A 72,089-nucleotide genomic window follows, 5' to 3' on the forward strand; every position below is an offset into this window, starting at 1 on the left:
TCAAAAGGTCTGATGCCTGTGAGGGCTCCCTCCTCCCACCCTGCCTCTCTACCAACACCCCACCCTCCTCTGCCCGCTCCCCTCCTCGGCCTTGGTCCCCCACACTCACCTGGTTCTGGACTTCCAGCACTCAGGATCTGGGGACTAGCTGCCTGCAGTCCCAATCCTGTCCATTGAAGCATCTGGTGTGACAGGTCTCTGAGGAGGGTCTTCCTCCTGACTGAGAGGAAGAAGTCTTGTCTCCAGCCAATTAACGTATGTTGGAGCGTGAAATCACTGCGGGGCAGGCAGTATCGGCAGGGGTGCGTTCTCTGCCAACTTTTCAAAGGGTGGGAAGGGAATCCCTGCCATCCTAAATATCCTGACCATAAAAGGAAAAATATAGGGCGGTATTGTCCCAGATTTGTACTAATTGTGGCAGCACGTGGGGTAAAGGACATTTTACCTGCAGGCTGCAATGGCAGCTTTTTGCACCTTAATCATCACGTCCTCGTCTCATTAATTATGCAGCCACAGGAAACACACAGTCTCGCTGGTGGTTGGCCCTGATTTGTCCACCATGCCATTACCCTGCCGCTTCCTCAAGCAGGGTACCATATTTAAACTGCAGCTGTGCACACAATTCTCAGTGCTTGCAGCCCAGGAGGGCACCAGTGAAGACATGGCCTCAAAAGCCAAGAAGCGTGAAGCCCCCTGAGTCAGTGATGCATCCCTGGGATGCCTTCTGGACACCATGGAGGCCCATCACAATGTCCTCTACCCTGCTCTGGCTGGAGGAGGCCCATCAGGCTCACCACTCCAGCTTGGGAGGCAGTGGCAGTGGTGATCAGTGCCAACGCTGCACAGAAGAAGTTGGCCATCCAGTGCAGAAAGAGGATGAATGATCTCATCTGTGCCAACAGGGTAAGGCAACTATCTCATCACTGTTTTAGGAATGTTGACTTAAATAAAGGGGAGAGTGAGAATAAAGCATAGGCACAAATGTGCCAAGTAATTTCAGCAGCCATGCTACAGACCCTTAAACCAGTCAATGAGAATTGGTATTATTGTATACCATTATTATAAATCTCGGTGGCCTCCTTCATGTTGTAAGATTCTATTGAGATATGAAAGCAATATTATCAGAAGTAAGTTAAGAAAGGTCAAAGTTCTCAAGTTAACAACTGGAATTGATGGAAGAATGCTGGAGAGGCCAATTTTAACTGAAATGGGCCGTAGTAGATTTGTCACCTGTGACACACCTAGAAAATTTTAGAAAGAAAAGTTGGGTGGCTTGTATAACAGGTCACCACTGAGTCACCACTACTATTTAAACAAAGAGATTAAACAAAGGACAATGGTGATACAATAATGGGAGTTGGCTGTAAGGTACTTTTCAGGACAGCAGCTCGGAACAAGTGGAACAAATAGTGAATAACAACTGACCGAATTCCTACCCTCCAATAATTCCAAACAAAGCACAAAGATTAGTTTATCATTCTCATGTGTGATACAGTAGTGATTGATGTAGTGATCTCATTGTTATTTCTGGGACGCTCCTGATAGGTCATGTTTTTTTCCTGCATATCAGCAGTTATTGCACTCCATAAAGAAATAAATTGTGTATATCAATTTCCAATACCATTGAATTGATTTAGCAAATGTATCTGAAGAAAGTTGTATCCAATGTTCCACACTTTAGAGCCCAAAGAAATTAAGGGTAAAATTTTTAGCTCGGTGGATGGGCACGCACCCGACCAAGCGTAAACTGACACACAATGATGTCGGGCGTGCCTATTAAGGCCATTAAAAAGTTAATTAAAAGAAATTTTTTGCTGCCTGTCCAAGGCTAAGCAGCCTTTGCATTTTTTTGGAAACATCATCCACTGGCCAGGTGAGGTTTCCAAAAGCAAATGAAAACTTTATTTTTTCTTCAATAACATGTCCCTGCTCATGCGACAGAGTCACATGAGGGGACATGTTTCATAACATTTATAAAATCTTTAATTTTTTAAAAATCAGTTCATCTACCTGAGGCAGCCCTGTGCCCCTGGGATATTATGAAGTGCACACTCGCATGCATGTGTGAAGGCCGCACTTACCCAGCTCGCACTCCTCCCCCCATCCGCACAGGCAGCGCTCAGCACTGCCGCTGGCGTTTCAAGCTGGGCGGGGCTTAATTGGCCTGCCAATGTGAAATTGCCTTCCGGGTCCGATCACGGATGGTGGTCAGCTTCCCAAAAGCTCCTGCTTGCCCTCACCAAGCCTGCACGCCAAGTGCAAGATTCTGCCCTATAAGTGGGTCTCTATTCTTTGCATATAGACCTAGGGTTTCCACAGTTTTCTTTACAAGGAACAGGCTTTGCATTCCCATGTAGATAAAACAGGTGGAGATGTTTCTCATTATCCTGTGGTTTCACTGGTGAGGTGTCCATCAAAGTTTTCTCTAGAATAAACAGCCGTAAGGCCTTATCCCCAATCCCACATGGACTGGAGATTCAGATAGAGACAGGCAGTTAACCTATGGTAAGTCGCACCATTAAAGGAGCTAAGTCATTCAAACCCTCATGCAGATGGTGGAGGAATCCTTGCACATTATGACTGAAAGAAAGCCACGGACCCTGAGTTAAGCCTGGAGGCAGTAATCAGCAGGGTGTTTAATATTCTTATTATATTCCTTCCTCTGCTATCTTACACGTAGGTGGTGTGGCAAGATACTGCCTGTCAGTTATCTACTGCTAAATAAATAGCCATTCTAACCTGTGTCCCTTTTCAGACAAAAACAGCTACAACTTGTGTTTATATTGCTGAAAAGAGAGATGTTTGCCAAAGCTTTTTGTCTTGCACTCATCAGGTCAAATGCAATAATTTCAAACGATTTCAACAATTGATACTACAGGAGAAAAAGGTGCTGATTAATTGACAAGTTGACTCTGATTGGTTAGGGCATTGCCATCGGGAAAGCAACAGGGAACTACAGCCTTGCTCCTTTTTTGAGTTACCCGGGAGTCTGGGAGCCCATAGTTCCCTGTTGCAACACATTAGCCAATCAGACTTGGCTTGCCAACCAATCAGCACCTTCTTTTCCTGAAGTATTAATTGCTGTGATCTTTTGAAATTTGGCATTCTTGTATTTGTCCTGATGAGTACAAAATGAAAAGCTTTGGTAGCATGTCTCTCTTTTCAGCTATATTCAAGTTCTGTACCACCAAGTGTCTATTTACTTCGTAACATGTCTTGGGATACGTTACTGCATTCAAGGCACTTTACAGGTGTATTACCAAACAAGATTCGAGACTTCCTGTATCTCTCATAAACATCAGCACAATTAGAACCCACTTGAGTTGACGGGCAGGCGAAAAGGCCAAGTGGCCTTTGCACTTTTTTGGAAACATCATCCACAGGTGGGATGAGGTTTCCAAAAGCAAATAAAAATCAAATAAAAACTTTATTTTTTCTTTAGTAACATGTCCCTGCTCATGTGACAGAGTCACATGTTTCATAACATTTATAAAACCGTTAATTTTTATTTGAAATCAGTTCATCTACCTGAGGCAGTATGTTTCCCCTCAGTGGCACTGCACCCAAAACCTGAGAATCATGCTCCTATTGCCAGCTGCTGCCTTCCTTCTGCTCAAGTACCCCCCACCCCACCCCATTGTGTTTGACAGCCTTGTCCCCACGATGCCAGGAGGGTAACAGTCCCCTTACACTGTGCAAGCATTTACTGCCCACTTTCCCCACTACCTGCGATGAGCAATGGGACTGTCTCCATTTAGCTGCTCTTCCCCAGACAGGCGCAGCCCTTGCACCCCAGAAAAATCCACTTGCCCCTTAAGAGCTCTCAATGAGCTCTTTAACTATCTTCATTGGCCTTTATAATGAACTGGGCAGGATCTCCTGGTCGCTCCCCCACACCCTGGTGAATCTGGCCAGTGTCTGAACAGTGTTTTTGACCCCCACCCTAGCAGGACCCAAAAATTCAGCCTCATGTTTCACAAACTCTGCTGCCTTAACCTAGCACAGTGCACTTCCTTAATCCTCGACCCCCTACTGGGATTTCCTAATCATCTCCTGATGTCTCGCACTAACACTCATAGCATAGCAGTACCGACAGGTTTAATTAACAAGCTAAATTACTGAAAGGCGGCTGAACAGAAAGGAGGATCACTGCAACTTCAACAGGATAGTAACAGTCTCTACAGCAACAGAGAGATAGCAGTTTCATTTTGGTTGTTGTACAGTAAATGTAAACAGAAGCAGCCACTGGCAGTTATTATTGGGTGATTTCATTTCAGCAGCTCAATGAAGCAGAAAACAGAGAGCCCACTGGAAGCGCTCACCAGTTCGGCTTTTATTAACACTAATGTGTTAAAGTTAATGTTTTATTAATCATAGAGTGCACGGAATCATTTTATAGAAGTGTTTGAAATAGTTGTACAACTCATTGAATATTTACTTACGTGTTTTACCTTTTATGATGCTACGGCTTTTTTATTGACATATCTTTGCATAAATTAAAACACACCACACTTAACAATGCTGTACCATACATTTATTTGTCATTTAAATATAATTCAAAGGGCTTCAACGTAATATTTCACAATTATGTCACCTGATAATATAATTCCAATACAGCAGTAGTCCAGGGAGTATTCTAGGAAATCTACACTGCACTCCTCCTAACGCTAATGGGTTCTTCCCAAGGTGTGGTGCCCAGAAGTGCTCACAGTACTCTAGGCTTTGGACATTTTGGGGAGAATATTTTGGATGGCGAGGTTTTCCTGTCTCATCACCAGAAAACTCAGCTGGGAACGTGCCCCCACTCCTGACAGCTCCTTGCAACCATTCAATATTTGTGAGCCTCTTTCACAGGTCTCTTTTGCGATCAGTGCCCCCTCCCAATGTCTGCCTCCTGCCCCTCAGGTGTCCCATCCCCTTAGCCTTTGAAATCCAGAGGCACTTTTTTTGGTGAGACTCGGTGTGGTCCCTGCATTGACCACAGCTCCCGGTGGCGCTACAGGCACCAGATAGCTCCCAGCCAATCTGATATTTGATAAGATCATGGCTGACCTCACTGTGGCCTCAAATCCACTTTCCTTCCTGTCCGTCATAACCCTTAACTCCCTTGTTGATCAAAACTCTGTCTAACTATGAATATATTCAATGCCCCAGCCTCTACTGTTCTCTGTGGTAGAGAATTCCAAAGACTAATGACTCCCTGAGAGAAGAGATTCTTCCTCATTTCTGAAAGAGGCACCATGTCCTCCGCATTCCCGGATATGCGGGCCGCCCTAGGTCTTTCCCAACTCACATAAAATCACTGCCAGTTTGGGGGCAGGTGAGTAGGCAGCAGGAAGAACACTTGCATCATTTTATGGGCTCTCCCACCACCCTGAAAACCCATTAGAGGGAAACCATAAAATTCTGTCCTTTGTGTGTATGAGTGAAATTCTACAATAAGTTCCCCATGCAACTCAGGAATGTAGAAACTTAAGCTGTAGGTCTCATATGAATTGCCAGATTTACCAAAGCTCAGCTGAGCATAGATAGCTATCTATTTAGCCTTAAACAGGTGATTGGTGCCTCGTGTCTTGTACAGTAAATAAGCCCAAGATATTGTATCATAATCGCACGACATGGTGATCAGTGGTGGTAAGACAGGTGCAGCAAGATTAAGTACAGGTACAAATGGTGAACAGCCTTAGATTGTGCTCCATGGTATGAGGGGACCCTCGATGTTTTGCTTGGACCGCAATGAAGTCACAGCATCGGAGAGTGTTGAAAATGCAGCGTGGTGACTGGAGACACAGTGCCAAGCTAGTGCTCACATAAAGAGCTGGTAAGATGGCTCCCTCATAGTGAGATTGCAGCACATTGCCTGTTCGTTCCATGAGTGGGACAGTGGGTCGAGCAAACCCAGCAGTGGGTTAGCTCAGTCAGGTAAGGGAAGTGACCAGGGTGTGGGCTCGATCGATAGTGAAGGAGGGAGAATCAAACACAAAAAAACCATCATAAAAATCAAGCCAGAGAAGGTTGCGATTATTACAGGTGACTTCAGGAGTTGCTGAACAATAAATTGATTAAAAAGAAAAGATGCCATTACTCCGCGGTGCGCTCCTACCACACTCACCTTCATGGGCGGAGCTTTGGGAAAGTGTGCAAAAGTGGCTGCAGCGATGCTCATCCTAGGTACTATAGGACAAGGAAAATCAAAGGGATATTATCAGAATGTCCATAAAATTCCCTAGTTTGAATTGGGATGCCGCTGACCTGCTATCTAAACTCAAAATGTCTAAACAGCCTACAGAGCAATGGTTTGTTGATTCAGGGGTGTCTGAACAGTCAAGCAAGCCCTAAAAATTCACCAAGCAATTGGGAATGAAGATCTACACAGGCTAAACATGTCAGGATTAACAGAAGCAGAGTTAACGGATCCCCAAAAGATATCGGCTGCAATTGAAGGCTAGTTCAGGATCAGGTTAAATTTTTGTATTCATCAATTAGATTTCATGTCATTTTGACAACACCCTACGGAATCTATGGACCACTTCATCAGCAGATGCAGAGAAAAGTGTACATACTGTGATTTTTCAAATGCAGAGCTAGCAAACAGAAGTTTTGAGTTGGAGATTGCATCCATTCCCATGGAACCACTCCAGAAAGATCTGCTAGACAAACCCAAAATGTGTAGCATCGAAGAGTTATTCAAGGATGGACTAAGCACAAAATGATCCCCTCAGGTCAACAAAGCTCACAGGCTCTAAGTACAACCCCAATTGTTGATGCATTCTCTAGAACACCTAAACCTGGCAAGACATGTAGAAGGCGTGGACTTCTGCAAGTACCAAGGAAATGCCCATGTTTTCATCAATTCTGCAAGGCATGTGACAGAAAGGGCAGTGCATGAGAACAAAGGCTGATGCAGCTACAAAGAGCTATGCACTGATCCAAACAGACTGTACACAACAGGAATCTTCAAGCAATAAGAAAGCCCATCCGGTATTCCATCAGAAACATATATATGAGGTGACTGACAAACCAGAAAATGACGATGATCTGCATGATGAAATGAAGAGCGGTGAACATGTTTCACACCGTCAATCTCATGGGAAACATAGATGCCATCACAGTGTCCGAAATGTTTGCCAAGATTCAAATTATCTGCCACAAGAATGTTGGTAACTATTCGTTATTGGCCAAGATTGACACAGTGGCAAGAGCCAACATGCTACCTCTTGAATATGTACCAGGTGGAATTTTCCTTGCTCGCTGTCATCGGGCGTGTTTGGCAGAGTGAGCGGACAATATGGCAAAAAGGCCAAAAATCGGTTTCATGATGTTGTGAAACCGGTTTGCAGTCATCTGTTCTGCCTGTCAATGGCAGTCTGTATTTCTGGCTGTCGGATGCCGGGAAACTCATTGTAATACATCTGCATATCATTAAAAGCCCAACTTGGCGTAATCAACCCCCACGCTGGATCATCCGAGCACGTCAGCATGATTGCACGCCATGTTTCACAACAGCACATGTAAGGCGTGCCATTGGTGGGCTGCACTTTGAGGGGAGCTCGGAGGTGAGTGCACAGTAATGTTGTACAGCGATCACGAGGGTCACCTGTTGAACTTCAAAGTTGAAGCACTGAGCATCCAGGCGAGGACACAGGCAAGTCACTTTTTCTTGGCTGGCTGACACTGTGGTGCCGGGGCAAGGGCTGCACTGTGGTTGACGGTGGTGCACAGCACATGCAGCGTCGGGGGGAGGGAAGCAGCCACGTATTAGGGAAACCTTGTATAAAGTGACCATTCCTCCACAGCTGAGACAGGCGCAGCCACATTAACATGCTTGCAGTCAGCCCTCAACTTATCAACAGTGCAGAAGCATGAAATTGCCACCAAATGCTCCAAAGCTTTTCACCCCTTGGGCACAGACTGCAAACTAATGAGCATTTTATAGGGCTGCAGAACAGTTGGATGACTGGGAACATTGTACAATCTGCTTGCTAAAGCTGGCCAGGGAGCAGTCACTGGTGGAGGTGCTCACAGCCCCCTGCAATGTCATCATGCCGGTTTGGACCAGTTTCCCTTATGGCTCAAGCTAGCAGTGCAGACTTGCAGCACGCGTTAGGAGAATGCCTGTGCCTGAGCTGAGAGCACAACATGCAGTCCAGTGGGAAAAGCTGCCACCAATTGGTCAGGTGGGGTGGCTGGAGGTGGGCGGGGTGTCAGGCAGCCATGCAGAGCACTAAACTCTGGCCATGCAAGTGTTGGCCAGGACTCTCCGGGATATGTTAAGGGGCCTTCAGATTTAACCAAGAGAGGTTTTCAGAGCACCCAAGCTAATGCATGCATCTCTCTCTTTCATGCTGCAGGAGGAGTACATAAGGACCATGGAGCCTGGTGACCTAGCTGTATGCCTCATGGCATACAGAGAGCGGAGATGAAGGAGAAGAGAATGAAGCAGGCGCCTGTCTGAGCAAAGGGAGGAGCAGCACCCTTAGGAAAAAGGGGCGGCTGGGGCTCCTGTCACTGAAGACCACACAAGTTGAGGGAACTGATCAGTCACATCTGCCAGCTACTGTGGGATTTGGTGCCATGGAAAATGGAAGGCATCCACTGCCAGTGGTCGCCAGAGTGACCCCAGTGCTCAATTTTTACGCCAGTGGCTCCTTTCAGGGCTGCACAGGTGACCTTTGTGGGATATCACAAGCCTTCACCCACAAGTGCTTCCCAAAGCGTTGGGACTTGTCCAGATCTCAGGTTTCTCGATCGACTGCACTCACATGGCGCTCAGATCTCCGTCGCAACAAGCGGTCAACTACGTCAACTGCAAAGGTTTCCATTCTCTGAATGGTCAATTGGTGTGTGACCAGCACAAACGCATCCTGCAGGTCTACACATGGTTCCCAGGGAGTGTCCATGACTCCTACGTTCTCAGTCAGTCTCAGATCCCTGATGTCTTCCAGGGACAACAGAGGCTGAAACTCTCATAACATTTAAGAAGTATTTAGATATTCACTTGCATTGCCATAGCTTCTAGGGCTACGGGCCAAGCGCTGGAAAATGGGATTAGTGTAGTCAGAACTTTCTTGACTGGCGTGGACACGATGGGCCGAATGGGCTCATTCTGTGCTTTAAACATTTATGAGTCTGTTATTGCTAAGCCATTTCAGGATATGTGTGAGAAGTGGAACATCGATCACACTATTTCTTCTCCTCAATACCTTAGATCTAACGGGCTAGCTGAATGAATGATTCACACAGTGAAATCATTAATTCTCAAATGTAGATACGCCAAGTAAGATCTACACATTGCAATGTTACATCTGAGAGTGACACCTTTAAATGCAACTATTCCTTCACTGGCAGAGCTCATGTTTGGCAGACCAGTGCGTACCAATTCACCTACTCTTACCCATTCTATTCTCTCAGAAACTAAAGAGCAACTTTTGAAACTTCATGCAGATTCACCAAGTTTACAGTTGAGACAATATGTTTGCATCCAGGATCCCACATAAGGTACATGGCAACCAGCTGAGGTGACAAGGAACCAATGTCCCATGAGGTCATTACACACAAAGGTGCAATGGTGAGGTGTAACTGAGGACAAATCAGATCCATTCTAGCTCCTCAGCCACCACACATATTGCATCTAGGACAAGATCCTAAATGCAACCAAGAATGACAGTCCCACAGATCATTGTGAGCAATTAAAGAAACCTCTGGACTAGGTTGCTGCCACAATATTTGGCCATAACAGCAGATTACCTTTAAGCTTTAGAGGCTCATACATTCATCAGTTCTATTCACTTATGTAATGGTAACTAAACATGAACATGTATTAAAAATAGTTATAACTCTTTGGAAGGGGAAAGTACTATTAACAAGAAAGGGGGATGTTTTAATAAGGGATATCAGCATGACATCACTAGAAGGGAAACATATCGTGATCCAGTCTTAGTTTCACTTTTGCTTTGAGCAGAGCACACGCGCTTAGCTCTGATGCCTTCAAACTTTATATCTGTATTAGCTTTCTCATGTGCCTAGTCTTAATAAATGAACCCCCAATGTGTCTACCCAATCCCTTATGAGTGATTGGAGCCTTGTTTCTTATATAGTAAATAAGCCCAAGATATTATTTAATTATAGTAAGATGACAGTGAGTAGCGATTTCTTCAAGGGATGTACCTTGTCCCCTAGGATCCAGGGAAGGGAGAGGAATGCAGACCTGTGGCATCTTGGACTGCCAGAGTATGAAGGAGTCATGGCAGTTGCCAGGAAAGCGAGCACACGCATGCAGGAAAGACTTGTTGTGGTCACAGACCAGCTGAACGCTGAGGTATTGAAGCCCTTCCTGTTGTTGCGTGATCAGTCCATGTCCAAATGCAGCAAGATCTGGACAATATCCAGGCTTGGGCTGACAAGTAGTAAGTCACATTCACACAACACAAGTGTCAGGCAATGACCATCTCCAACAAGAGAGAATCCAACCATCGTACCTACACCACACGGACTGCAGTGGTTCAAGAACACAGCTCACTATCACATTCTCAAGGCCAACTAGGGATGGGCAATAAATGCTGGCTGAGCCAGCGAAGCCCACATTGGGTGAATGAATTTTTAAAATTGCCCAATCTGTGCCTGTGAGGCTGTCTCCTGCAGCACTCGTTCTTGGTCATATCCAGGTGGCTCTGCATTTAGCAGTAGACTCTAAGCTGAGGGTATGCCCTCTATGTTTTTCCTGCCCCTTGTCCCTTTCCTCTGTCCTCCTCATGCCTAGGGTGCTGCCCTCCTGTGGACAATGTTTCTCCTCATCAGCACTGCACTCAAAACCTGAGAGTCATGCTCCTCTTGCCAGCTGCTGTCTTTGTTTAGCTCAGGTTCACACCCCCCCCCCCACCAAACCACCACCAGACGATTGTGTTTGGCAGTCTTGCCCCCACGATGCCAGGAGGGTGACAATCCCTTGCACTGCACAAGAACTGACTGCCAACTTTCCCCACTACCTGTGATGAGCAATGGGACCTGTCTATATTTAGCTGGTTTTCCCCAGACAGCAAATGCAGACCTTGCACTCAGGGAAATCACAAGTTGCCCCTTAAGAGCTCTCAATGAACTCTTCATCTATCTTAATTGGCCTTTGTAATTAATTGGGTAGGATCTCTTAGTCACCCACGCCCATCCTAGTGAAACTGGCTGGCGCAGGGAATGATATTTTTTACCCCAACACTGGCAGGATCCGAAAATTTAGCCTAATTTTCATAAACCCTGCTGCCTTAGCCGAGCACAGTGCATTTCCTTAATTCTTGATTCCTCTGCTGGGAATTCCTAATTGTCCTAAAAGCTCAAATCACTCAAAAAGAGAAGGTCAAAAAACATTGCGGGTTCATACATTAATTCCAGGCACATGTGAACATATATACATGGACAGAAAGCTTGAAAACACCAGCAGCAGAGATGGCTATGTGTGTGTTCTGCTGAAAACAAAAGTGAAACTCAAACTGGATTGCATGATTCATTTCCTTCTCGTGATGTCATGCTGCAATCTCTTAAAGGCATATTACAACATCCACCTTTCTTTTTAAAGGAACAACAAGTTTGGGAAGATGTGGTCAATCAAAGAATAGAAACAAGGCGATAGAGAAAGGTATCAATATGGGAATTGATAAACAGACCATGACAGGAAGGGAGAGGGCATAAATCTAAGATATATCAGAAGGTAGGTTAGAGGTTACAAAAATAATAAAAGGACAAAACTAAAGGCTTTGTATCTCAATGCATGCAGCATTCAAAGCAAAACAGATGAATTGAGAGTGGAAATAGAAATAAATAGGCACGATCTGATAGCCATTAAAGAGATGTGGCTGCAGGATGGCATAGATTGGGACTTGAATATTAAAGGTTAGATGACATTTAGGAAGGGCAAGGAGCTAGGAAATGGAGAGGTGGTTCTATTAAATAAGGATGTCATTAACACAATAGAGAGGGCTGACCTAAGTTCAGGAAGCCAGGATGTAGAAATAGTTTGGATGGAGATGAGAAATCTTAAAGGTAAGAAGTCCCTTGTGAGAGTGGTGTACAGCCCTCCTAACAGTAATAAGGCAGAGAATAAAGGAATAAATAATGGGAGCTTGTCAGAAAGGTACAGTGATAATCATGGGGGATTTTGATCTATATATAGACCGGAGAATTCAGATGGACAAATGTGGCCTGGCTGAGGAGCTCAAAGAATATTTTAGGAGTAGTTTCTCAGGACAACACATTCTGGGGCCAATGAGAGAGCAGGTTATATTAGACCTGGTGTTGTGCAATGAGACAGGGTTAATTAATGATCTCACAGTGAAGGCACCCCTAGGTAGCAGGATCATAATATGATTGAATTTTACATTCAATTTGAGGGAGGGAAGAGTGGGTCCAAGACTAGTATTTTAAACTTACATAAGGGCAATTATGAGGGCATGAAAGCAGGCCTAGTTAAAATGAACTGTCAAATTAGGGTAAGGGTCAATAGAGATGCAGTGGCAAGCATTTCAGGGAATATTTCAGAATACAGAATAGATACATTCCAAGGAGAAAGAAAAGTTCCAAAGGGCATGCCCACCACCTGTGGTTAACTAAAAAGTTAAAGATAGAAGCAAACTTAAAGGAACAGTATATAATTGCACAAGGATGGCTGGCAGTTCAGAAGGTCGGATAGATTATAAAGAACAGCAACAATTACTTGAAAAATTAGTAAGGAGGGATAAATTGGAATATGAGAGAAAGCTAGCTAGAAGTATAAAAACAGATAGTAACAGTTTCTATAGATATTTTAAAAAGGAAAAAGTTAACAAAATGAGCATTGGTCCTATGGAGAGTGAATCTGGGGAATTAATAATGGAAAATAAAGAGATGACAGATGAACTGAACAGGTATTTTGCATCAGTCTTCACTATAGAAGATACAAGTAACATCCTGGAAATAGCTGTAAATCAGGAAATAGAAGGAGGGAACTCAGGAAAATTATAGTCACCACGGAATTAATTGGTGCTGAGAAAATTGTTGGAGCTGCAGGCTGATAAATCCTCGGGTCCCGATGGACTTCATCCTAGGGTCTTAAAAGAAGTGACTAATGAGATAGTTGATGCATTGGTTTTAATTTTCCAAAATTCCCTAGAAACAGGAAAGGTTCCATTGGTTTGGAAAATAGCAAATATAAGTTCTTTATTCAGAAAGGTGGGGAGGCAGAAATCAGGAAACTACAGGCCTGTTAGCTTAATATCTGTCATAGGGAAAACGTTACAGGTAAAACGGATGAGTTAAGGATGAGGATTGATACGTGGAATTGTGATATAGTAGCCATCACTTTGACGTGGTTGAGGGAGGGGCAGGATTGGCAGTTCAACATTCCGAGACATAGAATTTTCAGGCGAGACAGGGGAGCGGGTATAAGAGGAGGAGGCATTGCATTATTAGTTAAGGAGTCAGTTACTGCAGTAAGGAGAGATGATATCTTGGAGGGGGCATCGAATGAAGCTTTGTGGGTGGAGCTTAGGAATAAAAAAGGAGCAGGCACATTGTTAGGTGTTTATTCTAGACCCCCAGATAGTCAGCAGGTAATTGAGGAGCAAATATGTGCACAATTTGCGGAAGTGTGTAAAAACAATAATAGGGTGATTATTCACCAATATTCGGTGATTTTGACTTTTCCAACATTAATTGGGATAGACATAGTGTTAAGGACTTGGATGGAGTGGATTTCTTGAAATGTGTACAGGAGAACTTTTTAGGTCAATATGTAGAGGGCCCAACAAGGGATGGCGCAGTGCTGGACCTAATTCTGGGGAATGAAGCCGGACAGGTGGCTGAGGTGGTGGTGGGGGAGCATTTTATTGATAGTGACCACAACATGGCACAATTTAAGCTTGTTATGGACAAAGAAATAGACAATTTGCAAAAAAATGTTTTGGATTGGGGGAGAGCGGATTGTAGTAAAATAAGGCAGGATCTGGCCAAGGTAGACTGGGAACAGCTATTTGTGGGGAAATCGACAGAGGAGCAGTGGGGGGGCGTTCAAAAAGGAAATTGGGAGGGTACATGCTCAACATGTCCCCTCTAGGGTGATAGGAAGGAATAACAAGCCCAGAGAACCACAGATGACCAGAGATATTCAGGATACGATGAGAAGGAAAAGAGAGGCTTTTAGCAGGTACAAGGGGAGCAAATCAGCGGAGGCATTGGTGGAGTACAGAAAGTGCAGGGTGGGGCTTAAGAAAGCAATTAGGAGAGCAAAGAGGGAATATGAGAAAGCTCTGGCTGGTAAAAGTAGGGAAAATCCCAAGATATTCTATAAGTATATCAATGGGAAGAGGATAACCAGGGAAAGAGTAGGGCCCATAAGGGACCAAGGGGGCAATCTATGGGTGGAGCCAGAGGACATCGCTAGAGCGCTGAACGAATACTTCACATTCGTCTTCACCCAAGAGAATGAGGATGAAGGTATGGAACTCGGGGAGAGAGACTGCGAGGTTCTTGAGAAAATTGATATAGGGAGTGACAAGGTATTGGAGATGTTGGCAGGCTTAAAAGTGGACAGATCTCCAGGTCCGGATGATTTGTGTCCCAGACTGCTGAGGCAGGTCAGGGAGGAGATCGCAGGGGCTCTGACCCAAATTTTTAATTCCTCTCTGGCCATGGGGGAGGTGCCAGAGGACTGGAGAACAGCTAATGTGGTTCCACTATTTAAGAAGGGTTGTAGAGATAAGCCAGGGAACTACAGACCAGTGAGTCTCATGTCAGTGGTAGGGAAACTATTGGAGAAAATTCTGAAGGAGAGAATCTATCTCCACTTGGAGAGGCAAGGTTTGATCAGGGATAGTCAGCATGGCTTTGTCAGAGGGAGGTCATGCTTAACAAATTTGATTGAAGTTTTTGAGGAGGTGACCAGGTGTGTAGATGAGGGTAGTGCATTTGATGTAGTTTATATGGATTTCAGCAAAGCCTTTGACAAGGTCCCACATGGAAGGCTTATAAAGAAGGCAAATGCACATGGGATACAGGGTAATTTGATAAGGTGGATTCAAAATTGGCTTAGTTGTAGGAGACAGAGGGTGATGACAGAAGGATGCTTTAGTGACTGGAAGCCAATGTCCAGTGGTGTACCATAGGGATCTGTTCTGGGTCCCCTATTATTCGTCATTTATATAAATGACATAGATGACTATGTGGGGGTTAGGATTAGTAAGTTTGTGGATGACACAAAGATTGGCTGGGTGGTTAACAGTGAGGTTGAGTGTCTTGGACTACAGGAAGATATAGATGGGATGGTCAAATGGGCAGATAAGTGGCAGATGGAATTTAACCCTAAAAAGTGTGAGGTGATACGCTTGGGAAGGAGTAATTTGACAAGGAAGTATTCAATGAACGGCATGACACTAGGAAGCTCTGAGGAACAAAGGGACCTTGGCATGTGTGTCCATAGATCTCTGAAGGCAGAGGGGCATGTTAGTGGGTTGGTGAAAAAGGCATACGGGACACTTCCCTTTATCGATCGAGGCATAGATTACAAAAGCAGGGAGATCATGTTGGAGTTGTGTAGAACTTTGGTGAGGCCACAGCTGGAGTTCTGTGTGCAGTTCTGGTCGCCACATTATAGGAAGGATGTGATTGCACTGGAGGGAGTGCAGAGGAGATTCACCAGGATGTTGCCTGGGATGAAACATTTAAGTTATGAAGAGAGGTTGGATAGACTTGGTTTGTTTTCATTGGAGCAGAGAAGACTGAGAGGGCGAGCTGATCGAGGTGTACAAGATTATGAGGGGCATGGACAGGGTGGATAGGGAGCAGCTGTTCCCCTTAGTTAAAGGGTCAGTCACAAGGGGACATAAATTCAAGGTGAGGGGCAGGAGGTTTAGGGGGGATGTAAGGAAAAACCTTTTTTTACCCAGAGGGTGGTGACAGTTTGGAATGCACTGCCTGGGAGGGTGGTGGAGGCGGGTTGCCTCACATCCTTTAAAAAGTACCTGGATGAACACTTGGCACGTCACAACATTCAAGCCTATGGGCCAAGTGCTGATAAATGGGATTAGATAGGTAGGTCAGGTGTTTCTCACGTGTCGGTGCAGACCCGATGGGCCGAAGGGCCTCTTCTGTAATGTGTGATTCTGTGATTATTAAAGATTTTATGTCAGGGCACTCAGAAAAAGTCAAGGAATTCAGGCAGAATCAATATAGTTTCATGAAAAGGAAATCATGTTTAACCAATTTGTTGGAGTTCTTTAAAGAAGTATCATGTGCTGTAGATAAAGGGAAACTGGTGAATGCACTGCACTTAGATTTCTAAAAGGCATTTGATAAATTGTCACAACAAAGGTTATTGTGGAAATTAAATGTTCATGGTTTAGGGGGTATCATATTAGCATGGAAAGAAGATTGACTAGCTAACAGGAAACAGAGAGCAGGCATAAATGGACCATTTTCTGGTTGGCAAGATGTAATGAGTAGTGTGCCACAGGGAACAGTGCTGGAGCCTCAAGCTGTTACAATTTATATAAATGACTTGGATGAAGGGACCAAAGGTATGGTTGCTAAATTTGGTGATGTCACATAGATAGGTAGGTAAGGTATGAAAAGGACATAAAGAGGCTACAAATGGATATAGAAAGGTTAAATGAGGGAGCAAAGACCTGGCAAATGGAGTATTGTGTGGGAAAATGTGAAATTGTCCATTTTGGAAGGAGGAATGAAAAAGAAGCATATTATTTAAATAGTGAGAGATTGCAGAGCTCTGAGATTCAAAGGGATCTCGGTGTCCTAGCTCATAAATTGTAGAAACCTAGCATGCAGGTACAGCATGTAATTAGGAAAGCTAATAGAATGTTATCATTTATTGTGAGAGGAATTGAATACAAAAGTAGGGAGGTTATGCGTCAGTTGTACAGGACATTAGTGAGACCACATCTGGAGTACTGTGTACAGTACTAGTCTCCTTATTTAAGGAAAGATGTAAATGCATTAGACGCAATTCAGAGAATGTTTACTAGGCTAATACCAGGAATGGGTGGGTTGTCTCATGAGGGAAGGTTGGTCAATCAAGAGGCAACATGATTGAAACATATAAGTTCTGGAGGGGTTTTAACAGGCTGGATGTGGAGAGGATGTTTCCTCTTGTGAGAGAATCTAGAACTAAGGGTCACTGTTTAAAAATAAGGGATCGCTCGTTTAAGACAGAGATGAGGAGAAATCTTTTCTCTCAGAGGTTGGTGAGTCTTTGGAACTCTCTTCCTCAGAAGGTGATGGAAGCAGAGGTATTTTTGAATACCTCTGATTATTTTTTTGAATATTTTTAAGGCAGAGGTAGATAGGTTCTTGACAAGCAAGGAGGTGAAAGGTTATCGGGGGTAGGCAGGAATGTGGAGTTGAAGTTACAATCAAATCAGCCATTATCTTATTGAATGGCGGAGCAGGCTCTAGAGGCCAAGTGGCCTATTCCTGCTCCTCATTTATATATTTATATGTTCATATGTTTCTGTCCCCAATGCAATAGAACTGCACGGTGGTTGAACAGCTGGAATGGATCTCATTTGTCCTTAGTTATGCCTCACCGTTGTGCCTTTGTCTGTAATGTCTTCACAAGACCTTGGTTCCAAACAAATCCTTGTCACCTCGGTTGGTTGCCATCTACCTGCTATGGGATCCTGGATGCAAACTTGTTCTTCCAGCTCTAAACTTGGCAATTCTGTACCTGCATTTTCATTGGTCATCTTCTCTTGCATTTTAAAAGTTGTTCTCTAGTTTCTGAGTGAGTAGAATGGGTGAGAGTAGGTAAATCCGCTGGTCTGCCTACCATGAGCTCTGCCAGTGGTGGATTAGTTGCACTTAAAGGTGTTGCTCTGTGATGTAACATTGCAAGGTGTAGATGTTGCTTGGAAGTCTACATTTGAGAATGAGGGATTTCACTATGTGAATCAATTATTCAGCTAGGCCATTAGAAATAGGGTAATGAGGAGAAGAAGTAATGTGATTGATCTTCCACTTCTCACACATATCCTGATATGGCTTACCAATAAATTGCAGACCATTATCTGTAATGGTCTCAAGGCACACCAAATAAGCTGAGGTTGAATGCAATTTTGGATGAAGGATGGGTAGGAACTTTATGTGGAATCAATGGTCCTTTGTGCTGACTTGGCATATGCGCTTGACATGTCCCACACTTGACGACAACTTGAATGTCATTTTTCATATCCGGCTAATAGACTGTCTCTCTTGTGAATCTCCTCATCCTTCCAATCCATGTCCCTGTCTGAGTGATGAAGTTTTTGAAAAATATCAGGTTGCAAACACTTCAGTATGATGGCCTGCCTGTCTTTAAAAATGGCTCCCCGGGAGATGCCTAGCTCATCCCAATAAGTCTAAGATATGCTGGATTTAATCTGGTCTTCCTTCAATAATGGTTTTCCACAGTTTCTGTAGTGTGGAATCTTTCACCATTTCAACAGTTAGATATTCCTTTCTGGTGCTAAAATACAACAGGAAAAGTGGCTCAACCATGGCTAACAAAATAAATTAAGGATAGTATTAGATCCAAAGAGGAGCCATATAAAGTTGCTAGAAAAAGTAGCAAGCCTGAGGATTGGGAGCACTTTAGAATTCAGCAAAGGAGGACCAAGACTAAAACAGAAACAGAAATACCTGGAAAAACTCAGCAGGTCTGGCAGCATCGGCGGAGGAGAGCACAGTTGACGTTTCGAGTCCTCATGACCCTTCAACAGAACTGGATGAACTGAGTTCTGTTGAAGGGTCATGAGGACTCAAAACGTCAACTGTGCTCTCCTCCGCCGATGCTGCCAGACCTGCTGAGTTTTTCCAGGTATTTCTGTTTCTGTTTTTGTTTTGGATTTCCAGCATCCGCAGTTTTTTGCTTTTATAAAGAGGACCAAGAGATTGATTAAGAGGGGAAAAACAGAGTCTGAGAGTAAACTTGCAAGGAATATAAAAGGGGACTGTAAAAGCTTCTATGTGAGTGTGTAAGAAGAAAAAGATTGGTGAACGCAAATGTAGGTCTCTTACAGTCCGAAACGGGAGAATTTATAATTGAAAACAAGGAAATAGCACAGCCATTAAACAATTACTTTAGTTCTGTCTTCACAAGGGAAGACACAAATAACTTCCCAGAAATACTAGGGAATCCAGGGTCTAGTAAGAAGAAGGAATTGAAGGAAATTAGTATTACTTCAAAAACAGCGCTGGAAAAATTAATGGGACTGAAAGCCAATAAATCCCCAGGGCCTGATAATCTACAACCCAGGGTGCTAAAGAAGGTGGCCATGGAAATATTGGATGTGTCAGTTGTCATTTTCCAAAATTCTGTAGCTTCCAGAACAGACCCGACAGATTGGAGTGTTGCAAATGTAACCCCGCTGTTTAAAAAAGGAGGAAGGGGTAAAAAAGGGAATTACAGACCAGTTAGCCTAACATTAATAGTGGGGAAAGTGCTAGAGTCTATTATGAAGGATGTGATAACAGAACACTTAGAAAATATCAACAGGATTAGACAAAGTCAACATGGAGTTATGAAAGGGAAATCATGTTTGACAAACCTACTGGAGTTTTTTGAGGATGCAACTAGAAGAATAGATAAGGGACAGCCAGTAGATGTGATATATTGGGATTTTCAGAAAGCTATTGAAAAAGTCCCACATAAGAGTGTGTAAAATTAAAGCACATCGGTTTGTGGGTAGTGTATTGGCATAGATTGAGAATTGGTTAGCAGACAGAAAACAGAGAGTTGGAATAAATCGGTCTTCTACGGAATGGCAGGTGGTGACTTTTGGGGTACCGCAGAGATCAGTACTTGGGCCCCAGCTATTCACATTATATATCAGTGATTTGGATGTGGGAACCAAATGTCATATTTCCAATTTTGCTGATGACACAAAACTAGGTGGGAATATGGGTGGTGCGGAGGCTTCAAGGCGATATAGGCAAATTTAGTGGGTGGGCAAATACATGGCAGATGCAGTATAATGTGAATAAGTGTGAAGTTATCCACTTCAATAGGAAAAACAGAATGGCAGAGTATTATTTAAATGGTCTTAGATTGGGAAATGTTGATGTACAAAGGGACCTGAGTGCCCTCGTACACAAATCACTGAAAACAAGCATGCAAGTGCAGCAAGCAGTTAAGAAGGCAAATGGTCTGTTGGCCTTCATTGCGAGAGAACTTGAGTACAGGAGCAAGGATATCTTACTGCAGCTGTACAGAGCCTTGGTGAGACCACATCTGGAGTATTGTGTGCCGCTTTGATCTCTTTACCTGAGAAAGGATATACTTGCCAGAGAGGGAGTGCAGCGAAGGTTACCAGACTGAATCCTGGGATGGTAGGATTGTCATATGAGGAGAGATTGGGCCAACTAGGCCTATATTCACTGGAGTTTAGAAGGATGAGAGGGGATCTCATTTACAGGTATAAAATTCTGGCAAGGCTAGACAGACTGGATGCTGAGATGATGTTTCCTTTGGCTGAGGGATCTAGAACAAGAGGTCACAGTCCTGAATATCCTACCCCATATCCTGAGATTGAGATGAGGAGAAACTCCTTCACTCAGAGGGTGGCAAATCTTTGGAACTCTTTACCAAAAAGGGCTGTGGAGCCAAGTCACTGAATATACTTATGAAGGAAATAGGTAGCTTTCTAAACTCCAAATGCATCAAGGGGTATGGGGAGAGAACGGGGGTACGGTGTTGAGTTAGAGGATTAGCCATGATTATATTGAATGACAGAGCAGTCTCAAAGGGCCGAATGACCTACAGCTGCTTCTATTTTCTATGTTTCTATGTTTCTTCTTGTAGCTGCTGGCATTTGCATTGCCCAAAATATACTAGATCAATTTGGAGAACACCTTCAGGATCGATGTCAATGAAATCAACTTGCACATCCAAGGCTACATCTTTGTCTGGAGGAACAGCACCTCATCTTCCGACTAGGCACTTTACAGCCTTCTGGACTGAATATTGAGCTCAACAATTTTAGATCATGAACTCTCTCCTCCATCCCCACCCCCTTTCCGATTTTCCCCCTTCTTTTTGTTTTTTCCAATAATTTATATAGATTTTTCTTTTCCCACCTACTTCCATTATTTTAAGTGTATTTCCATCCATCGTTTTACCTCTACCTTTTAGCCTATTTTGATCCTTTCCCCCCACCCCACCCCCACTAGGGCTATCTGTACCTTGCTTGTCCTGCTTTCTACCCTTAATTAGTACATTCCTTTAGATAATATCACCACCTTCAACACCTCTTTGTTCTTTTGTCTGTGACATCTTTTGGTTATCTCCACCTATCACTGGCCCTCTATCCAGCTCTTCTTGTTCCCCCTCCCCACCCCCCCTTAAACCAGCTTATATTTCACCTCTCTTCTATTTTTACTTAGTTCTGTTGAAGGGTCATTCGGACTCGAAACGTTAACTGTGCTCCTCTCCGTGGATGCTGCCAGACCTGCTGAGTTTTTCCAGGTATTTTTGTTTTTGTTTTGGATTTCCAGCATCCGCAGTTTTTTGCTTTTAGCTAACATCTTTGTTTTCACTGGGTTAGACAATCTGCTCAGTGTATCTGATGTGACCATCAAGTTAGCTGGCTTGTATCTAATCTCACAGTCATAACCTTGCATCTTTTTCAAGAGACGTTGCAACCTTGGCGGTGCACTGGTCAATGGTTTTCACCAAGTCATCTCCAGTGGCTTGTGGTTGGTCTCTATCACAAGTCTTTTGCCAAATAGAAGGTATGAAAACACATGATTCCGAACACTAAAGCTAATGTTTCCCATTCAATGTTGTAGTAGTTGAATTGTGTTACATACCGAGATTTTGAAGCAAATGCAATCAGTTTGCCTTTTTGTAGAATGCATGCTCCCATGCATGAGGGAGGCATGTATCTCCAGGATAGCTGTCTCCCTAGGATCATAAAATTGCAATGTTGATGCTTCTGATGATGACTGTCTCAGTGCTTCGAAGAGATATTGGTGGTCTTCATGCCACAGGAAAATCACATCGTTTCTCAACAATTCCCTTAGCGATGAAAGTCTTTGGGCAAAATTGGAAATGTATGGAGGGCAAGAAATTCAAGAGACCTAGACAGCTTCCAAGGTCATCCTTATCTTGAGGACTTGGCATGTTCTTAATATCCTCTCTTTTACTTGCATCAGGGCATATGCCAATACTGGAATAAACAGACGCCAAAGAAATTGACCTGCTGCACAATGATGGCACATTTCAGATAGTTGAGCATCAATCCTTCATTACATGCCCTTTGCATTAATAAGTGCAGGTTATCGTCATGTTCTTACTTTGTTCTGCCTACAACGGATATGTCATCTACCATACAGATGTATCCTGGCACAGTGCATATGAGGCGGTTCATGCAAGCTTGAAATAGATCCTGCCTCAGAGATAGCCTGAAAGCTAGTTCTTGAAAAAAGGATTGCCCAAACTGAGTACGAAATGTCGTAAACTCTTAGGGCTTCTTCATGAGACTTACGGATCAGTACCCCATTGGCATTAAGCTTCGAGAATAATTTTGCACCTACAAATCTTAGATTTAAGTTTCTAATGTGGGTATTTTGTAAGGACAATGTATCAAAGTTGCGTTTAAATGTCATGGGTTGAGGCATACTTTCAATTGTTTGTCCTTCTTTATGACACATGTAGTTGAGCTGCACTAGCCTGTGCCTTTTCTACTCTTCTAATGATTCTGTCTTTCAGTTTTTCTTGTGAGTGAGTGCTGCACGTATCTGCTGGATCAATGGATGGCACTTGGTTTCTCCTGAAAGTATAATGTTGCAGCTCCCTTGAAATTGCCAATTTTGTCGAAACATTCTGAATATTTCAATATTAGGTCATGAGCTTTTGGTGAAAGTAGTTTCTGAGGTTGATCTGACTTTTAAAGTCTGATTACTTCCATGGATTGTTACCAGTGTGAGGTCGTGATATGCTAGTAGACCTGTGTTTGCCAGCCCTTTAGTCTCCATGATGTAGAGCATCTGTGACACCCAGGAGGGTTGATTGCACTTGCACTCCAGGATAATGGATCCAGCGCATGGAATTAGTGAACCTTTGTAAATTGAAAGTTTAACAGCAGTAGGAAGATAGGAACATAAGAGCAGGAGTAGGTCATTCAGCCTGTTGAGCCTGCTCTGCCATTCAATACAATCATTGCTGATCATCCACTTCAATGCCTTTTTCCCACACTATCCCCTTTATGCCATTGGTATTTAGAAATCTGTCAATCTCTGCTTTAAACATACTCAATGACTGAGCTCCCACAGCTCTCTGGGGTAGAGAATTCCAAAGATTCACAACCCTCTGGGTAAAAACATTCTCCTCATCTCGGTCCTAAGTGGCTTCCCTCTTATTTTGAAATTGTGTCCCCTGGTTCTAGACTCCCCAGCCAGGGGAAACATCTTGCCTGCATCTACCCTGTCTATCCCTTTAAGTATTTTGTAGGTTTCAATGAGATCACTTCTCATTCTTCAAAACTCTAATCTTCCCCAATCTTTCTTCATAGGACAGTCCCGCCATCCCAGGAACAAGTCTGGTGAACCTTTGTTGCACTTCCTCCATGGCAATAATATCCTTCCTAAGGGAAGGGGACCAAAACTGCACACAGTCCTCCTGGTGCAGTCTAACCAAAGTTCTATACAATTGAAGCAAGACTTTGCTACTCCTGTAGTCAGTAGTCTTTGCCATGGCCCTCCATGTCTGTGTATACATGTCTTTTAGAATTCACAGGGGAAATAGGTTGGCACTTGCCCCTGTGCCTATCTTGGCCAATTATGAGTAGTTATTAAGGGTGGAATTTTCCATGCCCATTCGCTTTGGGCGTGTTTGGTGGTGTGAGCAGACAATATGGTGAGAAGCCCAAAAATAGGTTCCACGGCGGCATGAAACCAATTTGCAATCGTCCACTCAGCCCGTTGGTGGCGGGACGTGTTTCCTGCCATCGGACGTTGGGAACCTCATTATAATGCATCTGCATATTATTATTAGGCCAGCCCACTGGAATCATCCTCTCCCGCCATAGATCCTCACATTGAATTTATGAATGTTTGACTCCAGTCTAGCTTAAGGCAGCGCACATACCCTCTGTGATAATGCTCCTGTCATGCAGATGCAGCGTTTACCTTGTAAGTGGCATGAATCTCGGAGGATGATGACAATGTGCAGTAAGGACATTCCATAGATCTTCACAAAGCCTCTGTGAATGTCTGACTCCTGTCTTTCCGAGGGCAGCTCGCTTACGCTCTGTGATCAGGGTCATTTTGTAGAGACACAGCCATTTTAAGAGCACTTGATTCTTTGTCAGCCTTCAGCATCTGATCCCTTCAGGAGCACAGTGTCAGTGGTCACAGATGTTGATGAGTTGGGGGCCAGCCCCACCTTTAAGGTGCTGAGAGCACACAGGGAGAATGACAGAACTCTGTGGCACCTGCCCATGACATTCTGGCAGCAATGACGAGCACCATCGAGGTACAGACATCAGTAATGTATCCAGTGAGTGTGAGGCCAGACAATTACTTTGGTCGGAAGGCTGCACAAAGCACGGGGAAGAGGCTCTGGAATGAGTCAACTGCCTTTACCTCGTGTAGAAAATTTCACATCTGAGTGACACGAACATTGCTCATCAGAACAAGGAGCCCTAGACTGGGAGACATTTTTAGGAGTTTATTGGCAATAGTGAGCATTAACAGCTGTGCCCAGACTGTGCTTCCTGATTGGTCTCAGCTGCAGCTCGTGACTGCCTGAACTGTGTGCTGTTGCCATGGTTGTGCTTAGTGCTGGCTGTGGCTGGACCTGCTGCTGTTTTCCTGTGGCTGTTCCTGCTGCTGTTTTCCTGTGGCTGTTCCTGCTGCTGTTTTCCTGTGTCTGTCCCTGCTGCTGTGGGCTTTCCTGTGTCTGTTCCTGCTGCTGTTTTCCTGTGGCTGTTCCTGCCGCTGTTTTCCTGTGTCTGTCCCTGCTGCTGTGGGCTTTCCTGTGTCTGTTCCTGCTGCTGTTTTCCTGTGGCTGTTCCTGCTGCTGTGGGATTTCCTGTGGCTGTTCCTGCTGCTGTGGGATTTCCTGTGGCTGTTCCTGCTGCTGTGGGATTTCCTGTGGCTGTTCCTGCTGCTGTGGGATTTTCTATGGCTGTTCCTGCTGCTGTTTTCCTGTGGCTGTTCCTGCTGCTGTTTTCCTGTGGCTGTTCCTGCTGCTGTTTTCCTGTGACTGTTCCTGCTGCTGTTTTCCTGTGGCTGTTCCTGTTGCTGTTTTCCTGTGGCTGTTCCTGCTGCTGTGGGATTTCCTGTGGCTGTTCCTGCTGCTGTTTTCCTGTGGCTGTTCCTGCTGCTGTTTTCCTGTGGCTGTTCCTGCTGCTGTGGGATTTCCTATGGCTGTTCCTGCTGGTGTTTTCCCGTGTCTGTTCCTGCTGCTGTGGGATTTCCTGTGGCTGTTCCTGCTGCTGTTTTCCTGTGGCTGTTCCTGCTGCTGTTTTCCTGTGGCTGTTCCTGCTGCTGCTGTTTTCCTGTGGCTGTTCCTGCTACTGCGGGATTTCTTGCAGCTGCTCTTGCTGCTGTTCTTGCTAGGGCCTGGAGCCTGCAAGTCTTGAGGCCTGAAGAATTGGAGGAGAGAGAGAGGCAGGAGGTGCTGCAAGATAAGGAGGCCAGGAGGCAAGGGATTTTTTTCAGTACATCTGCGGTGGGTGCCTGGACGTTTGTTTGGTGGGTGCTGTGAAGACTGGGTTGCTTTGTAGGGGGAGGAAGAAGATTGCTGAAGGGACTCGGGGAGAAGAGGTGTGTGCGTGTGTCCGTTTAAGATCTTCCACCACCACCGTCCCCCCTTCTAACCCCGCCCGTGTCCGAGTCCAGGTAGCAGGTGCCACCTGGTGAACAGGGACAGACCTGACTTCCATGTGCCAGGCAGTACCAGCTAGCTGGCAAAGACATTGCCCTCCCCTTACTGGAAGAACAGCTAGGCCCCCACCAGCCTGCCCCACTCCACCCAGTGACACCCACCCACTCTGCATCCATTACACTTTCTCCTTCTGTGCCTCGCTATCCTTTTTCCCTCTCTCTCTCCTCCCCTTCCATCTTTATACACTGTCAGGAGGGAGAGGGTAATCCTTCTTTGTCCCCTCTTTCCCCTTTATAAACACTGTTGCTAGCACCGACAGAGCTCGGGGTGGGTGTGGCTCATCCCCCAATGGCTGCAGCAGGGTCACCAGTGGCTGGGCCCTCCAGGGCAGCTGTGGAGGCGGTGACGGGGCCCGTCAAGAATATCTATGCGGGAGTGACTGCTTCCGTGGCCTCCGCTGCTCCCGCGGCCCTGTCACCGTTCTGCCTCCTGACCAGGGCCATGGGGGTAAAGAGCTACCTCCACTCTGAGATGACAGTAGAAACACGCGTGAAGGCTTTGGCTGAGGTTGTCGGCCCCTCAGCTATTGTTGCAGCCTCGCGCATGTACGGGAAGGTGGTGTTCTTCCTGTGGTCCGAGCGGGCGGTGCACTTGGCCTTGGCCAAGGGGCTCACCGTAGGCAGGACCTATCTGGTGGTGGATACTCTTGAGGCCACCGTGGAGAGGCTGGTCTTATCCAACATCCCACCCTTCGTTCCTGGTGAGCTCCTCCTCCCCCACCTTCACCAACTGGGGGAGGTCAAGTCCGGGATGGTGCGAATCCCGCTCGGCCTCAGGGAGTCCAGTCTCCATCACGTGTACTCCTTCCAGCACCAGGTCTTTGTTCACCTGGCACGGGAGGAGTGCACCGAGGGCGGTTTGATGTCACCATTTGAGGGGGCTGTCTACAGCGTCTTCATGGCGTGCGATGCCATGCTTGCAAGGAGGTGGGCACGTCTGAACAAATTGCCCCGCCTACAAGGCCGCCAATGTCACTCAGGCAGCCACAGCTGGCACCACCGCTCCTCCCCCGCCACCAGTCCATCTTCCTCCCCGCACGGGAAGGTGCCGCAAGCAGTCACCACCATCTCAGCTGCCGGTGAGGCAGAGGGAGAGACCCTGCGCCGCAAAAGGCGCAACGGAAGACCCGTCACGTGGAGGTGGCCTCCCAAACTCCTCGAACCCACCCTGATCTCCAAACCCCTGAAGACACCGGCTCGGGGTCATGAACGCGTGAGTTCCTGGGCCCGTGTGTGCCTCAGCGCCACGTGCTGGCCCTGGCGTCATCCCCGTGAGGGTTCCCGGGTCCGGCAGCGGTGGAGTGAGTGACCCCAAGCTGTGGTCCTATTAAAGAGGGTGGACCTGCACAAACCCCAGAGGGTGGAGCATCCGGAGGGGCTGGACGAGGCGGCAGGGGCCTCACAGATGAAAATCTCCCCAGTCCCCAGCCTGCCCTGGAAGAGATGGCACCCCTCGGAGGGGGAGGACCTCCTGACTTGTGAGGTCGGATGTCTCCCCTCCCCCAGTGAAAAGGTGGTGGAAGGATTAAAATAGCCCTCTCCTCCTTACACTTTGCGTTAGGTGATGGTAGCACATGCTTCTGACAATGAAGACTACCATAGCCAGCCCCAACATCAACGGCAGCAGGGACGCACAATGCAGTTTCCAGAACTTCTTGGTTCTCAGGAATGGGACGTATGCGGTGTGCTTCCTACAGGAAACCCATACCGTTCTGGGAGACAAAGCTATGTGGCTCCTGGAGTGGCATGAGTCACTTAGCCTCCAATTCTGGCAGGGTGGCTATATTGTTGCTGCACCTTGCTGTGCGCCTGGGGGGCGCGGCGCTTCACTTTGTGAATGTGTACGCTCCCCTGGGCGCGCAGCAGCAAGCGAGCTTCTTTGAGGAAGTGTCCACTCATCTCGGCTCCATTGACACTGGTGAGTTCATCCTCTTCAGGGGGGATTTCAACTGTACCCTCGGGGCCAGGTGCCATCACAGTGCCCAGCGCCGCTTGCTAGGTGTGGGTAAGTTGTGGGACCCGGACGGGTCCTTCGACTTGGTGGACGTCCATCCTGACTCCAGCGTTTTCGCTTTCATGTCACCTGGATTCGGAGCGTCCAGACTCAACCACCGTTACGTTTTGAAGGCATTCATGTCCAGCATTCCGTAGGCTTCTGTGCAGCAGGTGCCATGCGCGGACCACCGTCTGGTGTGGGTGGAGCTCATTCCATTCTGCGCTCGGACGGGGTCTGTGTACTGGCACTTTAACAACCTGCTGCTGGAGGACAAGCGGCTCCTGGACTCGTTCCGTCATTTCTGGGCCGGCTGGGGAAGGAAGTGGAGAGGCTTCCCCCCGCCTTGAGGCTATGGTGGGACGTAAACAAGGCTCACGTCAGTATCTTCTGTCAGGAGTATGTGAGGCGGTTGATAAGGAGGCGGAAATCCAGGGTCGAGGAGTTGAAGAAGGAGATGCTTGACCTGGAGGCACGTCCCCGTCAGCCTGATGCGGACCCGGCCCTGTGGATAGCGTAAGAAGAGAAGGTTCCAGCTGATCCTGGACAGCATCCACTGGACTGGTCTGTCGAGCGCCTTCCTGTCTCTTGACCAAGAGAGGGTGTTCGACAGGGTGGATCACGAATATTTATTCAGGATCTTGCGAGCATTCGGGTTCGGGACACATTTCGTCGCCCGGATCCGACTTCTGTACACTGCTGCAGAGAGTCTAGTTAAGGTTAACGGGTTCCTGACGGCGCCCCTTTGCTTTGGGAGAGGAGTGCGCCAGTGCTGCCCCCTGTCTGGCCAATTGTATTCTATCTGCGTGGAGCTGTTCCTGCGCCTCTTGTGGAGGAGGTTGTTGGGATTGGTTCTGTGTGGGCCGGGCATCGGGGTGGTCCTCTCGGCTTACGCCGATGACGCGCTCCTCATGTTCACCGACTTGGCTGACCTGCGGAGGATGCGCGAGTGCCAGGAAGTCTACTCTGCCGCATCCTCTGCCAGGATCAACTGGGGCAAGTGTTCTGGACTCCTGGTTGGTCAGTGACGGATGGGTCCCCTGTCCGAGGAGTTCAGGCCTTTCACCTGGAGCAGGACCAGCCTCCCCTACCTGGGGGTCCACCTCTGCCCTGCTGAGGAATCCTGGCCGGTGAACTGGCAAGGGATGGAGTCCAAAGTCACCACTCGTCTGCGGTGCTGGACAGGACTGCTCCTAGTGCTGTCTTACCGGGGTCGAGTTCTGGTCATAAACCAGCTGATTGCCACCATGTTGTGGTACCGGCTGGTCACTTTGACCCCTCCCCCGGATTTTGTCACAAAAATTCAGAGGATGTTTGTCGACTTCCTCTGGGACAAAAACCTGTACTGGGTCGCTGCTGAGGTTCTGAGTCTCCCGCTTAGGGTGGGGGGTCAAGCACCGATGTGCCCACGCACCCAGGTGGCAACCTTCCACCTTCAGGCTCTGCAGCGATACCTTTATGTTGAGCCCCCTCTGAGTTGATGTGCCCTGGTGACGTATTTCTTCTGCCAGATTCACGATCTGAATTATGATGTGCAGCTCCTGTTTGCAGACCGGAGGGGCCTTCGTAGTTCCTTGCAGGCATTGCCCATCTTTTACCTGGACCTGATCAAAGTCTGGAACATGGTCGCCTCACGACGCAGCTCTCTGTCGTCGGGAGTAGCAGCTATCGTCAGCGAGCCACTGCTCAGGAATCTGCCCCTCCTCCCTTTTCAATGGCTGGCGAAGAGGAGAGCTGTGACTGCCGGGGTGACCAGGATTGGTGACATGATGGGTGGCGGAGGAGAGGGCTGGATGCCACCAAAGGAGTTGGCACATCACACGTCCGAAGACGTCTGGCTCGTGGCCAATGCCATCCAAGTCCTTAGGACAGTCATGCTCGGCCCCGACATCATACTGGGACTTGAGATTGCACAGGTGGTCTTCCATCCAAGCGTACCCCTGTTTGGACAGAATTCCACATTTTCCCCTAGCCCTGAACCCTTCCTCGGGGGCCCATATCCCGCAACCTGAGTCGCCTCGTGGAAATGCCCTCCGTGTCCTTTAGAACAGCGCGGGGGTGTTTCCTGAATGGGCTGCTGCTGCACACCCCTCACGTCCTTGCCCTCGCTTGCCACCCGGACATGCCCTGGCATGTCTTGTTGCTGTCTGGTGATGGAGGCCCCCAGTGGGGGGGCTGTCCACGGAGGTGTCCTCCCACTTGCCACTGGGACCTGAGGTGGAGGGTGTTGCATGCAGCAATCCCATACAATGCAAGATACCTGCGTCTCTTGCGGCCTTGTGGAGTCCGTGGACCATGTCTATATAGGGTGTTGTAAGCTGTGCTCCCTTTTCAGTTATTTAAAAAATCTTTTACTGTTGTTTTGCTTGCACTTCAGTTCCACGCTCCTGTCTATGGGCACCTGGTGCGGAGGGGGGCCAGGAGGGAAGAGGACCTCCTCGTAAACCTGCTCCTGGGCCTGGCCAAGTTGGCCATTTACAGGTCCAGGCAGAGGGTGATCGAGGGGTCGTCTACCTCGACTGTCTGCCCCTCTTCCGCAGCTATGTTCGCAGCCGGGTGTCCCTGGAGAGGGAACACATGATGTCTGCTAGCACTGTCGAGGCCTTCCATGCTTGGTGGGCACCGCGGGGACTGGGGTATTTTATTGACCCTGTTACTCACACTTTTGGTTTACTGTTTGCAAGTTTCCTTTAAATTTTGTCTTTGTTTCTGCAGTTTCCCTTTAAGGAGATGCTATTTACTTTGTCCATAATTTTGTTAATTCAGTTTACTTGTTTAAATCAAGAGAGTTACACCTTCTTAACTTAGTTTATTTGTTTTGACTCGAAAAGAGTTACATCGTCTTAGTCTTCCTAATCCTGCTGCTATATTTTGGTGCTGCCCAGACACCCATAGCGGAGGTGGAGGCTGCTTTCTGACTTTTACTGTGATGACGTTGGCAGGTGTCCTCTAGAGGGCCAAGACGTGGAGGGCCCCGGCCTACTTTCGGGGTCCTGCTGTGTGGCAGTGGCACCCTCCTCGGCTTGTGGAGCTGGAGCTGCTGAGGTCACAGGAAGAGAGGATTCAGATGGACGGACTCTCCCGGAGTCACCCGGATGGATGGCCCCGGGGGCTACACCTGCTGATCCTCCTCTCTATGGGTGCCCAAGGGCCCCTGGCTGTCTCCTTGAAGAGAAGGGGTAGTTGGAGTGAGGTCAGGTTGCCCTGCACCTCTATTGCGTACATACTATTGGAGGCCAACAATGGCGTCAGTGATGGAGTTGAGCCCGTGCAGCAGTGCAAGAACGAAATCCTGGACCAAGGTGTCCATGGTGGCTGCTATTATGCCAGTGTTGACCTTGATGCATTGGCATGCCGGCGCTATCACCTCAGCCTGAAAGCTGGTGGACTCCTCCATCGTGCCTTGCAATCTGAGGAATGCAGTGGACATCCCTTCCTGATGTTCCCAAAATTGCTCCAGCCACTGACACATGACCAAGTCCAGAGGCTCGTCATCTGACTCGGACTCAGCAGATTCCTGGCCTTCTGCAGTCCTCTGAGTGCCGGGGACCTGGGAAGTCCCTACACTGCCTGCTGTGGATTAGACAGTGCGATGTGCTCACCAGATTGTGACCCTGAGGTTACTCTAGAACTCGGCCCCACTGAGGTGTGTGCCTCTGCGCTGGTGGAGGGTGTGGGTGAGCGCTGTGACGGGTCTTCATTGAGGGTGTCATCAGATTCTTCTCCCGAGGTTTCTTCGGGGCTTGATGGCAGGCCCAGGGTCGTGGACTCCTTCACCTGATGGGCTGATGTGCCTGCAAAAGCAAGGGAAGATAATTAGTGCATGGCAGTGGCCTGTGAAAGAGGACACATCATTCACTGCATGGTTGTCTGATGGATGTTGCACTGTTGGATCCTCACTTGGTTGAGCACTGCCGATCTCACCGTCAGCACAGGAATGGTTCAGATCCTCACCAGCCAGCTGGATGGCTGTGTTTTCAAAGTCCATGAGAACCTTGATTTCCAACATTCCTCCACCAGTCAGCTTGTCCTGCATGAATAGAGGTGGAGAGAGAGTGTAAGCAGGACGCCTGCCAGGCCAGATGATAAGTATGCCTAGCCTCTGTGGGTGGTGAGTTGCCCCATGGATGGGATGAGGACCATGATGGTGAGTGTGAGAGAGTGAATGGTGATGTCCCTTGAACTGGCAGTGAATGAGGGCATTGTGGATATGTGATGGGTTTGTGAGTGTGTGAGTTGAGAGTGATGAGAAGAGTGACTTACCCTGGTGGAACAGAGGAGAACATTCATCCTCTTTCGGCACTGGGTGGCTGCCCGCTTTTAAAGGGATTTGGCACTGACCATCACTGCCACTGCTTCCCAAGCCTGATTCGTCACGCTGCTGCCCAATCTGAAGCCAGAGTGGGGTTAGAGGACATTGCAGCGGGCCTCCACAGTGTCCAAAAGGTGTTCCAGGGACATGTCACTAAACCTGGGCAAGAAAGGCTTCTTGCCTTTCATGGCCATCTTTCCTGCAGTAATCCTGGGTTGGAAGCACTGAGATGTGGTGTGTGCATGGCTGCACTTTAAATATGGTGCCCGGCATGATGAAGTGGTGAGGTGATGGCATGGCAGTGGAATGAGAGCCCGCTCCCCATGGAAACAGCATGTTTGGTGGGAATGCGTAGCTAATGCAGTGGGTTTGGGGGCGATACGGTGTGAAAAGCCGCAAGTGCGGCCGGCAAGTAAAACATCATTTTGCCTGCCCGCTACCGCACTTAGTGCAAATCTGGGACGATTCTGCCCCAACTCTCTTAGGGCAGATAATTTAAATGTTGGCAAAAGCTTTGGAAGCTGTGACAGCATCTATGTTTTCCACGGGATTGACGGTGTGAACCATGTGTTCACTGCTCTTTAACTCATTGTGCACATCATCATCATGTTTTGGTCTGTCAGTCACCTCATGTATGTTTCTGATGGGATACTGGATGGTCATTCTTACTGCTTACAGGTACATGTTGTGTATGTTCTGTTTGGATCAGTGTACGGCTCTTTGTAGCTCCATCAGCCTTTGCTGTAGTGCACTGCCGCTGCCAATGACCTTTTCTGCCACATGCCCTGCAGAATTGATGGAAAGCTGGGCAGTTCCTTGGTGCATGCAGTTGACTGCACCTTCCACACACCTTTTATGTTTATGTGTTCTAGTGAGTGCGTCAACAATTGGGGTTTTACTTAGGACCTGTAAGCTTCATTGACTTGAGAGGATAACTTTGTACTAATGTCCATCCTTGAGTAGCTCTTCGATGCTGTACATTTTGCGTTTGTCTAGCAGATCTTTCTGAATGTTTCCATGGGAGTGGACGTGATCAACAACTCACCAATTCTGTGTGCTAGTCCTGCATTTGAAAAATCACATTACGTACCTTTCCCTCTGCATCGACTGACAAATTGGCCTATGGATTCTTTTGGCTGTTGCCAAAATGAAATGAACTCTAGTCAATGAATATGGAAGTTTAACCTGATTTTGAACTGGTCTTCCAAAGTAGTCCTTATCTTTTGGGGATCCTTTAGCTCTTCTTCTGTTAATCCTGACATGTTCACTCTGTGTAGACCTTCATTCCCAATTCCTAGCCTCACTTTTATGCCTTGCTTGTCTGATCAGATATCCCTCAATCAAGAAACCATGGCTTTGTATACTGTTTAAACATTTTGAATCTGAAGGTAGGTCAGCTGCAACCCAATTTAAACTGGAGAATTTTGTGAACATTCTGACAATATTCTTTTGACCCTCCTTCTCCTATAGTACCCAGGATGTGTCGCTGTAGCCACTTTCGTGTGCCTTTCTGAAGCTCTGCCCGTTATAATCACAAACTCTTCTGGCCTGATTTTTATAAGTGTTTAAATTATTTTTGTTTGTTTGACTCTCTTTCACTCACTCATTCTCAATCTGGCCCACACCCTGGTCACTCGCCTTTCCCAACTAAGCTAACCCGGTGCTGGCCCTGTCAACGTGCTGTCTAACTCACTGAACTGACAGGCTATACAGGGCAATCTCACCACGAGGCATCCGTCTACTTACCAGCTCATTGTATGAGCCCTGTGTCTCGAAAGTTTTAATGCACATGCTGCGGTTTCAACACGCTTCGTTATGACCTGACCAAAATATCGAGGGTCATCTCATGCCATGTAGCATGATCTAAGACTTCTCAGCATGCCATCCACTGAATCTTGCTGGCAGGCTGAGCAGTATGTTCTTTACAAGGAGCTACTGTTGCACAACATGTCATGTTTGTAATAATGATATAAAAGTACCAATCACTCATAAGCAATTGGGTAAACACATTGTGGGTTCATTTATTAATTCTAGGCACATGTGAACATATATAACATGTTGAAATCTTGAAGACACCATCAGCAGAACTGTCTGTGTGCACACTCTGCTCTTCCTTCTAGTGATGTCATGCAACCCCCTAAAGACATATTACAACGTTAATCATCTCCTGATATCTCTTGCATTAATACTCATTTGTACAGAATGGTTTACTTATCAAGCTAAATTGCTGAACTTTGCCCCCATAGCAACAGACAGATGGCAGATTCTTTTTGGCTGTTGTACAGTAAATGTAAACAGAAGCAGCTACTGGCAGTTATTATTGGGTGATTTCATTTCAGCAGCTCAATGAAACAGAAAACATTCACATTGATGTCCAGAATGTCTCTTCCAGCTTTTAAACACTGAACTCCGCAGACGTGAAGATTACAGAACCGGATTTTGTTTTACCAGCCTGTCCCTCAGCATGACTCAGTGCCAGACTAATTGCATTGAGAAACATCTCTGCAGTGCTTTTCGTAAACTTGGATATTTCGTGAGTAAAAATGCCTGGTGGTTCTTCATAATTCCTCTGATCCTTTCTGCAGGTCTGGGTTCAGGTTTTTATTTTTTATCCATAAATGAAGCCAATGACATCGAAGAGCAATTTACACCCATTAATGGACCAGCAAAATCTGAGAGAGAGTTTATTAAAAAACATTTTCCAACCAATGAACTTGAATTCTCCGGACAGAGGCTTTACACAGAGGGGTCATATGCTTCTTTGATTGCTGTATCGAAAGATGACAACATCCTTACAAATATTGCCTTTCAAGAGATTGTATCACTCGATGAAAAAGTTAAGCAGTTTAGCCTCGCTTATACCCGGAATGTCACGGTCAACTATTCTTCTCTTTGCGTACAGACAGCAGGCTCTTGCTTTTCAAATGGAATTTTAAATTTTATAAATCACAGTTTGGTAACCAGAACTAAGATTAATTATCCTATAATGAACGAAACTTTTATTGGTTTAGCTGTCGGAGGTGTAAAACTAAATCAAAGTTACATTACAAAAGCAAAGGCGATTAGACTTGATTATTATTTACGAGAAGGTAATGATGAAATGAAAAAGCGCAGTTTGCTGTGGCTCAAAAAATTCCTTCAAATTTTTCCAAATGAATCGAAGAATCAGGAGAGCATTACGGTGAGTTTTTAATATGTGCCTGTATTTCTGAAAGTCTATTCCTTGAATTGAAATTAGTCAGTTGTTCTCGGTAAATATAATGGAAGATTTTTGCCATCTATCCTGGACTGTCACAATGAGCTAGGAGTCTTTTGACCAGTATTCTTTCATGCCAAATACTGCGTTAAGTACAACAAAAGCAATTTCTATTTATTTCGCCTTTAATGTAATCACCTGTCCCAGGGGGCTTCACAGGAGCATTATCAAACAAAGCGCGACACTGAGCAACACGAGGAGAAATTAGAGCAGATGATCAGAAACTCAGTCCAAGAGGTAGATTTTGAGGAGCGTGTTGAAGGGTAAAGTGTTGAGATTCAGGGAGGGAATTTCAGAGGTTTGAGCCTAGACAGCTGAAGGCGCAGCCAACAGTGGTGGAACAATTGAAATCATGTTACGAGAGAAGCCTGAATTAGAGGAGTACAGATATTGAAGTGGGGGCTAAAGGAGATTATAGAGAGAGACAGAAGGGACAGACAGTGGTGAGATTTCAAAACCAGGATGAGAATTTTAAAATGGAGGGAGTTTTCAGGTACATGCTCCATTCATAGATAGGAGGCCTGGGGCAGCCTAATCAGCAGTCCTTAAGAGGATCACTGAAGACACATCTATAAACACCCCAGGTAAGTTTTTAGAATGATTGTTGTGGAGTCAGGAGGAGCATTAATGTTTATCAATGTGGGTCCTTTCGTTCCTTCCCCAGGTTGCATCCCCAGCTTTAATTCTTGACTTCAGATTCAGCTCCTGGATTTCCCAGCCCTGCAAACCTGATTGGTCAACTGCCTGTGAATATTGGTTCATCTCCAATTCTTGTTCCCACCAAAACCACTACTCTATCTCACCCTGTACAGTGCTCTCCACTCCCTTCACTTCAAGAGATGCAGGCGAACAGTTATGGTGGACAAAAGCAAAAAACTGTTGAAGAGTCATACGGACTCGAAACATTAACTGTGTTCCTCTCCGCAGATGCTGCCAGACCTGCTGAGTTTTTCCAGGTATTTTTATTTTTATTTATGGTGGACAACTGGCTGAGCCATTCATCGTCATATCTGTCTGGACCACATAATCCATTATTGGGTTCTTTCCTGTCTCAAAATTGTTCATTATTCTAGAATCATCCTGGAATGCAAAGTTAACCCCCCACTTCATTTTTCAACTACTGACCATCTTCATAAACCATTTTCCCAAGCCTCCTCCATCCTAAAAGAAGCTCATTGACTACTTAATCACTAAACTAGGAACATCTATTCAGCTGTCTCTGTCACTTCCCACCTTCTCCTAGCCCACCCATTCTAACATTGTCCTTTATCTCTGAACTTGCAACTCTAGTTTCTCTCCTATCTCTTGCCCTCTCTGAGGTAACTTCTCCATGAGACCACCTTCTGATGTCTCATCTGTACTCCTATCAAACTGTTAACCAACTCCTCTTTCTCGTCCCATTAAGAATTAATATTGTTACATTAACAATTCCCTTTTTCAAGTACTGTCTCCCTCCCATTCAACACTGCCGTCATCATCCTCTTCCTCAAAAACTCACCGCTCACCTACACTGTCCTTGCAAGCGACCCCCTCATCTTCAACATCCCTTTTCTCTCCAAAGTCCGCCCCTACCATATCATTAAAATGGCGCAAATTGCATCCTATGTCATTGTGACCATGGTAAATTATCCCTCCTCATCCTTTTTAGGCCTATCTCCAATCTTTCACAGAGTTGACCACACCAACATTTCCTCTGTCATTCAGTTTAGCTAGCCAGAGAATCACCTGCTATACTTCGCTTTCAGCTTCCACACCCTGCAAGGGGGCCATTAAATTCCACCCTACATACCTTTAGTCCCCTCATTTTCTCATCTACATGCTGTTTTTTGGTAGCACCATTCAAAAGCACAACAACAGCCCCTCAAAGACAATGACAGTCCCCTGATCTACCTCACACCACCTCTCTAAACCCCTCCACCGTCTTTGAGTTGCCGCACTGCTTGTCTGTCCCTGCCATAAATTCCATTCCCTGCACCCCTACTCCATCCCTCTCCCCAGCAATTGTATGAGGCTAGAACACAACCTTGCAGTTATATTTGACCAACATTGGCTCTTGGTCCAGCAATGCCTGACCCTTAATATTCCCATCCTTGTTTTCAAATCTTTCCATGGTCTTCCCCTCTCTATGGCTATAACCTTCTCTAGCCCTAAAATCACCAGGACATTAAAAAAGATGTTTTTTTATTTTCTTTGAACTTTTCTCATTATCAGATATAAAAATATTGAGATAAAAACAAAAAACTACTGCGGATGCTGGAAATCCAAAACAAAAACAGAATTACCTGGAAAAACTCAGCAGGTCTGGCAGCATCGGCGGAGAAGAAAAGAGTTGACGTTTCGAGTCCTCATGACTGGGACAAAGGGCTGTTTGGCTGACAGTCAATCATCATCCAAGAACACTGTCAATGATACTTTCCAGCACTTTGTGATGGTCGAGAGTAGACTGATGGGGCGGTAATTGGCCTGGTGGGATTTTTCCTACTTTTTGGCATAGGACAAACCTGGACAATTATCTACAATGTTGGGTAGATGCCAGTGTTGTAACGGTGCTGGAACAGCTTTGCTAGGGGTGCAGCTAGTACTGCAGGAAAATGCGTGATATTTTCAGTACTTATTGCTGTAATGTTGCCAGGGCTCATAGCCTTTGCAGGATCCAGTGCCTTCACATTTTTCTTGATATTGCGCATTTACCTGGGTTGGATCTGTTCTCACCCATGCTCCAAAGTTGGTCCTCCCCAATTAATTAATTTTACTCTGGATTGCTCCTTGTCCTTTTCCATAGCCAATCTAAAGCTTATGGCACTATGATCACTGACTCCTAAATGTTCCCCTGACACTCGATCCACTTGACCAACTGAATTCCCCAGAACCAGAGCCAGCTTTGCCTCCTTCCTTCCTCATGAGGCCAGGAAGATGCTGATCAAGAATACTGATTGCTATCAACATCCTGGGGTTACCCTTGGCCAGAAACTGAACTGGACCAGTCATATAAATTCAGTGGCTACTAGACCAGATCAGAGGCTGGGAATCCTGTGCTACGGAGCTTACCTCCCAACCCCCCAAAGCCTTCATCTGCAAGGCACAGGACAGGAGTGTGATAAAATACTCTCCGCTTTCTAGCTAAGTGTAACTCCCACAACACTCAAGATGTTTGCCACCATCTAGAAATGCAGTTCACTCGATCAAAACTATTTAAAAACCTAAACATTCACTCCTTCCACCACCAATGCACAGTTGCAGCAGATTGTAGCACCTACAAGATACACTCTGGCCACTCACCAAGGCTGCTTCGACAGCACCTTGCAAACCCATGACCTCTACCATCTGACAAGGGCAGCAGATGCATGGGAACAACACGACCTGCAAGTTCCCCTTCAAGTCACACGCCATCCTGACTTGGAACCCATTCACTGTTCCTTCACTGTCACTGGATCAAAATCCTGGAACTCCCTTTCTAACAACACTGTAGGTGTACCTGCACCACATGGACTGCAGCGGTTCATGAAGACAGCTCACCATCATCTTCTCAAGGGCAATTATTGATGGGCAACAAACGTTGACCTAGCCAGAGACATGCACATCCTATAAAAGAATGTTAAAAATCTCCAAGTTTCTGCGCTTTTAGCAGGTGCAATATGTTCTAAATTTAGGTGGCATTATATCAAATTCTCCTTAGTCATTGCTAAATTATGGCTTCTACGATTAGGCCACACATCTCAGTTGTGTTACTGTTCTGAGCACTTTGAAAGGACAGTGCTGTCTTCTAGCATTCATTTTATGTAAATAAAGACTGAAGAATGTGAGGGCATCAAAGAAGCATTCAATTATTTTAAGTGTGGCAAACTATATTGATCATGTTCCTGTTTGTAATTATAAATTAAGGGATCACAGTATTGTTCTGAAATAATGGGTACCCAGTGTGGACAATGATCTTTTCACTGTCTTTTCATGTACATATGTTGATAAAAACTTTAAAATAAATTTCCATCAATGTTGCAACATGCAGGAATGCGCAACTTATATTTATGATGAATGAATGTAATTTTATTAAGGAAAGTAAAAGAAAACAATGTTTCAGGAAATGTCAGTCATTTATTGTTCATACTGAAAAAAATTGTTCTTAAATAAGAATTAAACTTTGCCTTCATTGCATATTATGTCATAACCTATAGATTTAATACATAACTCATACATTTAATATGTATGAGTAAAAAAGTGGGAAATCTTCTATACAAGATGTAGTTGTCTGAAAAGAACATTATACTGCCTTTGATAATTAACCTTCGTCCCTGAATTACAGGTCTCTTATTTCACGTCACTATCAAGGCAAGAAGAATTTGAAGAAAATTCTAAAAGAATTATTCCTTTGTTCTCTATTACATATTTTCTTTCAATAACCTTCTCCATCACGTCTTGTATGAGGTAAAACTATATTTTCACATTTATTTGTAACACACTTTCATGGAACATATCATGTTGTGTCATAGAAGGTTTTCCAATTTATTTTCAGGTTTGACTGTGTGAGAAATAAGGTCTGGGTTGCTGCTCTGGGAGTTATATCAGCTGGATTAGCTGTGCTGTCAGGATTCGGGCTGCTGTTGTTCTGTGGGATGAAATTTGCTATCAATACTGCTAATGCACCTTTTCTGATTCTAGGTCAGTAATATTTATTTTACCAATAAAAAATATTGTCAAACTTCAAAGGATTGTCCTCCCGAATATGCCTGTTTGGAATGCACAGTGGCCTGACCCCTACCTGTCATCCGAAGAGCCGGTGCAGACACGGCGGGCTGAATCACGACCTCCTGCGCTGTAACAGTTCTCTGATTCTGATTCTTTCTCGCATGTTCTCCTTTGTACACCTTGGTCAGGATTCTACGGCCCCTTCCGCCCAGTGGGATATTACGGTCCCGCTAAACTAAATGAAAATTAAAACGGCTTGCCGCATCTGCTGGGGGAGACATGCCGCGGCGGGGCTGTAAAATCCTGACCCTTACCTTATTCCATCTCTCTCACTTCTCCTTTAAAATCTCTTTCTCTACTGCCAAAACCCAAATTTCTCACTGAAATATCTTCACCCCTTTCCTCCCTGCATTGAGCAACTGCTTATTCTTGGTGATTTCTACCACCATCCTAAATCACCTTGCCCTCCTGTCCGCCCTCAACCTCTCCCTCCACAAAAACTACTGCTCATAGTCGCGACCAGCTTTGCCATCTCACATGACCTCTCTATTCCGATCATCTCAATATTAAATAAAGCCACCTTTGATCATTTCCTTTGTTTCCTTCACCCTTACATCCCCGCTTTCTTCTTCGTCTCTACCTATGAAAACTCTCCTGAGTCACCTATGATAACACATTTCCTGACCTGGATTGGCTCCCGTTCTCCAATGCATTGATTGAAAAATTTTCAATCTCATGTTCATATCCTTCCATGGCTTTGACCCTCCCTATTTCTTTCACTTTCTCCAGACCTACAACCCTCCAAAAACTCTGTGTTCCTCCAATTAAGGCCTCTTGTGCATCTCCCATATCATTCACTCCACCATTGGTGCTGTGCTTTACTCACCTAGATTCTAGGATTTGGAATTCCACATCACAAGAACACAGGAATCAGTAGCAGGCTTAGGTCATTCGGTAAGGTCATGGCTGATCTGATTGCAGCCTCACCTCCATTTTCCTGTCTGCCCCCCATAACGGTTGACTCTCTTGTTGATCAAAAACCTATCTAACTCAGCCTTGATTATATCTATTGACCCAGCCTCCAAATTCTCTGGGGAAGAGAATGAGAGAAAAAAAAATTCCTCAGTCTTAAATAGGAAACCTCTAATTTTTAAACAGTATTCCCAGTAATAGACTCCCGCACAAGGGGAAACATCCTCTTTGCATTCACTTTGTGAAGTTCCCTCAGGATCTTATATCTTTCGGTAAGATCACCTCTCATTATTCTTCTCATTCCCTTCCCAAACCTCTCTACATTTCTTCTTAAAACCTACCTCTTTGATTAAGCTTTTAGTTATCCATGGTAATATCCTTCATGACTCAGTGTCAAAAAAATTATTATTGATTATGCTCCTTGAGGCACCTTCAAATATTTTCCAACCGTAAAGTAACTCTGTAACTGGAAGCTGTTGTTGCATGAAACGGTAAATGGCTCTGTGCTGATTATTCAAAGGTATAGCGACTGTTTCTAAATTCAATAGTGAATGTTCATACAAAAGAAAAATAACTTACAACTGTTGACTAATTTTGGGATTTTCTGAATAACCCTAATGAAAAGTGTTCTTACAGTGCAATATGTGAGGCAAGTTTCTTAGTATCACAATTTTATTTTGCTGGCACTAACACTTATAGTCAGCTACTCGGTACACTATACTTCTCAATCTTCTACTCAAGAAACTGTAAAGCATATTCATTTTCTGTGGATTTTCAGGCTATCTGAGTGTGTCAGATACGCATACAAAGCCTGCCAATCTGTCAGACACACTGGACTAGGCTACTTCTCTTTGTAGGGCTTTAATAAATCAAACAAACTACCTATACGGAAGCTGCAGATTTAATCACAACCACACTGACAGTGGGCAAGGCAGTGAAGGTTAGGAGAAAGAAAACTCTGAATCATTCCTGGACTAATGCCAAAATCCCCTTAGTGCTTAGCTCAGGAATAGGCAAATGCCTGAGAGCGGGTCTGCCGCTAAGAGGCTTCTTTAAGGATATATTCAAAGAGGTCGTCTTAAGATACCTGAATACAGATTAAACAGCCAGACCTTGCCTGGGATAGTGAGTTTGTTTGATAGCTGTGTCTGAGAACTTTGAGAAGATGAGACAGTCATTGATCGCTGTAGTCATTTTTAATAGACTGCTTGATGACCTCCCAAAGACAGGATTACATTGGGGTTTATATATTTAATTTAAGATTATGGTGACCAGGAAAGAAGCTAGACCAGATGAGATGCTGTTACCTGCTTCACAGCACAAGAAGTAAACTTCTAGGCCCAATCTTACTTCTTGCAAGGGCTGGGTTGGGCAGCAGACTGGCGGATCTCTGCAGCATGAGGCACAGTACATTTTCACTCCCAGGCCTCATTTAAATAAAACAACTTGCTACCTACCCGACCCGTGGGAATCACCGCCTGGCTGGTGGATGAGAGTGGGAGTTTGAATGGTAAGAGGCTGCTGGAGGAGGACTGAGGGAATGTTCCTTTGACATGAGCTAAGATTTTATGTTTATGTAAGGCAAATTCCAAAGGAAGGAGAAATAAATTGACCACAGTAAACTGGATTAAACTTTTAATAGGTAAACCTACAGACAAGAGCAGGAATTATTTAAAGAAATATTTGACACAATACAATACCAGTACATACCCCAAAAAGATGAAATCTCTACTTGTGCATTTCAACATAGTCAACAAACAGCGTAAGAGACAGTATTAAGCTAAAAGGAAAGACTGGCAAAAAAAAGTGGAAACCTAGCATGCTGGAGTTCACTTCCCCAGAAAACTAAGGATGTTGGATCAATTGAAATTTTTAACATTGATATTGACAGATTGCTAATAGGTAGGAGTCTCGAGGGATAGCTGAGATGGGGCCTTCTTTTTTTATTCATTCATGGAATGTGGGCTTCACTAGCTGGGCCAGCATTTATTGCCCATGCCTAACTGTCCTTGAGAAGGTGGTTGTGAGCTGCCTTCTTGAACTGCTGCAGTCTATGTGGTGTAGGTACACCCACAGTGCAGTTAGGGAGGGAGCTCCAGGATTTGCCCAGCAACAATGAAGGAACGGTGATATATTTCCAAGTCAGGATGGTGAGTGAGTTGGAGGGGAACTTCTGGATGGTGGTGTTCCCATCTATTTGTTGCCCTTGTCCTTCTAGATGGAAGTGGTCATGGGTTTGGAAAGTGCTGTCTAAGGAACCTTGGCGAATTCATGCAGTGCATCTTGTAGATGGTACACGCTGCTGCTACTGTGAGTCGGTGGTGGAGGGAATGAATGTTTGTGGATATGATGCCAATCAATCGAGCTGCTTTGTCCTGGACGGTGTCAAGTTTCTAGAGCGTTGTGGGAGCTGCACTCATCCAGACAAGTGGGGAGTATTCCATCACACTCTTGACTTGTGCCTTGTAGATGGTGGACAGGCTTTGGGGAGTCAGGAGGTGGGTTACTCATCGCACAATTCCTAGCCTCTGACCTGCTCTTGTAGCCAGAGTATTTATATGGCTAGCGCAGTTCAGTTCCTGGGTGACCACCAGGATGTTGATAGTGGAGGATTCAGTGATGGTAATGCCATTAAACATCAAGAGGCAGTGATTGGATTCTGTGATTGTGGCAACATGAGGTAGGCTTTTTGGTACACAGTGAGTGGTTAGTGTCTTGAACGCTAAGTGAAGGTAGATTCAATCATGGCTTTCAAAAGACAATTGTATCATTATCTGAAAAGGAAACATTTTCAGGGCTGTGGGGAAAAGGCGGGGAAGTGGGACTATGTGAGATCATCTTGCAGAGAGCCAGCACGGACATGATGGGCCGAATGGCTTTCTTCTGTGCTGCTTTGGGCTGCATTAGAGTGCTTCAGTTGGAGTTTGGCGAGAGGGGGAGTTTTAAGGGTTAATTTCTATCTAAAGTCTAATTTTTTTTAATTTAGCAACTGACTAAAAGTTGCTCTTTGGGTTGGGAGAAGTTGACTTTTAGTCCAGCTTTAAAAGGGGTTATACAGGCTCTGCTTGCAGCTGCAGATAGTAAATTAGTTAACTGGCTTAAACCAGCTTTCAGAAGCTAGATTCAGGCAGCCATCTGCAGTGCTACTTTTGACTGCACTGGAGTGCTGATTTGGGCTGCATTAGAGTGCATCAGTTGGAGTTTGGTGAGAGAGGGAGTTCGCTGAACAGGGAAGGAGGTGACCATTTCATTTTCTGCATTTCCTCAGTCAGAAGAACTGTGGCCGTGGTAAGTAGGACCTGGTGAGTATTTCTTCTGTCCTTAATATTCTCTAAACTAGAGGAAGTAAAAGTAAAGGGAGTAATTTAAGGGTAAGTCATGGCAGGGCAGCTTGGCCAAGTGGAATGCTCCTCCTATGCAATGTCCAGGGCAGCCATGTTTGCAGGAAGTACCTCCAGTTGCAGCTACTCGAAATCAGTGTTTCAGAGCTGGAGCTGCAGCTGGAGTCACTGTGGGGCATCTGCAAGGATGAGATCTTCGTGGATTGCACGTACAGTGAGGTGATCACACTGCAGGTAAAGGTGCACAGGCAGAAAGGGAATGGGTGACAGCCAGACAGAGTAAAAGGATTAGGCAGGTAGTACAGGAGCCCCCTGGGTCCAGCTTCTTCTCTAACAGATTTTCAGTTTTGGATACTGCTGGGGGAGATGGTTTCTCAAGGGAATGCAGCAAGAGCCAAGTCCGTGGCACCATGAGTGGCTCAGCTTCTCAGAGGGGGGAAGAAAAGAGTGGGAGAGCAATAGTGACATAGGAGTCTATCGTAAGGGGAACAGATATACGTTTCTGCAGCCGCAGACGTGATACCAGGGTGGTATGTTGCCTCCCTAGTGCCAGGGTTAAGGATGTCACTGAGCGGCTGCAGGACATTCTGAAGGGGGAGGTTGAACTACCAGAGGTCGTGGTCCATATCGATACCAACAACATAGGTAAAGAGAGGGATGAGGTCCTGAAAGCTGAATGTAGAGTGCTGGGAAATAAATTAAAAAGCAGGACCTAAAAGATAGTAATCTCAAGATTACTCCCAGTGCCACATGCTAGTGAGATCAGGAATAGGAGAATAGACTAGATGAATGCATAGCTGGAGAGATGGTGTAGGAGGGAGGGATTTAGATTCCTGAAGCATTGGGACCGATTCTGGGGAAGATTGGACCTGTACAAGCTGGACGGGGAGCATCCCAGCAGGACTGGGACCAATATCTTCGCAGGGGTATTCGCTAGTACTGTGGGGGAGGGTTTAAACTAGATTGGCAGGGGGATGTGAAACTGAGCAGGGAGATATAAGAGAGGGAAATGAAGATAGGAATGAAAGGCAGAAAAGTAGAAAGCAAAAGTGGAAGGCAGAGGAAACAAGGGCTAGCAGCAAATAGGGCCATAGTACAAAAGGATGTATGAGAATGTTCAAAAGACGAGTCTAAAGGCACTGTATCTGAATGCACGGAGCATTCGCAATAAGGTAGATGAATTAACAGCGCAAAAGATGTAAATGGGTACGATATGATTGCAATTACGGAGACATGGCTGCAGGATGATGAAGACTGGGAACTGAATATCCAAGGGTACTCGATATTTAGGAAGGAAAGCAAAAGTAAAAGGAGGTGGTGTGATATTGTTAGGCAAGGATGAAATCAGTGCTATAGTGAGAGAGGATATTGGCTCAGAAAATCCAAATTTAGAGTCAGTCTGGATGGAGCTAAGAAGCAACAAGGGATGGCAAACGTTAGTGGGAGTTGTCTATAGGCCTCCAAACAGTGGTGGTAAGGTAGGGGGCGGTATTAAACCAGAAATTAGAGATGCATGTAACAAGTGTGCTACAGAGACCTGGGTGACTTTAATTTACATATAGACTGGGCAAATCAAATTAGCAATAATACTGTGGCGTATGAATTCCTGGAGTGTGTGCAAGATGATTTTTTAGACCAGTATGTCGAGGAACCGACGAGGGAACAGGGCTATCCTGGATTTGGCATTATGCAATGAGAAGAGTTTAATTAATGGTCTTGTTGTGTGGGGTCCTTTAGGGAACAGTGACCATAACACGATAGAATTCATCTTTAGGATGGAAAGTGAAATAGTCCAATCTGAAACTAGGGTGCCAAATCTTAATCAAGGAAACTACGAAGGTATGAGGCATGAGTTGGCTAAGATAGATTGGGGAGCTTCATTAAAAGGTGGACAGACAATGGCTAATATTTAAGAAACAAATGTATGCATTGTAACAGTTGTACATTCCTTTCTGATGCAAAAGCACAACAGGAAAAGCGGCCCAACCATGGCTAACAAAAGAAATTAAGGATAGCATTAAACCCAAAGCGGAGTCATATAAAGTTTCTGTAAAAAGTAGCAAGCCTGAGGATTAGGAGCAGTTTAGGATTCAGCAAAGGAGGACCAAGAGATTGATTAAGAGGGGAAAACAGAGTATGAGAGTAAACTTGCAAGGAATATAAAAGCGGACTGTAAAAGCTTCTATAAGTATGTAAAAAGATGAAGATTAGTGAAGACAAATGTAGGTCACTTACAGTGCGAAATGAGAGAATTTAGAATAGATAACAAGGAAATGGCAGAGGAATTAAACAACTACTTTGGTTCTGCCTTCATGGAGGAAGATACAAATAAACTTCCCAGAAATACTATGGAATCAAGGGTCTAGTGAGAAGGAGGAGTTGAATGAAATTAGTATTTCTAAAACAATAGTGCTGGATTAATTAATGGGACTTAAAGATGATAAATCCCCAGGGCCTGATAATCTTAATCCCACGGAGGTGGCCATGGAAATAGTGGAGGTGTTCGTTGTCATCTTACAAAGCTCTGCAGACTCTGGAACAGACCCAACAGATTGGAGGGAGGTAAATGTAACGCCACTATTTTAAAAAGGATGGAGAGAGAAAACAGCGAATTACAGACTGGTTAGTCTAATATCAGTAGTAGGGAAAATGCTAGAGCCTATTTAAAAGGATGTCATAACAGGACACTTAGAAAATATTATCAGGATTAGACAAATTCAACATGAATTGATGAAAAGGAAATCATGTTTGACAAGCCTACTGGAGTTTTTTGAGGGCATAAGTAATAGAATAGATAAAGGAGAAGCAGTGGATGTGGCGTATTGGGATTTTCAGAAAACTTTTGATAAAGTCCCACATAAGAGGTTAGTGTATAAAATTAAAGCACATGGGATTGGGGGTAATATATCGGCATGGATTGAGAATTGGTTAGCAGACAGGAAACAGAGAGTAGGAACAAATGGATCTTTTTCGGAGTGGCAGGTGGTGACTAGTGGAATGCCGCAGGGATCAGTGCAACTGTTCACTATATAGATCAATGATTTGGATGAGGGAATCAAATATATTTCCAAGTTTGCTGATGACATGAAACTTGGTGGGAATGTGGGCAATGGGGAAGATGTTAAGAGGCCTCAAGGTGATTTAGACAGGTTGAGTGAGTGTCAAATACATGGCAGATGCAGTATAACGTGAATAAGTGTGAGGTTATCCACTTCCATAGGAAAAACAGAATGGCAGAGTATTATCTAAATGGTGATAGATTGGGAAATATTGATGTACAAAGGGCCCTGGGTGTTGTCGTACACCAATCGCTGAAAGCAAGCATGCAGGTGCAGCAAGCAGTTAGGAAGGCAAATGGCATGTTGGCCTTCATTGCGAAAGGGCTTGAGTACAGTAGCAATGATGTCTTACTGCAGCTGTACAGGGCCTTGGTGAGACCACACTTGGAGTATTGTGTGTAGTTTTGGTCTCCTTCCCTAGGAAAGGATATACTTGCCATAGAGGGAGTGCAGCGAAGATTCACAAAACTGATTCCTGGGATGGCAGGATTGTCTATGAGGACAGATTGGGACGACTAGGCCTGTATTCATTGGAGTTTAAAGAATGAGAGGAGACCTCATTGAAACATATAAAATTCTGACAGGGTTGAAGAGACTGGATGCAGGGATGATATTTCCTCTGGCTGGGGGATCTAGAACAAGAAGTCACAGTCTCAGGATATGGGGTAGACCATTTAGGACTGAGATAAGGAGAAACTTCTTCACTCAGAGGGTGGTGATCCTGTGGAATTCTCTACCACAGAAGGCTGTGGAGGCCAAGTCACTGAATATATTTAAGAAGGAAATAGATAGACATCTGGACTCTAAAGGCTTCAAGAGGTATGGGGAAAGTGTGGGAGTATGGCATTGAGATAGAGGATCGGCCATGATCATACTGAATGGCGAAGAGGCTTGAAGGGCCGAATGACCTACTGCTGCTTCTATTTTCTAGGTTTCAATTTAACTATTCTATGATTGTATGCTGCATTTCCTGATGTAACCAAGCAGGTCTATCATGATGTTTTAGAGGATTGAAAGTCTAGCTATTGATCACGGATATTTTTGAAGCTCAAGTTTAGAATGCAGTGCATAGGACCTATGGCTGTACCGTATGCACTTGATTTAACATGCAGGCTGCAGACAGTCATAGAAGTTGAGCAGATGCTTATCTAGATCAAACTGTTCCCAATTTCTGTATTGTGCAGTCTATAATTATAATGCTGCACTATGTCTGTATATCAGTAGCAATGTAGCAGGTAGAAAATGTAAGAACAGTACAGACATTGGCATAGTGTCATAGTGTCCGCATCTAGTGGCAATATTTTGGTTTCTAATTTCGCCTAAATCTTTGAAATATAATTTAAATATTGAAATATGATGCTTAGCAACAAGCATTGATTTCATATAATGCATCATTCAGACGAGAATGTTAACTTTATTCCATTCCATTTGTGGTCATTAATTAATAATAACAGGTGCACTAATTCATCATATCTCATATTTCTAGGTATTGGTGTAGATGATATGTTCATTATGCTCGCCAGCTGGCAAAAGACAAATGTTAAAGGTGAAGTTGAAGATCGCCTGGCAGAGACTTACGCTGAAGCAGCTGTTTCCATTACAATCACCACTGTGACCGATGTTTTAGCTTTTTATATTGGCATTTGGACACCTTTTCGATCTGTGCAGTCATTTTGTGTTTACACAGGTACAACTGTTCTGTTCTGCTTCATTTACAACATTACATTTTTTGGAGCTGTTCTTGGACTAAATGGGAGGAGAGAAGCCAGTAACAGACATTGGCTGACGTTCAGAAAGGTTAAAAGTGATCATGAACCAGGAGAATCTAAATGCTACACAATGTGTTGTGTAGGTGGGGCTTACGATGAAGGAACGGGTGCAGAATCAGAACATCCAGTTTACCTCTTCTTTAAGAAATATTACGGTCCGTTCCTTACAAACCGGTGGACCAAGGCAATTGTGGTTCTCCTGTATGTTGGATATTTGGCTGGCAGTATTTATGGCTGTTTAAACATCGAAGAAGGAATCGATCTCAGAAACCTGGCCTTTGATGATTCATATGTCATTAAATTCTATGACGATCAAAGTGATTTTTTCTCCAAGTATGGACCACGAGTCATGGTTTCTGTCACTGAATCTATGGAATATTGGAATTCCACCATTCAGGACGAAATTGAAATCTGTATGGACAGATTAGAAAACAATTCATATGTAGATCGTAATCTGTCAGAATCCTGGCTTCGAGCGTACATTGATATTTCCAAACGCATGCAGATAGATATAAAAGAGAAAAATACATTCTTAGATAAGTTACCTCAATTGTTTCAACTTGTCCCTTTATTTAAACAAGACATTGAATTTTCAGTAAGTAACCAAAGGATTATAGCCTCACGTTTTTTCATTCAGACCATTAATGTCAATAATTCAGTTGCTGAGAAAAACTTGCTGATTGAATTAAGAAAGCTAGCACAGGAATGTAAAATCCCTTTGCTAGTGTATCATCCTGCATTCATCTATTTTGATCAATATCTTGTTATCGTATCCAACACAATACAGAATGTAGCTGTGGCTGCTGGTGCAATGCTGTTTGTTTCCTTATTGTTAATACCTAATCCAATCTGCTCTCTGTGGGTAACATTTGCTACTGCATCAGTTTTAGTGGGTGTGGCTGGTTTCATGACTTTTTGGAATGTCAATTTAGATTCTATATCTATGATTAATCTGGTCGTTTGTATTGGTTTCTCTGTGGACTTTTCGGCTCATATTTCATATGCATTTGTTTCAAGTACCAAAGAAAGTGCCAATGAACGAAGCATTGATGCATTGTACACTCTTGGGTATCCTATTATCCAGGGGGCTGTTTCAACTATACTGGGTGTGGTTGTATTGGCCGCTGCAGAAAGTTACATATTCAGGACATTTTTTAAAATCATGTTTCTTGTCATAACTTTTGGGGCAGTTCATGGTCTCATATTTCTGCCTTTGTTTCTGACGTTTTGTGCAAACTGCAGAAAGTCAAGCAGTGTAAAATCAGGCATGGCAACAAAATTACCAGAAAAGAATAACTATGTCAATTGAGCATTCAACAAAAATATCACAAGCAACCCAAATACAATTAGAAGAAGGTTAGATGAGCAAGATATTGATTGTCCTTCATTCTTGTTTTCTGCACCTCAAACACCTTGTCCCCTTCCCAAGGCAGCTTCTCATGCAATTTCAAGAGGTGTAACACTGGGCATTTTACCTCCTCACTCCCCAAGGTCCAAGGCCCCAAACAATCCTTACAGGTGAAGCTTTACTTGTACTTCTTTCAATTTAGTTTACTGCATTCACTGCTCACAATGCAGTTTCCCCTATATTGGGCGCCAACAGAGCCTGGGTGCCTACTTTGCGGAACATATCTGCTTAATCCTCAAGCACAACTCTGACATTCCAGTCGCTTGTCACTTTAATTCACCACCTTGTTCTCATGCTCACATTTCTATCTTTGACTTGGAAACTATAACAATGAAGCATATAGTGGAAATGTGACATATGGCCCATATGATGATGGAGGAATGTCAGATGAGCAAGACTCTGATTGCCCTAATTTCGTGTCCAAGTCACCTCGTTCCCTTCCCATGGAACCTTCTCAAGTAATTCCAGGATGTGTAATAACCTGTCTTTTTATCTCCTTTCTCCTCAATGTCCAAGGCCCCAAATATCCCTTGCAGGTGAAGCTGTGACTTACTTGTACTCCTATGTATTTAGTGTACTGCATTTGCTGCTCACAATGTGGTTTCCACTACATTTGGAAACCCAAACACAGACTGGGTGACTGTATTGCAGAACACCTTCACTTAGTCCTCAAGACTGCATCCAACTTTCTGGTTGCTTGTAATTTTAACTCACCACCTTGCTGTCATGTTCACATTTCTGCCCTTGATTTGCTGCAATGTTCAAGTGAAGACCAACGCAGGTTTGAGCAACAGCACCTCATCTCAGAAAGGCACTTTACAGCCTTCTGGACTCAACATTGATTGAATAATTTTAGGAATGAACTCTGTCCTCCATGTTAATTTTTTATTTGGCAAATAGAAGCCTGTATCATCTTTTCATGTTCTTGCTCCCAGACAGAGCTGTCCATTATTCTGCCATTAACACTTACTCTGGACCAATGCTTTGTTTCTTAATGTAACCATTACCACCACTTTTGCCTCTTGTTCCATAACATTTTTGTTATTTAATCTCTCCCTCCCTGTAATCTATCTCTGACCGTCACTTTTTTCCCCTTTTCCCTTGTTCTACCTGACCTACTCCCTATCTCAACAGCATAATATCCAACACGTGTCTACCTTTCCTCAGTTCCAAAGAAGATTCATAGTTTACTCTTTTTTTAAATTCATTCACAGGATGTGGGCTTCACTGGCTGGGCCAGCATTTATTGCCCATCCCTAGTTGCCCTTGAGAAGGTGGTGGTGAGCTGCCTTCTTGAACCGTTGCAGTCCATGTGGTGTGGGCACACCCACAGTGCTGTTAGGGAGAGAGTTCCAGGATTTTGGCCCAGCAACAGTGAAGGAACGGTAATATAGTTCCAAGTCAGGATGGTGAGTCACTTGGAGGGGAACTTCTAGGTGGTGGTTTTCCCATCTACCTACTGCCCTTGCCCTTCCAGATGGTAGTGGTTGTGGGTTTGGAAGGTGCTGTCGACGGAGCCTTGGTGAATTGTAGATGGTACACACTGCTGCTACTGTAGGTTAGTGGTGGAGGAAGTGAATGTTTGTGGATGTGGTACCAATCAAGCGGGCTGCTTTGCCCTGGATGGTGTCAAGCTTCTTGAGTGTTGTGGGAGCTGCACTCATCCAGGCAAGTGGGGAATATTCCATCATACTCCTGACTTGTGCCTTAGAGATGTTGGACAAGCTTTGGGAAGTCAGGAGGTGGGTTACTCATCGCACTATTCCTAGCCTCTGACCTGCTCTTGTAGCCATAGTATTTATATGGCTAGTCCAGTTCAGTTTCTGGTCAATGATAACCCCCAGGATGTTGATAGTGGGGGATTCAGTAATGGTAATGCCATTGAACATCAAGGGGCGATGGTTGGATTCTCTCTTGTTGGAGATGGTCATTGCCTGACACTTGTGTGGTGCAAATGTTGCCACTTGTCAGCCCAAGCCTGGATATTGTCCAGCTCTTGCTGCATTTGGACATGGGCTGCTTCAGTATCTTAGAAGTTGTGAATGGTGCTGAACATTGTGCAATCATAAGCAAACACCCCCACTTCTGACCTTATGATGGATGGAAGGAAGGTCATTGATGAAGCAGCTGAAGATGGTTAGGCCGAGGACACTACCCTGAGGAACTCCTGCAGTGATGTCCTGGAACTGAGATGACTGACCTCCAACAACCACAACCATCTTCCATTGTGCTAAGTATGACTCCAACTAGTGGAGAGCTTTCCCCTTAATTGCCATTGAATCCACTCTTAATAGGGCTCCTTGATGTGACACTCTGTCAAATGCTGCCTTGATGGGCAGTGACTTTCACCTCGCCTCGGGAGTTCAGCTCTTTGTCCATGTTTGAACCCAGGCTGTAATGAGTTAGGAGCAGAGTGGCCCTGGCGGAACCCAAACTGGGCATCAGTGAGCAGGTTATTGCTTAGCAAGTGCCACTTCATAGCACTGTTGATGACCCCTTCCATTACTTTACTGATGATGGAGAATAAACTGATGGGGCGGTAATTGGCCAGGTTGGATTTGTCCTGCTTTTTGTGTACAGGACATACATGGGCAATTTTCCACATAGCTAGGTAAATGCCAGTGTTGGAGCTGTACTGCAACAGCTTGGCTAGGGGCGCGGCAGGTTCTGGAGCACAAGTCTTCAGTACTGTTGCTGGAATATTGTCAGGGCCCACAGCCTTTGCAGTACCCAGTGCCTTCAGCCGTTTCTTGATATCACGTGGAGAATTGGCTGAAGACACATCTGTGATGCTGGAGACCTATCTGGAGGAGGCCGAGATGGATCAACCACTCGGCACGTCTGGCTGAAGATTGTTGCGAATGCTTCAGCCTTGTCTTTTGCACTGATGTGCTGGGCTCCTCCATCATTGAGGATGGGGATGTTTGTGGAGCCTCCTCCTCCAGTGAGCTGTTTGATTGTCACCACCATTCACAACTGGATGTGGCAGGACTGCAGAGCTTAGATCTTATCCATTGGTTGTGGGATCGCTTAGCTCTATCACTTGCTGCTTATGCTGTTTGGCATGCAAGTCGTCCTGTGTTATAGCTTCACCGGGTTTATTTTTCATTTTTAGGTATGCCTTGTGCTGCTCCTGGCTTGTCCTCCTGCACTCTTCATTGAACCAGGGTTGATCCCCTGGCTTGATGGTAATGGTAGAGTGGGGGATATGCTAAGCCATGAGGTTACAGATTGTGTTCGAGTACAATTCTGCTGCTGCTGATGGCCCACAGCGCCTCATAGATGCCCTATCTTGAGTTGCTAGATCTGTTCGAAATCTATCCCGTTTAGCACGGTGGTAGTGCCACACAACACGATGGAGGGTATCCTCAATGTGAAGCCGGGACTTCACCTCCACAATGACTGTGTGGTGGTCACTCCTACCGACACCGTCATGGACAGATACATCTGCCAGTATGCATCTGTAGGTTGGCGAGGATGAGGTCAAGTATGTTTTTCCCTCTTGGTTCCCTCACCACCTGCCGCAGACTCAGTCTAGTAGCTATGTCTTATAGGACTCGGCCTGTAGTGGTGTTACCGAGCCACTCGCCACTCGCCACTGGACATTGAAGTTCCCCCACCCAGAGTACATTCTGCACCCTTGCCACCCTCAATACTTCCTCCAACTGATTCATCAGCTGAGGGAGGGTGGTACGTAGTAATCAGCATGAGGTTTTCTTGCCCATGTTTGAGCTGATGCCATGAGACTTCATAGGGTCCAGAGTCGATGTTGAGGTATCCCAAGGCAAGTTCCGACTGTAAATCACTGTGCCACCACCTCTGGATGGTGGTGGTGGTGGTGTCTGGGACATTATCTGTAAGGTATGATTCCGTGAGGATGACCATGTCAGGCTGTTGCTTGACTAGCCTATGAGACAGCTCTCCTAATTTTGGCACTAATCCCCCAGATGTTAGTAAGGAGGACTTTGCAGGGTTGACAGGGCTGATTGCCATTGTTGTTTCTGATGCTTAGGTCCGCCCGGTTTCATTCCTTTTTTGTTACATTGTAGCAGTTTGTTACAACTGAGCTAGGCCATTTCAGAGGGCATTTTAAAATTCAACAACATTGCTGTGGGTCTAGAGTCATGTGTAGGCCAGACCAGGTAAGGACAACAGATTTCCTTCCTTACAGGCTATCAGTGAACCTAATGGTTTCATAGTCATCATCATTACCCTTTTAATTCCATATTTTTATTTATATTGAATGCTGTGGGGACTGGGGTTTGATCCTTTTGTCTGTGACATCTTTTGAATATCTGCTCCTATCACGGCTTGCTTATCTCCACAATCACCACACCCTCAACTTCTCTCTTTCCCCCCCCCGCCCACCCCCCCCCCCCCCCACCCCCCCACCACCTTAAACCAGCTTATATTTCTCCTTTCTCCTAACTATGCTTCAGTTCTGCCGAAGGGCCGTGAAGGCTCGAAACGTTAACTGATTTCTTCTCCGCCGATGCTGCCAGACCTGCTGAGTTTTTCCGGGTAATTCTGTTTTTGTTTTGGATTTCCAGCATCCGCAGTAGCTTTTAGCTTTTTGTTTTTATATCTGTATGATGACGCTATTGGTTAACAAATTAAATCAACAAGTGTTGAGCTTGGAGACAATTATTTCTTCTGTTTTAGGATGTCAAAGCAAAACATATATATATAAATCTAATGCCATGAGTTTAAGAATTTCAAAAGCTATCTGTAGTAACAAGAGGTAATTTTCCTATATTATACTTTGAACAGAGCCTTGTCTGCCAATATTGCAGATCAGATATTTGCCCAGGATCTGCGTGCTTCTCAGCATGTGAGACTTCTTGCTGGGGGAATGAAATTGGAAAATTACTCCTTATATACACATCTTTTAATGTTGTGCCACAATGAAACAGTTTCAGAAAACCAGTGTTTGTTGAGTATTTCAGACCGTTTACTTAATCTTTATCAAAGAAGACATTTCACTTCTTCATAATTTCCACCAGATCATTTGTTCATTGTAATTTGTTAATAATTATAGGCTTTAAAACTCAGTCAGAATAATGTTGATTGGAGCTTTTATTATCACTAATGTGTGAAATTAGTATTTTAATAATCATATAATGCACAGAATCATTTTATAGAAATGATTGAAAAAGTTGTACCCGTCATTGAATATTTGTTTATGTGTATTACATTTTTATGATGCTATGGTTCTTTTTAATGACATTTTTGCATAAATTAAAACACATTACACTCTACAATGATGTACAATGCATTTATTTGTCATCCAAATATAATTCAATGGGCTTCAATGTAATATTTTACAATTACATCACCTGATAATCTAATTCCAATTCAGCAGTAGTCCAGGAGCATTCTAGGAAATCTACACTGCACTCCATCTAATGCTTCCTAAGGTGTGGTGCCCAGAAGTGCTCACATTCTCCAGACTTTGGACACTTTGGGAAGAATCTTTTGGAGGGTGAGGTTTTCCTGCCCCAACACCAGAAATGTCAGCCAGGAACGTACCCCTGCTCCTAACAGCTGCCTTGCAGCCATTTAACATTTGTGTACATGAATCACAAAAAAAGAGCATGCAGGCACAGCAAGTAATTAGGTAGGCAAATGGAATGTTGGCCTTTATTGGAAGGGGGATGGAGTCTTCTTGCAACTGTATGGGGCATTGCTGAGACCGCAACTGGAGTACTGTGCATAGTTTCGGTCTCCTTACTTAAGGAAGGATATATTGCTTTGTAAACAGTTCAGAGAAGGTTCACTAGGCTGATTCCTGGGAAGAAGGGGTTGCCTTTCTGTATGAAGATGAAAGGTTGAGCAGTTTGGGTGTACACTCATTAGAGTTTCGAAGAATGAAAGGTGACCTTATTGAAACATAAGTTTCTGAGGGTGCTTGACAGGGTAGATGCTGAAAGATTGTTTCCTATCATGGGGTGAGTGTAGAACGAAGGGACACAGTTTAATAATAAGCGGCCTCCAATTTAAGACAGAGATGAGGAGGAATTTCTTCTTCCAGAGAGTCACTAGTCTTTAGAATTCTCAACCACAGAGAACAGTGGAAGCTTGGTCATTGAATATATTCATGGCTGAGTTAGACAGATTTTTGACCAACAAGGGAGTTATGGGTTATGGCGGACAGGAAGGGTAGTTCCTGGCACTTAACTCTCGTTGAGTTAAGTGCCAGGAGCCCAGAAGGCAGGTAAATATGGGCACCTGTCAGCAGGGTCAGGAGAGGAAGCTTGGGAGAGTTGAGGGAGGGGATGGGTAGCGAGGGGCCATAGGGGCTAGATTTCAAAGGCTTGTGGCATGGGATACTTGAGGGGCAGGAGACAGACCTTGGGAGGGTAGCCTGATTAGGAAAGGGGCCCACGAAAGACGTGCCACACCGGCCCCATTCCTGGGTGTGCAGGTCACCCTATGTCTTGCCCATCACTCATAAAATCTCTTCCAATTTTGGGGCAGGCGAGTAGGTGGCGGGAAGGACACCCACAGGTTCCTCCCACCACCCTGCCAGAGGGGAACCATAAAATTCTGCCCTTTGCCTGTAAGAGTGAAAGTCTGCATAAAATTACCCATACAACTCAGGAATGTAGAAACTTGAGCTCTAGGTCTCTTCTGAATTGTTGGATCTACCAAAACTCAGTTGGTCATAGACAACTATCTATTTAGTCTTAGTGTTCAATGTTGTCTTGTACAGTAAATAAGCTCAAGGTATTATATCATTATAATAACACAATATAGTGATGAGCGGTGGTAAGAAAGGCGCAGCAATATTAAGTACAGGTGAACAGCCTTAGATTGTGCTCCATGGTATGAGAGGACCCTCGATGTTTTTCTTGGACCGCAATGAAGTCACAGCATCGGAGAGTGTTGAAAATGCAGCGTGGTGACTGGAGACACAGTGCCAAGCTAGTGCTCACATAAAGAGCCGGTAAGCAGATGGCTCCCTCGTGGTGAGATTGCAGCGCATTGCCTGTTCGTTCCATGAGTGGGACAGTGGGTTGAGCAGACCAGCAGTGGGTTAGCTCAGTCAGGTAAGGGAAGTGACCAAGGTGTGGGCTCGATCGATAGTGAAGGGGGGAGAATCAAAAAAAAACCATAATAAAAATCAAGCCAGAGAAGGTTGCGATTATAACAGGTGACTTCAGGAGTTGCTGAACAATAAATTGATTAAAAAGAAAAGATGCCATTACTCCGTGGTGCGCTCCTGCCACACTCATTTTTGTGGGCGGAACTTTGAGAAGTGTGTGAAATTGGCTACAACGACACTCGGGATGAGTGTATTGTACCTGGGATAGGTACTATGGGGGAAGGAAAGTCAAAGGGATATTATCAGAATGTCCATAAAATTCCCCAGTTTGAATTGGGATGCTGCTGACCTACTATCTAAATTCAAAATGTTTAAACAGCCTACAGAGCAATGGTTTGTTTATTCAGGGGTGCCTGAACAGGCAAGCAAGCCATAAAAATTCACTGAGCAATTGGGAATGAAGGTTTACACAGGGCTAAACATATCAGGATTAACAGAAGCAGAGTTAAAGGATTCCCAAAAGATATCGACCACAATTGAAGATCAGTTCAGAATTAGGTTAAATTTTTGTATTCAACTAGAGTTCATTCATTTTGACAACACCCTAAGAATCCATAGACCACTTCATCAGCAGATGCAGAGAAAAGTGTACATACTGTGATTTTTCAAATGCAGAGCTAGCAGACAGAATTGTTGAGTTGGAGATTGCATCCATTCCCATGGCAGCACTCCAGAAAGATCTGCTAGACAAACCCAAAATGTATAGCATCGAACAGCTATTCAAAGATGGACTATGTACAAAATGATTGTCTCAGTTTGACAAAGCTCACAGGCCTTAAGAGCAACCCTAATTGTTGATGCATTCTCTAGAACACCTAAACCTGGCAAGATGTGTGGAAGGTGTGGGCTTCTGCAGGTACCAAGGAAATGCTAAGATTTTCATCAATTCTGCAAGGCATGTGGCAGGAAGGGTCATTGGCGGCAGCAGTGCATGAGAGCAAAGGCTGATGCAGCTACAAAGAGCCGTGCACTAATCTAAACAGACCATACATAACAGGTATCTTCAAGTAATAAGAATGCCCATCCGGTATCCCGTCATAAACATATGCATGAGGTGACTGACAAACCAGAAAATGACGATGATGTGCATGATGAGATGAAGAGCGACGAACATGTTTCACACTGTCAATCTCATGGGAAACAAGAAGCCGTCAGTGTCCGAAATGTTTGCCAAGGTTCAAATTATCTGCCACAAGAAAGTTGGTAACTATTCATTATTGACCAAAATTGACACAGGAGCAAGAGCCAATATACTACCTCCATAATATATACTACCTATCTGTATCTGCAAATGTGGAAGATCAAGGCAAAAATTATTACTGTGAAACTTGCAGTGTACAATGGATCACTAATTCCACGTGCAGGGTCCATATTCCCCTGGAGTGCAAGTACAATCTATCCTCCTGAGTGTCACAGATGTTCTACATCATGGAAACTAAAGGTCCAGCAATTGCAGGTCAACTGGCATGTCATGACATCACACTAATAACAATCCATGGAATCAGTCAGAGATCACAAGGCAGATCAACTTCAGAAACTACTCCTATCACCTCAGTTCATGACCTAACATCAAAATATCCAGAATGTTTCAGCTAAATTGGCAATTTCAAGAGATCCACATCATTACAGTTGCAGGAGAATGTAAGTCCGCCAATTGATCAACTGCTTAATGCAGCATCTGAGTACAAAACAAATTGAAGGTTGAACTAGACAAAATAGAGAAAGACAGCATCATTAGAAGGGTACAAGAGCACACAGATTGGCGCAGCTCAATCGCATGTATCATAAAGATTATTGAGAGATGCCTTGATCCACAATGTTTAAGCGCAGCTTTGAAACATTGTCCACACGAAATAATCACATTAAGAGAATTAATTCTGAGATTTGCAGGTGCAAAATTCTTCTCGAAGCTTAATGTCAAGCACAGTTACTGGTCAGTACCTCTCGAGGAGAAATCCCAAGAGCTTACTACATTTCGTATCCCATTTGGATGATACAGTTTTCAATGACTTCCTGTTGGGCTATCTGTTCCCCAGGGTCTCTTTCAAGCTCACATGGACAGCATTACATGCACTGTGCCAGGATGCATCTGCATCATAGATGATATAGCCACTGTGGGAAGAACAGAGCAAGAACATGATCATGATCTTTACTTATTGATGCAAGCGAATCATAGGGCAGAATTTTGACCTCGGTGGGAGCAGTCGGGAAGCCGACCGCCACCAGCGATCGAGGCCAGTTGGCGATTTTACGCTGGTGGGCAAATTAAGGCCCGCCCAGCGCGAAACGCAAGTGGCGGTGCTCAATGCTGCCTTGAGGAGGGGATGGGAGGCTGGCGAGTGGGGCAAGCAAGGACTTAGCGCATGCGCGTGAGTGCACACTTGAGAACCTCCCTGAGGCACAGAGCTGCCTCAGGGAGATTAAGAGTTTTCAACCAAAAAAAATCTGAAAAATGTTATAAAACATGTCCCCTCATGTCACATGAGTATGACTCTGTCACATGAGTATGGACACTTTATAAGTGAAATTTGAAAAATTTTAGTTTATTTTTATTTGATGTTGGAAACCTCATCTTGCCCGTGGATGAGGTTTCCAAAAAAATGCAAAGGCCACTTGGCCTTTTCGCCTGCCCGTCAACCAATTCCCACACGTGCTTGCCGACCGCATTGACGTTGGATCGTTCGCCAGAAGTCAATGCACATCATTTCACACTCGAGCAGGTCGGGCGCGCGCTCGCCAACCAAGGTGAAAATTGTGCCCATAATGAAGGATCAATGTTCAATAGTCTTAACGTCAACGTGCAGCAGGTCATTTACTTCAGATCTATTTATTCCAGTGCTGCCATATGTCCTGATCCAAGTAAAATAGAGGATATTAAGGCCATGCCAGGTCCTCAAGATAAGGTTGATCTTGGAAGATGTCGAGGTCTCCATAATTTCTTATCTCCATACATTCCCTATTTCTGAAAAATCTTCATCGTTGAGGGAATTGTTGAGAAAGGATATGACTTTCCTGTGGCACAAAGACCACCAATAATTTACTGAGACATTGAAACAGTCATTATCAGAAGCATCGACATGGCAATTTTACAATCCTAGGGAGACAACTACCCTGGAGATAGATGCCTTACAGAAAAGTCTGGAAGCATGCACACTACAAAACGGAAAACTGATTGCATTTCCTTCAGAATCTTTATCCGTCATGAAATCCAGCTACTCCAACATCAAGCAGGAAATATTAGCTTTAGCATTTTGAATCATACCTTTTCATACCTATTTATTTAGCTAACGGTTTGTGATAACGACAAACAACAAGCTACTGGAGATGACTTGATGAGAAATATTGACCAGTGCAGCACCAAGATTGCAACGTCCCTTGATAAAGATTCAAGGTTACAAAGGTGGGATTAGGTACAAGCCAGGTTGGAGTCTATTATTAAGGATGTAAAAGCAGATCATTTAGAAATGCATAATATAATCAAGCAGAGTCAGCCCAGCTTCATGAAGGAGAAATCATGACTGACAAATTTATTAGGATTCTTTGAGGAGATAACAAGCAAGGTAGATAAAGGGGAACCTGTCGATGTAATATATTTGGATTTCCAAAAAGGCGTTTGATAAAGTACCGCACATAAGGCTACTTAATAAGATAAGAGCCCATGGTGATGGGATAGTATATTAGCATGGATAGAGGATTGGCTAACTAATAGAAGATAGAGAGTTGGGATAAGGGGGGCATTTTCAGGTTGGCAACCTCTAACTAGTGGAGTGCCACAGGGATCAGTGCTGGGGCCACAATTATTTGCAATATATATTAATGACTTGGATGAGGGAAGTGAATGTATTACTGCCAAGTTTGCAGATGACACAAAAATCGGTGGGAAGGCAAGTGGTGAGGATGACACAAAGGGCGGAATTTTACGAACCCACTGGCGGTGGGCGTGATAGGTGGCATGCATGGAAAAATGGCAGGACCCACTTCACGACGGCGTGAAGGAAGTTCAGATCTTCCGCTCAGCCCACCGACAGCGGGCCGCGTTTCCCGCCATTGATCGGCGGGGGGGGCTAATTATAATACATCAGTATATAAACAAAAGGCCATCCTGCCAGGCTCCTGGAAACCCTTCATATCATCCGTCCACGTCGGCGGGAAAGCATGCCAACGTGTTTCCCAGCAGCACACAGGCGACTTGCACTTGGCGGCCTTCACTTTGGGGGAACTGAGGCGAGTGAGCAGCAGCGTTCTCCACAGTTTACTGGCCTCAGGGGTGCCAGGGGTAGGGAAACTGCTGCCCGGCCCAGCAGGCGACTGCTGAGGGGGTGGTTGTCCAGGGGCAAGTGCTGGACTGATGAGGTGGGGGGGGCGTGGTTTCTGGGGACAAGTGCTGGCCAGCCCCAGAAGCTACTTCTGAGGGGTGGGGGTGTCTAGGGGCAAGTGCTGGCCAGCCTCGAAGGTGACTGCTGCGGGGTGGTGGGGGAGGGGGTCAAATGCTACCCTGGCGCTGCATCCGTGCACAGGCAATCGAGGTGGGGGGGCAGGGTAAGCGAGGGAGGTGGCCACGCATTAGGGGCACCTGTATAAACTGACCATGCCTCTGCAAATAAGACAGATCAGGCAAAGCCACAGTGACATGATTGGGGTCAGGCTCCTAGCCTGTCCACCCATGCAAACATCACGGAGGCACCAAAGGGCCATCAAGTGCTCCACACCTTACCTCCCCACCGCCTTCCCGCCCTCCCCCCAGCACAGGCTTCGAGTCCGCCACCACTTTATTGGACCGCGGAGCAGTTGGACTGCACATGTTGTACAATCTCCTCACCAATGCTGGCCATGTAGCAGTCGCTGTTGGAGGCGCTCACAGACCCTTGCAATCTCAGCATCCTGGTTTGGACCAGTGTCCCCCATGTCTCAGGTTGACAAGGCAGCCATGCAGCGCACTCATCTCTGGCCATCCGAGGGGTGACCAGCACTCCCCTGGAAGCATTAAGGGGTGGTCACACAGGGCCAGGAGAGGTGCTAAGTACAGCTATGATAATGACGTCTCCCTCTCTCTTTCATGCTGCAGGAGGACTACGTCAGGATCATGGATCCTGGTGTCCTAGCTGTATGCCTGATGGCCTACAGAAACCATAGAAGATGGAGGTGACTAAGGCACCTGGCCGTGCAAAGGCAGGAGCAACAACCTCATGAGGAAGGAGCAGTAGGGGATCCCGCACACGCTGCCCAGGAGTGACAGTGAGCTGTGTCTGGTTGGCGCCTAGCAACACCCAGGGTCTAAAGACACCGCCTGCCATTCTTGCAGATGACTGAGAAGCAGTGTCACCGACAACTGCGCATGTCTAGGGACCTGGCGGCTCACACCTGCCATTTACTGCAGGAATTGGCGCCAAGATGACATGGAGGGCACCCACTGCCAGGGGCTGTGAAAGTGACCGTGGCACTCAACTTCTATGCCAGTGGCTCCTTTCAGGGCTCCACAGGTGACCTCTGTGGGATTTCACAAGCCGCCACCCGCAAATGTATCCATGAGGTCACGGATGCCATCTTCCCCATGGCACACAACTTTGTGCATTTCGCCTGGGACCAGGACAGCCAGGATGCAAGGGCCATTGGATTCGCCCTGATCTTGGGATTCCCACAGGTGCTGGGTGCGATTGACTGCACTCATGTGGCGCTCAGGTCTCCATCGCTACACTCAGTGGGCTTCATCAACCGCAAGGGCTTCCACTCACTGAACGTACAGCTGGTATGCAACCATCAGAAACGCATCCTGCAGGTATGCGCACGGTTTCCAGGGACTGTGCACGATGCCTACATCCTGAGTCGCTCACAGATCCCTGCAGCCTTCCAGGGTCCACAGAGGCTGCAGGTTTGGCTACTTGGGGACATGGGCTACCTGCAGAGGCCGTGGCTAATGACACTCGCGCGGTGGTCTCAGACTGCAGCAGAGCGGCGCTATAATGAGGCTCATGCTGTAACTCGCAGCTTGGTGGAGCAGACCATCAGGATGCTGAAGATGTGGTTCCGGTGCCTGGACCACTCTGGTGGAGCTCTGCAATACAGTCTGCAGAGGGTGTCACGCATTGTCGTCATCTGCTGTGCCTTTTACAACCTGCTGCTGCAACGGGGCGAGGAGCTGGCTGAGGAGGGACTGGAGAAGCTGCATGTCTCCTCCGATGAGGAGGACACCGATGGGGGTGAGGGTGAGGAGGTCCTCAGTGGTGACGATGATGGGGATGGAACTCTCGCACTGGCTAGACGAGGCAGGTGGACTCAGGTGGCCCTCATAGCAGCCAGGTTTGTGGAGGATGATGACGACATGCAGTGAGATGTCCCCATAGATCCGCACATCTCAGTTGTGAAGGTTTGACTGTGAGAATTCTCCTGTCATGGAAATGCAGCGGAGGCCCTATTAGTCGCTTGATCGCAGGAGGGTGATGACAACATGCAGTGAGGACGCTCCATAGATTTTCACATTGCCTCTGAGGATATCTGACTCCTGTCTGGCCGAGGGCAGCTCGCTTGTGCTCCATGATCAGGGCCATCTTAGAGACGCAGCCCTGAAACTTTAGGCGCGTCTGATGCTGCGTCCGCCTTCAGCACCTCAGCCCTTCAGGAGCTGGTGCACAGCATCACTGGTCGTGTGATGGGGGCCAGCCCCACCTTAAAGATGCTGAGAGCACACAGAGTGAACTCTGTGGCGCCTGCCCACTACATTCTGGCACCAATAACCAGCACTGCCATGGTGCAGGCATCAGTAATGTTTCCAGGAAGTGTGAGGTTGGACCATCAGTGTGGTCTGAAGGCTGCACAGAGCACAGGGAAAAGGCCCTGGACTGAGACACCTGCCTTTTATTTTGTGCAGAAATGATTCACATCTGAATGACAAGAACACTGCTCATCAGAACAAAGAGCCACAGGCAGAGTGACAATAGTGAACAGTACGTACAAATGATCAACACCCATGGCCAGGCTGTGCAACTACTTTTATCTAACTTTTCTAACCCTGCCGCCATGTCTTGGTGCTCCCTGGACATCTACAGAGGAGGTGGAGGCAGCCTGCTGACTATGACGCCCTGTCTGTGATGACTTTGGCGGACGTCCTCTGGAGGGCCGAGACTTGGAGGGCCCCGGCCTGCTTTTGGGGTTCTGCTGCGTGGCAGTGGCACCTTCCTCAGCCTGTGAAGCTGGATCTGCAGAGGTCACAGGAAGAGGGGACTCAGATGGGCCGGACTCTCCCAGAGTCAGCTGGGTGGATGGCCCCGGAGCGTGCACCTGCTGATCCTCCTCCCAATGGGTCCCTGGCTGATGCCGTGAGCAGAAGGGGTAGCTGCAGTGAGATCGAGCTACCCAGCATCCCTCTCGAAAGCACACTGTTGGAGGCCAATTTTGGCATCAGTGATGGAGTTAAGCCCACGCAGCAGTGCAGGAGTGATATCCTGGACCAAGGTCTCCAGTGTTGACCTAGGTGCGTTGCAATGTCAGCGCTATCACCTCAGACTGAAGACGGAATTGCTCCTCCATCGTGCCTTGCAACCTGAGGAGTGCAGCAGACATCCCTTCCTGATGTTCCTGAGCTTGCCTTTGCAGCTCCAGCAACTGAAACATGACCGAGTCCAGAGGCTCGTCATCTGACTCGGACTCAGCAACATTCTGGCCTCCAGCAATCCTCCAAGTGCCAGGGCCCTGGGAAGTCCCTGCTTCTGCCTGCTGTGGATCAGAAAGTGCGATGTGCTCACCAGATTGTGATCCCGAGGTTACTTTAAAGCTAAGTTCCACTGAGGTGTGTGTCTCTGCGCTGGTGGAGGGTGTGGGTGAGCACTGTGATGGGACTTCAGGTAGGTGCATTCAGATTCCTCTTCAGACATTTCTTCGGAGCTTGATTGGAAGCCCTGGGTCACGGACTCTGTTGGCTGTTGGCAGATGTGCCTGAGGAAGCAAGGAGAGATAATTAGTGCATGGCAGTGGCCTGTGAAAGAGGACACATCCCCCTGGCATGGTTGTCTGATGCATATTGCACTGCTGGATCCTCACTTGGTAGAGCAGCGCCGACTTGACCATCAGCACAGGACCAGTCCCGGTCATTGCCGGCCAGCTGGATGGCTCTGTTTTCGAATTCTGTCAGAACTTTGATTTCTGGCATCCCTCCCCCTGTCTACGACCTTTTCCCCCTCTTGTGAGCCAATTTGTCCTGCATGGATCGAGATGGGGAGAGTGTATCAGGACGCCTGCCAGGTCAGATAAGTATGTCTGGCCTATGTAGGCGGTGATTGGTCCCATGGATGGGATGAGGACAATGACGGTGTGTGTGAAACAGTGAATGGTGATGTCCCTTGCACTGGCAGTGAGTGAGGGCCCTGTGGATGTGTGATGGGTTTGTGAGTGTGTGAGTTGGGAGTGATGAAAAGAGTGACTTACCCTGGCGGAACGGAGAAGATCATTCATCCTTTTGCGGCATTGGGTGGCTGTCCTCCTCTGCAGGGCATCACAGACCTGCACTGCAAGATGCAGTGATGTGTATCTGTTTACGAGATGCCATCAAGGTCCACAGCTGATCCTTGGAAGGAGCCAGAAGTGCAGAAGTTCAAAGCTACTGTAGCTCTGACAGCTACTGGCAGAACATTACGATCAGTGCTCTGTTTTGCTCAGGTGCACTCCCCCTCCACATTGTGTTTGGCAGTCTTGCCCCCGCGGTGCCAGGAGGGTGACAATCCCCTGCACTGCACTAGAACTTACTGTCAACTTTCCCCACCAACTGCGACGAGAAATGGGACCTGTTTCCATTTAGATGGTTTTCCCCAGATAGCAAGTGCAGACCTTGCACTCTGGGAAATCACAAGATGCCCCTTAAGAGCTCTCAATGAACTCTTCAACTATCTTAATTGTCCTTTGTAATTAATTGGGCAGGATCTCATCGTCACCCTCGCCCACCCTGGGTGAAACTGGCCAGCGCAGGGAATGCTATATTTAACCACTCGCTGGCAGAATCTGAAAATTCAGTACAGTGTATTTCCTTAATTCTTCTCAAGGGCAGTTAGGGATGGGCAATAAATGCTGGCCTAGCCAGCGAAACCCAAATCCTGTGAATGAATAAAAAAATTATTGATTCCCCTGCTGGGAATTCCTAAATGTCATGCGTGTAAAAACCTCCAATCACTCATAAGGGATTGGATAAACATGTTGTAGGTTCATGGGTTAATTCTAGGCACATGTGGACATATATACATGGACAGAAAGCTTGAAAACACCAGCAGCAGAGTTGGCTATCTGTGTGCTCTGCTGAAAACATAAGTGAATCTAAAACTGGATTGCACGACACATATCTTTCTAGGGAGTCATCTTGCAATCCCTTAAAGGCATAAGATTAAAGAATCTCCCCCACTGCCCCCCCCCCCCCCACCCCTTAAAGATTAAAGAATCTCCCCCACTGCGCCCCCCCCCCACCCCCCCCACCACCACCGGACCATGCAAAGTTGCAATACATGTTACTGTTTTGTTACCATTACATAAAGGTATAGAACTGATGAATCTGAGTCTCTAAAGCATAGATAGAATCTGCTGATACACCAAGATCTTGTAACGGTAACTTTGTTTAGAGGTATCTTTAGTTGCTCGCAGTGATTTGTGAGATTATTATTCTTGGATGTTGTTCCTGGTATCTGTTTAAATTCTAAATTTCCCAGCTTTAAGCAGGGTTTTAGGGCTCCACTGGAAGAGCCGCTTAATTAAGGAAAGCAACTTAAACCGGTTTTTCGATCACCTGGGTCAAGCTAACCCCTTAGTTTGAGAAGGATATAAATACAGGCACCTCAGTGTGATCTAGCACTGAGTGCGACTTTGAACAGAGTGCTGGGAGCTGGGTGATTAAGGGAGTTAGGTGAGGAGGGGAAGGAGGTTCTCCTTTGCTTTTGCCTTTTCTAACTTTTTCACCCTGTAGGAATTGGTACTTACTCGACTGCAGGGAGGAAACCAACTGTTGCATGAGTATCTGGTAAGTGGATAAGATCTATTCTATTCCTGAGTATCAGAATAGCATACAAGCTGGTGATAAGGCTATAAAATATATTTTAAAAAGGATAATAAAACAGCTGAATAAAATAATAAAAGTAGTTAATAAGAACACAAAGATGGCAAGACAGGTGGCTGCAGCATGTGGGAGCTCCTTGACGCCAGTGTGACGCAAGGCAAACATGTCTGCAATAAGGTAGACGAATTAACAGTGCAAATACATGTAAACAGGTACGATATGATTGCAATTATGGAGACATGGCTGCAGGGTGACGAAGGCTGGGAACTGAATATCCAAGGGTACTCGATATTTAGGAAGGACAAGCAAAAGTAAAAGGAGGTAGTGTGACGTTGTTAGGTAAGGATGAAATCAGTGCAATAGTGAGAGAATCAGTCTGGGTGGAGCCAAGGAGCAACAAGGGACAGAAAACATGTGTGGGAGTTGTCTATAGGCCTCCAAACAGTAGTGGTAAGGTAGGAGATGGCATTAAACAGGAAATTAGAGATGATTGTAACAAGGGTTCTACAGTAATCATGAGTGGCTTTAATCTACATTAGACTGGGCAAATCAAATTAGCCATAATACTGTGGCAGATGAATTCCTGGAGTTTGTACAAGATGGTATTTTAGACCAGTATGTCAAGATACCAACTAGGGAACAGGCTATCCTAGATTTGGTATTGTGCAATAAGAAGGGGTTAATTAATAATTTTGTTGTGTGGGGTCCATTAGGGAATAGTGACCAAAACATGATAGAATTCTTCATTAGGAAAATGAAGCAGTCTGATCTGAAACAAGGGTCCTAAATCTGAACACAGGAAACTATGGAGGTATGAGGCATGAGTTGGCTAAGATAGATTGGGGAACTTCATTAAAATGTGGATAGGCAATGGCTAATTTTTAAGGAGCAAATGTATATATTGTAACAGTTATACATTCCTTTCTGATGCAAAAACACAACAGGAAAAGCGGCCCAACCATGTCTAACGAAAAAGATTAAGGATAGAGGAGTCATATAACATTGCTATAAAAGGTAGCAAGCCTGAGGATTGGGAATAGTTTAGAATTCAGCAAAGGTGGACCAGAGATTCATTACAGCCATGATCGTAATGAATGGCGGGGCAGGCTCGAGAGGCTGAATTGCCTACTCCTGTTCCTAGTTCTTATGTTCTTTATGTTCTTATTAAGTGGGAAAATGGAATATAAGAGCAGACTTGCAAGGAACATAAAAAGCGGACTGTAAAAGCTTCAATAAGTATGTATAAAGATAAAGATTAGTGAAGACAAATGTAGGTCCCTTACAGTCCGAAACAGGAGAATGTATAATAGGGAACAAGGAAATGGCAGAGCTATTAAACAACTACTTTAGTTCTGTCTTCACAAAGGAAGACACAAATAACTTCCCAAAAATGCTAGGGAACCAAGGGTCCAGTGAGAAGGAGGAATTGAAGGAAATTAGTATTTCTAAAAAAATAGTGCTAGAGAAATTAATGGGACTGAAAGCCGATAAGTCTCCCCAGGGCCTGATAATCTTAATCCCAGGGCACTAAAGGAGGTGGCCATGGAAATAATGGATGCATTGGTTGTCATCTTCAAAAAATTCTGCAGACTCTGGAGCAATCCTAGCAGGTTGGGGGCTGGCAAATGTAACCCCACTATTTAAAAAAGGAGGGAGGGAGAAAACAGTGAGTTACAGGCCAATTAGCCTAACATCAGTAGTAGGGAAAATGCTAGAGTCTATTATGAAGGATGTGATAACAGGACAATTAGAAAACATATATGGGATTAGATAAAGTCAACATGGATTTATGAAAGGGAAATCATGTTTGATAAACCTACTCGAGTTTATTGAGGATGTAAGTAGCAGGATAGATAAGGGAGAACCAGTGGATGTGGTGTATTTGGATTTTCAGAAAGCTTTTGATAAAGTCCCACATAAGAGGTTAGTGTGTAAAATTAAAGCACGTGGGATTGGGGGTAATATATTGGCATGGATTGAGAATTGGTTAGCAGACAGGAAACAGAGAGTTGGAATAAAGGGGTCTTTTTTGGAGTGATAGGTGGTGACTAGTGGGGTACCGCAGAGGTCAGTGCTTGGGCGCCAACTATTCACAATATATATCAATGATTTGGATGAGGGAACCATGAGGGAATGTGGATAAGTGTGAAATTCTCCACTTCGTTAGGAAAAACAGAATGGCAGAGTATTTTGTAAATGGGGGTAGATTGGGAAATATTGATGTACAAAGGGCCCTGGGTGCCCTTGTACACCAATCACTGAAAGCAAGCATGCAGGTGCAGCAAGCAGTTAGGAAGACAAATGGTATGTTGGCCGTCATTGAGAGAGGACTTGAGTACAGAAAAAAGGATATCTTACTGCAGCTATACAGGGCCTTGGTGAGATCACACCTGGAGCTTTGTCTGCAGTTTTGGCTCCTTACTTGAGAAAGGGTAAAACCATAAGACGTAGGAGCAGAATTAGGCCATTCAGCCCATCAAGTCTGCTCCGCCATTCAATGAGATCATGGCTGATCTGATAATCCTCGACTCCACTTTCCTGCATTTTCGCCACAACCCTTGACTCCCTTATTGGTTAAAAATCAACCTATCTCAGCCTTCAATATACATAACGACACAGCCTCTAAAGCCCTCTGCGGTAAAGAATTCCACAGATTCACTATCCTTTGAGAGAAGAAATTCCTCCTCATCTCTGATTATGCTTTCTGGCCCTGGACTCTCCCACAAAGTGAAACAAACTCTCAGCATCTACCCCGTTAAGTGCCCCAAGAATCTTATATATTTCAATAAGGTTGCTTCTCATTCTTCTAAACTCCAATGAGTACAGGCCCAACCTACTCAACTTCTCCTCATAAGAAAATCCCTCCATACCTGGGATCAACCTAATGAACCTTCTCTGGACTGCCTCAAATGCCATTATATCTTTCCTCAGATAAGGGGAGTAAAACTGTTCACAGCATTCTAGGTGTAGCCTAACAAGGGCCTTGTATAATTTTAGCAAGACTTCCCTATTTTTATACTTCGTTCCCTTTGAAATAAAGGCCAACGTTCCATTTACCTTCCCTATTAACTGCTGAACTTGTATGTTAGTTTTTTGTGATTCATGCACGAAGACCCCCAAATCCCTCTGTGCTGCAGCTTTCTGCAGTCTTTCTCCATTTAAATAATATTCAGCTCTTCTATTCTTCCTGCCAAAGTGCATCACCTCACATTTTCCAACATTATATTCCATCTGCCACGTTTTTGCTCACTCACTTAATCTGTCTATATCCCTCTGTAGACTCTTTGTGTCATCCTCACCTATTTTGCCTTCCCACCTATTTTTGTGTCATCTGCAAATTTGGTGATAGTACATTCATTTCCCTCATCCAAAACATTAATATATATTGTAAATAATTATGGCCCCAGCACTGATCCCTGTGACGCTCCACTAGTTACAGGTTGCCATCCTGAAAATGCCCCCATTATCCCAACTCCTTGTCGTCTATTAGTAAGCCAATCCTCTATCCATGCTAATATACAACCCCCAACATCATGGGCACTTATCTTAATAAGTAGTCTTATGTGCGGTTCCTTATCGAATGCCTTTTAGAAATCCAAATATATTACATCTACTGGTTCCCCTTTCTTTATCCTGCTTGTTACCTCCTCAAAGGATTCTAATATGTTTGTTCGGCATGATTTTCCCTTCATGAAGACATGCTGACTCTGCTTGATTATATTATTCATTTCTAAATGCTCTGCTATTGCATCCTTCATAATAGACTCTAACATTTTCCCAATGACAGATGTTAAGCTAACTGGCCTGTAGTTACCTGTTTTTTTTCTCCCTCCCTTCTTGAGTAAGGGTGTTATATTGGCAGTTTTCCAATCTTCTGGGACTTTTCCAGAATCTAAGGATTCTTGGAAGATTACTACCGGTGCAATAACTATCTGTGTAGCTTATTCCTTTAATATCCTAGGATGCAACCCATCAGGTCCTGGGGACTTATCGACCTTTAGCTCCATTAGTTTTCATAGTACTATTTCTCTAGTGATAATTATTGTATTTATTTCCTCCCCGCCTTTTGTCCCTTGATCATTTAGTATTTTTGGAATGCTATTAGTGTTTTTTTCCCATGAAGACTGATGCAAAGTATTTATTCAACTGCTCTGCCATTTCCTGGTTCTCCATTATTATTTCCCCAGCCTCATTCTCTAAGGGGTTTATGTTCACTTTGACCTCTCCCTTCCTTTTTATATATTTAAATAAGTTCTTACTGTCTG

The 72,089-nt window shown here is 45.3% G+C and overlaps 1 protein-coding gene across 1 annotated transcript; it reads left to right on the forward strand.

The window, feature by feature from the left end:
* The first annotated feature begins 34,668 nt into the window (after positions 1-34,668).
* On the forward strand, positions 34,669-50,593 carry LOC144673003 (patched domain-containing protein 3-like). Its single transcript, XM_078535004.1, has 4 exons — positions 34,669-35,385; positions 39,761-39,882; positions 39,971-40,116; positions 49,002-50,593. The coding sequence occupies exons 1-4, from the start codon at positions 34,669-34,671 to the stop codon at positions 50,591-50,593; spliced, it is 2,577 nt and encodes an 858-aa protein (XP_078391130.1).
* The last annotated feature ends 21,496 nt before the right edge of the window (positions 50,594-72,089 follow it).

The sequence above is a fragment of the Cetorhinus maximus genome, unplaced genomic scaffold (assembly GCF_964194155.1).
Source record: "Cetorhinus maximus unplaced genomic scaffold, sCetMax3.hap1.1 HAP1_SCAFFOLD_196, whole genome shotgun sequence".
Taxonomy (NCBI): Eukaryota; Metazoa; Chordata; class Chondrichthyes; order Lamniformes; family Cetorhinidae; genus Cetorhinus; species Cetorhinus maximus.

Coding starts and splice junctions, on each gene's coding strand:
- LOC144673003 (XM_078535004.1), top strand. CDS start 34,669: ATGACTCAGTGCCAGACTAATTGCATTGAGAAACATCTCTGCAGTGCT. Junction 39,883..39,970: donor TCCATCACGTCTTGTATGAG/GTAAAACTATAT, acceptor ATTTATTTTCAG/GTTTGACTGTGTGAGAAATA. Junction 40,117..49,001: donor TGCACCTTTTCTGATTCTAG/GTCAGTAATATT, acceptor TCATATTTCTAG/GTATTGGTGTAGATGATATG.